At 29.4% G+C, this 72,089-nt stretch overlaps 5 protein-coding genes and 2 pseudogenes across 6 annotated transcripts in view; 3 read left to right on the plus strand and 4 right to left on the minus strand.

Moving 5' to 3' along the window:
- Positions 1 to 3,281: 3,281 nt before the first annotated feature.
- LOC111315024 (laccase-21-like) lies at positions 3,282 to 6,585 on the plus strand (annotated as a pseudogene). The gene is made up of 7 exons (XR_016330732.1): positions 3,282 to 3,509; positions 3,601 to 3,752; positions 3,860 to 4,104; positions 4,314 to 4,439; positions 4,811 to 5,402; positions 5,837 to 6,191; positions 6,287 to 6,585. The product of XR_016330732.1 is annotated as a laccase-21-like (transcript).
- Positions 6,586 to 7,959: 1,374 nt separating this feature from the next.
- Positions 7,960 to 13,346, minus strand: LOC111315744 (ras-related protein Rab7). The gene is made up of 7 exons (XM_022917717.2): positions 13,160 to 13,346; positions 13,014 to 13,040; positions 12,695 to 12,794; positions 12,428 to 12,574; positions 10,521 to 10,601; positions 10,292 to 10,437; positions 7,960 to 8,281 (listed from the first exon to the last, which is right to left on the minus strand). Exons 1-7 carry the CDS (start codon positions 13,210 to 13,212, stop codon positions 8,218 to 8,220), a joined length of 618 nt encoding a protein of 205 aa, XP_022773452.2. The 5' UTR covers positions 13,213 to 13,346; the 3' UTR covers positions 7,960 to 8,217.
- Positions 13,347 to 17,248: 3,902 nt separating this feature from the next.
- LOC111315746 (WD repeat protein) lies at positions 17,249 to 20,666 on the minus strand. Its single transcript, XM_022917718.2, has 2 exons — positions 20,268 to 20,666; positions 17,249 to 17,803 (listed from the first exon to the last, which is right to left on the minus strand). Exons 1-2 carry the CDS (start codon positions 20,619 to 20,621, stop codon positions 17,591 to 17,593), a joined length of 567 nt encoding a protein of 188 aa, XP_022773453.2. The 5' UTR covers positions 20,622 to 20,666; the 3' UTR covers positions 17,249 to 17,590.
- A 13,921-nt stretch (positions 20,667 to 34,587) lies between these two features.
- LOC111315025 (MA3 DOMAIN-CONTAINING TRANSLATION REGULATORY FACTOR 2-like) lies at positions 34,588 to 39,181 on the minus strand. Its single transcript, XM_089749479.1, has 5 exons — positions 39,107 to 39,181; positions 38,090 to 38,513; positions 37,375 to 37,469; positions 35,379 to 37,220; positions 34,588 to 34,923 (listed from the first exon to the last, which is right to left on the minus strand). The coding sequence occupies exons 2-4, from the start codon at positions 38,292 to 38,294 to the stop codon at positions 35,385 to 35,387; spliced, it is 2,136 nt and encodes a 711-aa protein (XP_089605605.1). The 5' UTR covers positions 38,295 to 38,513; positions 39,107 to 39,181; the 3' UTR covers positions 34,588 to 34,923; positions 35,379 to 35,384.
- Positions 39,182 to 47,806: 8,625 nt separating this feature from the next.
- Positions 47,807 to 50,437, plus strand: LOC111315166 (F-actin-capping protein subunit beta-like; annotated as a pseudogene).
- Positions 50,438 to 59,100: 8,663 nt separating this feature from the next.
- Positions 59,101 to 59,491, plus strand: LOC149513096 (F-actin-capping protein subunit beta-like). Its single transcript, XM_089749549.1, has 2 exons — positions 59,101 to 59,197; positions 59,300 to 59,491. Exons 1-2 carry the CDS (start codon positions 59,102 to 59,104, stop codon positions 59,450 to 59,452), a joined length of 249 nt encoding a protein of 82 aa, XP_089605675.1. The 5' UTR covers position 59,101; the 3' UTR covers positions 59,453 to 59,491.
- A 768-nt stretch (positions 59,492 to 60,259) lies between these two features.
- Positions 60,260 to 72,089, minus strand: part of LOC111315167 (co-chaperone protein p23-1-like) — a 14,405-nt gene continuing 2,575 nt past the window's right edge. The window contains exons 2-6 of the mRNA XM_089749330.1: positions 61,270 to 61,456; positions 61,015 to 61,180; positions 60,874 to 60,911; positions 60,727 to 60,778; positions 60,260 to 60,592 (exon numbers count right to left, since the gene is read on the minus strand). Coding sequence (XP_089605456.1) covers positions 60,531 to 60,592; positions 60,727 to 60,778; positions 60,874 to 60,911; positions 61,015 to 61,180; positions 61,270 to 61,456 — 505 coding nt within the window. The 3' untranslated portion in view covers positions 60,260 to 60,530. The remainder of the gene's footprint in view (positions 60,593 to 60,726; positions 60,779 to 60,873; positions 60,912 to 61,014; positions 61,181 to 61,269; positions 61,457 to 72,089) is intronic.

Genomic DNA, 72,089 nt, shown 5'->3' on the forward strand with positions numbered 1-72,089 from the left:
CCAAAATGAAAAAATATATAAAATTAATAAGAGTAAATATTATTTATTTAATATATGAATTTAAAACTTATTTTTTCTTAAATTTAACTCTAATTATTTTATATGTAAATTTTTATAGTTTAATCTAATATTCATTATAATAAATTTAAAAATAATTTGTATGATTTTTTATTTTTTAAAATTTATATATAATATAATATGATCTTTTGATTTTAATAAATTAATTTTATTTTTTAATTTAAATATTTTAATTACATAATTTTGTTAAGAGTATTTTTAAATCTAAAAGATAAAATAAACTTTTATCTCATTAGTATAAATCAACAAATAACTAAAATTATTTCAAACGTTTGACCAAAATAAGACATCAAATTGACCTGAATTCACAAATCTATATTAACTCGACTATCTTATAAAGTCTACATGTTAGTCCTCCAAGACTTGTTTTGCCTTAAATGAACAGTCAACTGTTAGTGTAGCTTGGGCCTACCAAGGTCATCAGTATTGACCTTTGGCAGTCTATGTTGTCCAAAACCTCCCATATCACAGGTATAGCGCCATCCAACTAGTACTTTCCATCTATCTTCTTTTTTACTACTTTTTAATTATCTCCTTCTCACGCCCTTTTCTGATCTATCTCAAACTTAAATGTAGGATTGCAAACGCTGGGATTATCTAGCCTTTATTTTTAATCGCTTTTTCGTCTCTCTTGTTATTTCAGGGTTTTACCCTTCGAAGTCAGCTCTGCATAAATAAATTTATATTATAAAAAGTAATTTATTTATTAATAAATATATTTTTAATTTAATAACTTATATTTTATTAAGAAATAAACAAAATATTATTAATATTTTACAAATTATAAAATTTAAACAATATTGAAATTATTAATTTATATAATTATTACAATATACATGATTCTTTTGATACTTTTAAATAAAATAATTTTTTTATTTTTAATAATACCAAACAAAATAATATAATAATATTTAATTACTAAAACTTAAAATTTTCTAATTAAATAAAATAATTTTAAGTTATAATTGACAAAATTATTCCAATAATAAAATCATTTTAATAATTAAATTATCATAATAACCATAAAAATGACATTGATACCCGATGCTAACTTAAAGTATTATTATTAGCCGTCTGGCAATCCCAGAGAACAAATACTCTGCAATGGCGTTTTCTCCTTCTACACAATCCTAGCCTAAACTGTCTATAGCACGAACACATTCATAATATTTTTCCATATATCCAAAGAAGAGAGGAATTCTAAGGGCAGCCACAGCCATCATCGCTTTTCAACACTCAATCAGACATTAAGCCATGTCCTTATGTAACGGATTTAAGAAAGAGTCATAAATTTTACATCGAACATAATATGAAAGTTATTGGAATATAAAAAGATTCACATCGAAAAGGTTAAAGCGGATAATATCTCACAAGAGTATGAACCGTGATGGTTAGGTTAATCTGAGATATTAGATGAGTGGATGCTCAGATCCTAGAGTCGCGTGAGTGCGAAGCTTAAATCTCGACTCATGACAAGTGATATTAAAGCCAGCACTATACTGTTCGATCCACGTCAAGCACCTCGAAGGAGATAAACAGGGTGATGTGACAAAGGCATCATGAAATTAAGTGGAGGAGAATGTCACGAATCTAAAGAAGAGTCATGAATCTCATATCGAACATAATAAGAGAGTCATTAGGATATAAAAGAATTCACATCGTCTCTATCTTGTGAGATATCTTTTATAAGATAAAACTGTGAGATCAAAAAGATCAAAATGAATAATATCTCATAAAAATATAAATCGTAACAATTAAATTGATTTGAGACATAAAAAAATAAATGCTCGAGTCACAAAAATTGCGTAAATTCAGAACTTAAATTTCTATCCATGAGGCACTTTTTCAACCTCTTGACGTGGTTAAGAAGTTTAAAAAAAAATATGTGAGCGTGGATCTTAACTCCACCGTTCTCTTTCTTTTTTATACGGATATTTATCCTCTTATTAAAAAAAAAACTGGCAAGGAACACTCAAGTCATCCCCCATTTTTTTTCTACTGCATGGTCCCAATTTTCATGTCCCATCCAGAAATTTTCATACGGACTAAAATGCCCTTCATGTAATAGGGTGTTCCCAAAATATATCAACATTATACATTTTTTTTATTAGTTTTGAATCAAGAAAAATATATATATGCTATTTTTTTTTTCTTATGATCAGTTTTATCTAATTAATTTCTTAACTTTTATTAAAATTTTAAAATTTGAATATATTTTGGTTTCTTTTTATTGAAAATATATATATTAATTTTATTTTGAAGGTTATGTAAAATATTAAAGCAAAATTGTTGTATAAAAATAAAAAAGAAAACTATACAATCATTTCTCTTAAATTGTATTATTCATAATAATTATTTTTATGTAATCCGAAAAAGTTTATGATATTGCACTCAAAATATAACAATAGACCTAAAATTGGACACACCCGCCAATGTTTTTTTTTTTTAATTAAAAAGAAAGGTAGGTTTTATTTTATATAAAAGTGGATAAATTTTATAATTTTTTCAGTAAAAATACGAAAAGACATAATTACAATAATTTTAGATTTATTATAATATTTTTTGAACTTTGCCGATTATTTTCTCAACTAATTTTATATAACTTGACTTATGACATTAAATTCAGTAATAAATTCAATAATAGTATAAATACTAGTAGTTTTTTGGCAACTAAATTTTTATAGATAATACTATGACAAGTGATTAAATAGAAATGATATTATATTTTAGAAGAAATTTCAATCAAAATATGATTTTTTTTTTGGCTCTTAAAAGTCTGATTACATTTGTATACATGCTATTTAATTAGATTGTCAATGGCAATTTTAATCACAAAGAGAAAAAAACTTTTTTGATAGCATTAGAGGTAGCACAAATTTGAGTGGGTGTAAATTTTAAACTGCTATAACATTACAAGTAGATACATAATAATACACTAAAGTTAACTTGCACGAATGTGGATGTGTTATACATACATCAAAAGAGAAAAAAAAAATTTAATTAAGAAAAATATATAACATACAACTAATGTTTCATTGGTGATGTGATACCACTTATGTTTCATTGGTCGGAGGAAAGAATATAAATAAGACAAGCCCATTAAAGTGTCCACGTGTCAAATTTTAGTAACAGTACCAGGGAAACGGTGAAGCTAATAACTCTCCATCTCTCATTTCTGCCTTTCATCATTATCAACATATTAGAACAATTATTTGGAAAGTCTGTGGGTGTGGCTGCATTAACTTTTCGAGTGATATGAATCACTTGTATCAAGACGAGTGATCAGTCTACATTTTTGGTAATTTTACAATGATCAGCCTATGTTCCTTCAAAGAAACATGATCGTCTCAGCACTTCCTCTATTACTTTTGTTTCTCACGGGGATTTCCTTGTGGGTGGTTGAAGCAGAAGTCCACTATTATGACTTTGTTGTGAGTACCTTATACTGTATATGAAGGTTACGTGCATATAATTTTTTGTTATTTTTATGTATTGTGATGATCTTCAATATCTAAAATGCAGCTGGCAGAGAAGAACTTCACGAGGCTGTGCGTGACCAAGAGTATGTTGGTCGTTAATGGCCAATTTCCAGGACCAACCATTTATGTTCATAAAGGTGATACAGTTTTTGTTAATGTTCATAATCATGGGGATTATGGTGTCACAATTCACTGGTAATTTTCTCTCTCACTCACTCAGTCACTTGCTTACTTGCATATCTTGTATAGCAAATTTTTTATGATGGGTTTAAATCAAAGTTCGATCATCAATACGGATCCAGGCATGCGGTAAAGCAACCAAGAAATCCATGGTCGGATGGTACAGCATACGTCACGCAATGTCCTATTGAACCTGGCATGAATTTCACATACGAAGTTGTATTTTCTGATGAGGAAGGAACTCTATGGTGGCATGCTAACAGCGATTGGACTCGAAACACTATTCATGGGGCAATTGTAATTTACCCTCCTCAAGGATTTAGCAAACCTTATCCTACTCCTGATGGGGAAGAAATTCTCATGCTCGGTAACATTTAATTTATTTTGGTTATAACTGGATGTTTTGAATATATATGATCTCATTTTAGACCAGACCAGATCGGTGCTTTCTTTTTTGTGGGTTGTTGGATTTAGACCCATTACACAGTTCGTACAATTAGTACTATATTTATGTATTTTGATTCTTCAATCTGACCAGGGTTTTGGGTTTTGCCTATTGTATATCTATACATACAGGAACTTGGTTTACCTATGACGTGAACAAGGTAATAAAGGAGATCCTGAGAACTGGGAGAGACGTCCCTATATCTGATGCTTACACCATCAATGGCCAGCCAGGAGATTTCTGTGCTTGCTCTAAAGGTACCTAGTCTGTCACAAATCAAACATATGTATAATTATAATATACGTATATAAGTTTTATCAGAGGCCTGACTTTACTTTTTATATTGAGTTTGTATTGAAGTGATTAATTAACTTATTTAATATTAATCAAATGTTAAATTAATCGAGATAATAACCAATATAATTATTAATCAGTATTTGGCAATTAAGAAATTGACTGGACGATCAGGGTATAATAGAACTAAAATTTGTAGCTGAACATCTTTTCATAAATATACTAGTTACATAGTTCAAAATTGTTCAATTACTGAAAGATCAATGAAGGATTGTGGCAATCTTATACTCTCACATTTAGGGAAGAGAAATATATGATTATTCTCGTGTTGCAGAGACAACATACCAATGGCAAGTCGATTATGGCAAGACCTACCAAATTCGCTTAGTCAATGCATTGATGAATGAAGAGTTCTTCTTTGCAATAGCGGGACACAATCTCACAGTTGTTGGAATGGATGGCAGCTACCTGAAACCTTTTACCACAAGTTATGTCATGATAGCGACTGGCCAGACAATGGATGTTTTAGTCAAAGCAAATCAATCTCCTGGTCATTATTACATGGCTGGTAGACAATATTACACTGATAATCTTGTTTTTACAGGATATGATAAAACAAATGTTTCCGCAATTCTTGAGTATAGAGGGAAATACAAACGACTGTCATCACCTCTCTTTCCTGAAACGCTTCCTTCCTATACCGACTATGATTCTGCAACACAATTCAGGAAGCGTCTCAAAAGCCTGGCAAACAAAGAAAATCCCATAGATGTACCTCGAAATATAACTACCAGAATGTACATAACAGCTTCTATGGATAAAATTGTTCACAACCTTTCTGTGGATATGGACTATGCTCTTGCTTCAAGCTTAAACAATACAAGCTGGATAAACCCCTCAACAGCAGTGCTTCAAGCTTACTACAGGTAAAAACCTTTTTCTTTGCCTAGATTGATCTTATTTTAACCATGTTTTTAGCATTATGTTTTGTGGGATTCACATAAGCGGATCCACATATATAGGTAGGGTGTCATTGACACTCCAAGAATTGAAAAACAAGAAAATTTAAAGGAAAATTTTCTCGTTGACACTTCTAAAGTTTTCGTCTGAACACTCTTTTATCAGCAAATTCGTTGGCAGTTTTATATATATATATATATATATATATATATATATTATAAAATTATAAGTGAACACTCTTTATTTAAAAAAATCCTGGATCCGGATTCAGCAGAAAACTTATCACTTTCTCTTCTAGAATACAAATCTTATTAGAACTAACTTTTACTTTCTGTTGATGGAAACAAATTTTATATACTGTGATTGGAAGTAACTACAATATCAAAGATTTTCATTATAGGAACTTGAGTGAATTTTACACCACGGATTTTCCAGATGAACCTCCCTATTACTTTGACTTTGTAGCGGATTTGAGAGATAGTAGTACACATCCATTGAAGGGGACCAAGGTGAAGATTTTGGAATTTGGTGAAGAAGTTGAGATGGTGTTTCAGTCAACAAATCTGTTGAATGCATCGGATGAGCATTCTATGTATTTACATGGGCACAAATTTTACAGACTGGGAGAGGGTTATGGGAATTTCAACAGTACAACGGATCCGGAAACATATAATCTTGTTGATCCACCTTATCTCAGTACTGCTTCACTTCCTGTGAAGGATGGCTGACTATCAGATTTAAAGCTAATAATCCTGGTACTTTCTGTTTACCATTCCATTTGAATTGCATATCTTGAACATTCTATATGCTGATACAGCAAAATCTGAACTTTCTTCTACTCTGTCACTAGGAGTATGGGCACTGCACTGTCAGGAAGGCAGACATTTGAGTTGGGGAATGAACACTGTTATGATTGTGAAGAATGGCAGCAATCCTGAAACAAGCATACGTAGTCCCCCTGCTAACATGCCTCCTTGTCGAAGTCCTTTCATCACCAGAACTTCGGATTCTTCAGCTGAATGAATAGAACATACTTGGTTTTGTGCATGAAAAAGAAATATACTAGAGTTTACTGCTCTATCACAAAAAAAGATTGTCTACAGCACCTTAATGTTCTCTATGTTCAGAGAATAAAATCTTAATTTGAAATTTATGCTCTCATTGTCAAGAAAAGAAGAGCAAAAAAGTATACAATAAGCATAGCTAGTGTTTATCTCAGGTCAATTCACTGATAAAATCATATGTTATGAGTAAGGGTGAGAAAAAAAAAAAAAAAACTCAAAAATTGACTTGAAATTGTGATGTTTCATTCGATTCACACAAATTTTTTTCTTATATAAATCGATTTAAATTTGCATAATAAATATTGTTATTGAGTTCAAAATGAATTTCAAATTAAAAAGTGAAAAACAAAAAAATTCAAATCCAATTGAATTACAGATTTTTATTAATTTTTATGTAGTTTTAATTTTTATAAAATAAAAAAATTATTTTATCTCTAGATTTATTTAAATATATTAGAAATTATATTAAAATAATATAAAAAAATTTTAAAATTAAAATTTAAAATCTGATAAACCAAATCAAATAAAATCAATGATAGAAATCGATTTAAGTTGGATTAGTTTTAAAAAAATTTAATTTTAATTTGGATCAAATTTTAAAAATATATAATATTATACATTGACCAAAATAATCAAATCTTGCAATTAATAAGCAGCTAATAAAAGGGTACAACCTAAATGCCGCACAATTTTTACTTCACAAACAAAATTACTTTACTCGGATTTTGAAAATTTTCCATACAAGATTGTTCTACACAGCGACAACAATGTAAGCCAGACGTCGACATGAATCTTCAAAGAGTTCCATACATCATACTGGTGTTTTCTCAGTTGGTTGTTGCTGGGGAGAAACCAAATCTATAGATGTAGCAGAGATTCTCAAAGGACAATCGAACCAAATAAACAATTAACCTTTTTTGTTACAAAATAATCATAATTTAAAGTAAAAGATTGAAATACAAATTTATTAAATATTAAATTGCATGAACCAATTAAATTATAATTCATGTTTAAACTTTTTAGCTTTTCATTTCTCATTTCATAGGTGTTCAATACAACGAATTACCTTCAATCAGTATTTTTCTTTCGACTTTATTCATTATATCTCTTCATTTCCTTTTCTTGTAAACTGCCAAGATGATATTAGAATGCATTCGGAATTAACATCAGCTTATATTTGAACAACTAAAGGGTGCTACAGTGTTTCTCAATTTCGTGAAACTTATTTTTCAGAATTTTTTCATAAATTTAAAAGTTATTTATTTTTCTTAAATATCTAAAATTATTTTTTTAAACACTTATTGCTCTTTTTTTTTCTCCATTTTAAATTTCTTTTTCATAATTTTGATTTCAAGTTATACATAGCAGGCCTCACCATATCCTCAACTCGATTGTGAAGAAATCCTTTTCATATTTAGTGCCCAAAAAAAAAAAAAAAAAGCAAAGCAAAGCAAAGCAATTTAAGTTGAAACCTCGAGTAAATGGACCTTTAGAACATAGATCCCCAATTAAAACTAGAAGCAAAATCACGTAGAATTCTACGAATTTCAATTCTTGAAGCTCATCTCTACCCCAAAAAATAATAAAGGCAAATAATGCTTCGCTCAAGGGAGTTTTGAATACAATGCATACAAAAAAAAAAAAAGATAAGAATCATTGGAACCAGAAAAAATGGAAGCATTGGGCAACCAAGAATAAAAGGAGTTTGGCTTCGTAATCAACATGCACAACCGCCTCTATGCTCAGTCTCAGTCACAGCCTCTGGGATGCCCTGGAAATATCTGCAATCATGCACAAATGGGAAATCAGTCAAAAAGAGAATTATAAACTGCATAGCCTTCATCGATGATCTTAAAAAGTTTAAAATATCTGTGCAAGAACTAGGTAAACACGCAACACAACCAATATTTTAAGGCGAGATCGTGATAAGAAACAGTTCATTACAGTTATTTGAAAGTTTAATTAGTATTTTTGCATCATTGAACAATTACAAGTAAAACAAAAGTGCTCATGCGTAAGAGAGAGAAAGAGTGACAGAAAAAAATCCCATGATGGAATTTAAAATATAATTATTATATATCAATAGAAGAAACATGAAAATATATCCCACTGAACAATGAATAAGTAAATTTTCTATATCAACTACACAAGAACGTATGCGAATGAGCTACAGCATATGTAGAAAGACAAACCAAAAGAAAGCAAACATCTTAAATTCAGAAAAGAAACATCGTGGCCCATATTAAGCATAGTGGAACAACACCATGGAAGGCAAGCGCATGCACATCCACATACACAATCAAATAATAAAGAAAACTATAACATAAGATATAGGTTGTGAGAAAGAACCATGATCATTATTATAAGATCTAGATGGCCATACCAATAAGCCACTTCTATTCGAATTCGACAACTTTTTGCTAAATGAGAAAGTAACCATATGATAAAAGATACATGTTTCCTATTCTTTAAAGCAACATCATAAGATTTAACCTTGGCTAAAGAAAGTACACCTTATCATAATTGTCATGAAACCATTTGCTTTTGAATTTTATTTCTAGTAATTTCTACCAGTCACTTAGAATTGTTCAGTTCAGCAAACCCATTGAATTGTTTCAGGTCAGAATCTTTCCTAATCAAGCACACAAATAGGATTAATCTACTTTAGAGTTAGGACTATAGTAGCATATTTCCACTATATGTTAGTGAAGCAATGTCCAAATGAGCAATTCAGTAAAGTTAAGAAATATGGATCTACCTGGGACAAACAATACCTTCTACATTGTTTTCATTAAAAAATATATAAAGTTGTCAGTTCCACACCACAAATTTGATATAACGAGGAAAATCAATTAGCAGTCAAACAGGTTTCCAAGGTGATAGTATAATTTTTACACCCTTAATATAGTCCAAATTATACTCTAACAGGTCATATTGAAATGTGAATGACAATACCCTAGGGATGTCAATTTCATCTGAACCCGACAGGGAATCCGATTCCCTGCCCCGATGGGGATGGTTTTGAGGAATTAAAATTGGAGATAGAGGCAAGGATGGTGGGGGAAAGAATACCGGATATATATAGTATTAAATGTATTTTTATAAATTATATATATTATATAATTTTAATATATAACGATAGAAACGTCACCTTAAAAATATGTAACATGTAAGTTCAAAATAATAAAAATCCAACCTCTATTTTTTTTTTCTCTAAAGGTACCATTATTAAAGCCTTTCTTTTATTTTAATTTTCAATTTCTTTAACCTAATCTTGTAAAATGAACCTTGGTTTTTTATTCTAATTCTAATTGTCATAATTTTAATTATTTAATGTTCGTTATTCATGAACCAAAATCATTTCTACGCTAAATTGAATATTTAAACATAATTTTTAATAAAATTTCAAAGAAATTGGAGAAGAATGGGGATTCCTCGCCCCCATTAGCTCCCTAAGGGGATGGGGATGGGAGGACATTCCTCCCCACTGCATGGATGGGGTTGGGATAACGGCATATGGGATGGGTAATGCACTCCCCACCCCATTGACATCCCTACAATACTGAAATCTCCTCTTTTTCCCCAACTATTAAGTATATAATGTCCCAAAAGCATATGTTAAAGGTCACAGCTGTGCAGTAAAAATGCAAGACAATATAATGATCATCTCTGAACCTGCAGTGCTCGATGAAACCATGCTCCTTTCTGGGCCAATAACATGTGTTCGAACAATACTAATGTATTTGCCAAAATTCACTCAAAATAGGGAATAGACCTTAAGATAAACTTACATGTCCTGCTCGCTCTCATTTGCTAGAGCAGTTTTGGCAATACAAAGGAACGCAGCATCAACATTGATATCTTCTTTTGCTGACGTTTCAAAGTAAGGTATGTTTCCTTTTGAAGCACACCACTCTTTTGCTTTCTTCTCGGAGACCTACATGGCTCAATACACCATCTGTTAGTCTGAGGTGTACGGATAAAAGAAAATTAGGAAGTATAGCAACTATATATCCTTACCACTCGACTATTACCACCATCTATATCTATCTTGTTTCCAAGCAATATAAAAGGAAACGTCCTGGGGTCAGTAGGATTTGCCTGGCATGAAATGAAAACGGAAACCATATCAACATTTAAAACAGATGGTAATCACTTTCTCAAAGAAATTAATATACAGTTTAGAGGAATAAAACCATAAACATAAAAAGAGTAAGTAACCTCAGAAATTAAAATTGGCTGCTAGGAAAGATCATGCACATTGAAAGGTCAGCAGGTCACATTGAGCGTTTAACTGTAGGGTCAGCAACAAATGCTTTACCAATTTCTAACTAGACAAGCATGAACATGATGCAACTAGGCATCAAAACGAGAAAATTTGCATTCCTATGAGAATCAGCATTCATTAAAGGTGCTGTTACATTATACATATTTACCTACATACTCATTTTACTCTGTTTACTTAAACCTATAATGCTTCTATAAACCAGCTTTGACTAGTTGACTAAGCAAAGGAATGTTGGAGAAACAGGCATTGATGACCACAAGAACCACAGAATGACAACAAAATAGATCAAATCAGAAAATCGCTATGCACATTTGAGGCTATATCACCCACTCCAGTGTCCAGAGGCAATTGTCCTACAAAAGATTGGGTAAGAAATTACAACTTCTATGTTTCTTTCCTGTTCACAAAGTGCAAAAATGAATAAACATGAAACAGAGAGAAATGAAGACAAATTGACAAAGCAAAGATAAACTGGGTATGACACCATGAGTAGGGCCAAAACAATAGACAAAAGGAAGCTATCAAAAAGAATTTATGAGCCCAACCACAATTTAACAAAACTAGGTTGAATAATGTATTGAACTTATGCAACCATTAGTAATTCGATATCAATATCAGTAAGAATTTGAAAGCATACACTCCTAACAAGAAATATCCCATGTGTTTCTTCTTCCATTTGACACATAAAAGAAAGAAGCCTTTTATCAAGGTCAATCAACAAAAGACCAAGAAAGTTTAATTCATGCCAGGTGTGATTCAAATAAGTAAGCACTATTTTTTCTTAGAAACAATTTATCAAAAATTGCTCCTGCTTTATAGAAGATTGGTTCGCAAAATGTCCTTGGGAAAGTTTAGAGCGGCTTCAACCTTTTAGTATATTCACAAGCCATGCCTCTGCACAAGCTTGAAGGTGTAAAGAAAATATCAGTGAACATTAAGGATAAATATCTTGGGTTTTACTTTTTTCTAGGCTCTAGACTCTCAAGATATATATTACTAAACAGCAGCAATTATCTCAAACTTCAACCTTCCACTAGTATAGACTCTCAGAGTAAACCATTTAAGTAGGCTAATGTTAGCACATAAACTAGAAGAAGTTATGCCCATAAAGCAAATGAACTAATTCAAACTCAAACACGATCTGAGATCCAAATAAACAAAAATCTAGTAGAAAGGGTTGTGTGTGTACATATAGGTGAACATGACACATGCATACCAGGGAGACCAGATAGAAGGATGCCTTACAAGAAATTAATAAATAAAAGTTTTTGATAGCTTATGAATAGCTTGCAGTGATGCAGGTGAATTCCACATTCATCAAGATTGGCAAAAGTTCTAACTTTTATTGTAGTCCAAGTCCATATATAATGCATTACTAGAAAACATTCCTTGACAAAAAGAAATTATCTCTAGCAACCAGATTTATCATGAAAGGGGTAATAAAAGCACTACAAGCCAAAAAAAACCTAATACACTGCACATTCTTCTTGACAATTTTATAACTGCATTGAGTTTTAGAGGCATAAAAACAACTTAAAGTGAAACATGCCATTCACTACGAACAAAACATAATTTGCTAAAGAACTAAAACCAACAAGGAAAGTAAAATGAAAGCATAGAGAAAGTGGCAGAAAGAAACCTGTTTAAGAAACTCCTCATGCCAATTATCAAGGGTATCAAATGATTTCATCACATTAACATCATAAACTAGCACACAGCAATCTGCACCCCTATAGAAGGCAACACCGAGACTCTGAAACCGCTCCTGCCCCGCAGTATCCCATATCTATCCAATGCAACGCCCCCAAAAGAAGAAAAAAATTGCATAAACTTACCATCCATGACAACTTCAAATTTAAGCTACAAAGAACATAGAAATACCCTAAAACAGAAATTAAAACGCCACCTGAAGAGTGACAACGCGGTCATCAATCTGGAGTTCCTTAGTGACAAAATCAGCACCAATGGTTGCTTTATATTGTTGACTAAACTTCTTATGAACATATCTAAATTCAAGCAGTTAATTCTGACAACAACGTGCCTTATAAATCAAGCATTAGATAAATAAGCAAAAAAATTGGGATTATTCAGATGAAATTAAAACCTTAAAATCAACTTAACCCACAGTACAATATTTGAGATCTAAAAAGTTAACCCCCAAAAATAGCAGAAAATTTACACAAAAATAAGATAAGATCAAAATTCAATAACTGTTGCAAGGATACTGATTCATCAACGACGTTTTGCCCACCCTGACATTGATAAAAACCCATTAATTATTAAAAATTTTAAAAGAAATACCAAAAAATTCATAATTTTTTTAAGAAGCCCTAGGAATTGAAATTGAAATTAAAATTGAAAATGAACGTACCCGCTATCGCCGAGAACAATAACCTTCAGCAAGGTTCGTCTTCGCATTGACATGGCGGTAGAATTAACAAGCAAATTTTCAGTTTTAATTTATTAGATTTGAATTACGTATTTTTTTAAAAAAAATCTTAATTATTACACCCTTCGAATTTTTTCTAAAATTCTTTTTGGCTTCTTTTATAGCACTGTAGATATGGAATTAGTAAATATATTTGGAAAAGGATGGAAAAGAAATTATTTTTCCCTTTTTTCTCTATTGTTTTTCTGCACTGCCTTTTGTAATTCTAAAAAGAAAAAAAAAAGTATTTTTTGGGAAAAGAGAGAGAAAAGAAGCGCCAATTTCGATCACCTCCTTTGAACAATTTCATTTTTAGTATTTAATTTTAATCAATTACACTTTTTATAAAATAACAAATAAAATTCAGAATTGCGTAAACGAGCGGAGCTTCGTAAGTTGCTCCTGCATTTTGGAATGGAGCGCCAAGTGAAGTGACCTCATAAAATTGGGGGTCCCATTTTTTTTTTCTTTTAACTTTATAACTGTCTAGAAACTGCGCCAGTTTCGCATGGGTCACACATTTTTTTAATATCTTAAATTAAAATTGTTTAATAATTTTTATTTCTATTGATTTTAATGCTAATAAACTTAAAGCATATATGTTGATACTTTTTGAAAAATAAATAAGATATAATAATAAATATATTTCAAAAAATATTAACTTCCAGTCTGGTTTTGGAACGGGAATAGACTTCACAAAACTTATAAGCCAAGCCCAAAATAAAGTAACCCAAAACTATTGAGACCGCCTCAAGTGCAAGTCAATAGTAATAATGACAACGGATCATCGATGAATTTTTGCTCGTGTTAAATTTGATTTGATTTTATATTTATTAATTTATATTTAATTTGATTTAAAAATTTTTTAATTTTTTTATTTTTTTTATACGAATTTGATTTGATTTGATATTATATAAATTGATTTAATTTAAAATTAATAAAATATTATTTTTAAATATAAATATTTAAATTTATAATTATATAAATAAAAATTTATTTTAAAAAATTATTTTTATATAATATTATATCGAATTTATCTAAAATTCAAATTCGACGTGATTTTAATTTATTTTTAATATTACTTAATTCAATCCGATTCAAAATTAAATTTAAAAAAAAATCGATCTTATAAAATCAAATCAAGTACAAACTCATAAAATGGAATTGAGTTGCCCACCTTAGCCGGTAGCCCTTTCCTTTCTTTTATTATTTTTTAATTTTTTTCTTTTTATTTTCTTTTACTAAAACTATGCCGTTCTAGTTAACCCATAAAAGATCCAAAGCTACATCTTCGATCATTCTCTCTTTCTAAATCGCCCCTTCTCTCACTCACCTTCTTAATCCAAACAACAATTTCCAAGAAATTCAAAATCCGACAACCAGTAGCCACGCCGACCTTCGCTAGCCATCTTCGATTTGTTCCCAAAATTTCTCTTTTCTTCCTAAACACTTCTATCGAATTGGATTTTCCCAAAAACCCCTATATTTTGTTAGATCTAAAACCGCCAAAAATCCTCTCGCCGTCGTCCAAATCGACTGAAAATAAAAGTGTGTTCTTTCCTTTTTCTTGTTTTTCTTTCCCACTCTTTGGATTCCCTTAAAACCCTCTCACCTTATCCATCGCCAGTATTGTTGTCATCCGTGGTGCTTTTCCTCTCCCCTTTTTCCTTTTTATCTTCTCTCATAGCCTTTCCCTTTTAACAAAACCTCTAAAACCACCAAAAACTTCTAGACGCTAAACTCGACCTCTTTTTTATTTTTGGTTTTTTCTATGTTATGAATTTGATCTTAAGACGTTGCTGTTGACTTTGATTTGAGTGGTTTTTTTTATTATTATTATTTTCGGGCTTGTTTTAAATCTGTGAAGAAGAGAATTGGGGTATGGAGTTTGCCTTGGTGGTTATACTTTATAGTTATGAGAGGTTAGCAATGATGAAGGGAGGCTGTACTGATAGATTGAGGTGGTATTTAGTGAAACTGATGCGATAATGAAGTGTCTAATTATATTTTGATTTGGCATTTAAAATGAATAATAAATTCCTTAGTTGGCATTAAATTGAGGGGAAATCGAAGAAGGGGACAGCTTTATTTGATTGTATTGATATTGTAGATGAATTTTTTGTTATAGATGATTTTTAACATTGATCTTCTTTGATAGATATTAATATTATTTTATAGATATATTCGTTTTAATGATTTTAATAAAATTTAAAAAATCAGATTATTTTATTTTATGTTTTTAACTTTAACTTGATCATCCAATTAGTAATTCTTCTAATTAATTATAAATGATGTTTCAAAATTATTTTATTAAAAATTTTACTAACATACATATAGTTTAAGTTTTATATTAATTTCAAACCCTAAATACTTTGTAATAAAAGTTCATTATTTACCTTTTAAGGGTTAGTTTTAGGGTTTAAAATATTTACAAATAAAATCCAAGATCATGTTAAAAATATTATGTACTTATAATAATTTTAGTGGGCATTTGATTTAAGAGAATTCACAATTTTTTTTTCAAAATTTTATTAATGGATATTTGTTTTTAACGTTTAATTTAAGTTTAATTTAAGGTAATTTGATTTAAAAAAAATGATAGATTTTTAATATAATTTAAAGTTTTGAGATCAAAAACTCACATCTTTTTATAATATTTTAAGATTTCGAAAAAAAAAAGTTATTTTAAAATTTAATCTAAATAAAAAATAATAAAATAATCGTTATCATTTTAAAAAATATATTTAAAAATGATTGCAAGTCAATTATAAATTTTTTGTTAAAAAAAAAAATTTATATTACAATTAATGAAGTTTGACATGAAAAACGTCTTAAATAAATCATTATTCAAATAAATATTTGATTGAAAAAATATCTTAAATGATTTTTTAAAAAATTACAAGATTATTTAAAATATTTTTTTATTAAAAACGCCTTAAATAATTTATCAGGATTAAATAACTCCCTTTAAAAAATATATAACAAGATTATTTAAGATGGTTTTGTTGAAAAATATCATAAAAAAGTTTTCCAACAAAAAACCAACCAAATGCAAAAAAAAAAAAAAAAAAAGAATAATTTTTAGGGCGTTTTTATTGGAAAATGCCTTTAAAAGGTACTTCCTTCCAAATTCCAAATATTTCACACCAAAAAATTTTGGACAAATGAAGGTGACTATGCTTGGAATTATATCAAATTTTAAAATTGGTACATACGTCAAAGAAATTATAATGATTATTTAAAACTTAAAACACGTAAATTTTCAATTAATTATATAAATTTAAACACAAGATATTTTTAAAAAAAAAAAAAAAACTCTAAATATCACACTTTTTTATAAAATCACTCTTTTTGCGGAATTCAAAATTTCGCAAACCAAATGTCCCCTTAAGATTTTCATAAATAATTATTTGTTTTTCTTAGACTTTCATTAAAAAAAAAAACTATTTGCCTTTTAGGAAAAATATAAGTTTAACATACATTTGTGGTAAGATGTACATATTAAGAGCATAAAATGTACAAGCTAAAATCCAAAAAACTTGTTAGTTATTAGGATCAAAATGGTAAAAGCAATTTCTCTATCATTAATTTTGTAACTCGATATTTTCTTTCTACTAAATATTTTTTGCCATGATAGTAATGATAAACATTGTGGTTCTCAACTCTCCAATTTGTAATTCTCCCCTATAAATTTTCATGCCAGTCCTTTTAAAATTGACTACAACTTTGGTGAGATGATTGAAATTGAATCAAAGAGGTCATTCTTGGTGTGTTGCCTTTGTCCAAATCCAATAGCTAATTGCTCACAAATTGATAAACTATTCTGCAGAAATCTCTGTCAAATTTGTGTCACAAGCTAAACACAAAACACATTTTTTTTTGTTTTTGTCCAACCACAAAATTTTTACAAAAATTTTAATCTTGTTACTTGTGATGTTTTTTTTCGTATCATTTTTGTGTTTTGTTATCATATCATGTTCAAAATTATCATGTCTAGCATTCATGCTCTACATGTAAGTTATAACTTGAGTATGAGTCAGAAATACTTAGAACATATTTACTTCCAGCATATAGCATAATAATGGTGGTACACTGTTTTAATAAGAAAGATATATCCTGATAGCAAACTTAAATAGCTTGTCACTGAATTCCCTTCACTTCAAAATCTTACAGATTAATCTGAGTTTCATCACAATTTAACACATTTTGTGACTTCTTGCGCTATTTTGATTTATGATATATGTGTGGAAGTGTTCCACGAACATCAACAGATTATTCTAGGCATAGAAACAAAAATGGAGGGGGGAAGCACAAGATTTCATCATTACCAGCCTCTTATCAGGCCTAAACAAAATGCCTCTTGAGCATCTCTGTTCACCAACCAAGCTTCTTCAAGAAATCCTTCGTTCTCTTCCTCATGCGTGTAAAAACGATAACAATGCAAGCGAGGACCCAAGGAGGGAAATCTCCACCTAAAATGTTTAATTTCTTGATCCATTCCGGAGTATCCTTCACTACCAGAGCTATCAAAAGTGTTATAACTGCTACTCCTACCAAGATCTTGGTTATAGGTTTGATCAAAGAATCCTGAAATCAAGAACGAAAGAAAAGCCACTCGTCATATCAGCTTATGAGCAGACAAATCATAAGCATCATGAAGAGTTGAATATAATTTCCAGTCATTGGCCAAAGAAGCGGATAAGCCACGATGAAAACAATATTTGAAGCAGTCCAGGCTTCATAGCCAGGATTTATTGCTCACAAATCCAACCACACACACACACACACATATATAGGTTTCTAGAATTCAAACCAAAAAGCTCAAACAGACTTAAACAAGATCATAGGAAAGAAAGAGTGGCTATGTCAAAGAATTTTTAAGATCTATGCAATGGAGGAAAGGAAAATAAATATAAGGAGGTACCAAAAAAACGAGCATGCTTCATACATCATAAAGGAAACTCAAAGTCTATCAGCTCTTTTAAGATCTATTTAATTGCTTTAGATGAGCAACTAACCATCTGTTACATTAAAATATTGGAACATTGGAGATACTGAAAACTAGTTGGGATCTGGAACATGAATCATCAGATGATAATCATGTGCATAGGAACGTTTATACAGTATAGGGGAAAGTGCAAAAAGGATATAACACATTATTTATTTGTTTGTATAAAGTGTGGGTGGGTTGGGGAAACTTATTTGAATAAGGTAAGCATAAAGCAACCTCAAGGTTTTATTTGGTTTAGGGATGCAGTCCTCATTGGTTTAGGGATGCGGTCCAATCCTTGTTTCACTTAACACAATATTTGCATTTGACAAGTTAAAAGTCCAATTAGTCTACCAAATATAATAGGCTTTAGCCTGAGTTAAATGAAAGTACAAAAAGGATACAAAACATTATTTATTTATTTGTATAAAGTGTGGGTGGGTTGGGGAAAATTATTTGAATAAGGTAAGCATAAAGCAATCTCAAGGTTATAGTTGGCTTAGGGATGCAGTTCAATCCTCATTTCACCTAACACAATATTTGCATTTGACAAGTTAAAAAACCAATTAGTCCACCAAATATATGAGTTAAATGAATTTATCAAGTCTTTTGATTAGTAAATTTAACCCTTATCACCCTAAGGTTTAAGCCGTGGGACTCAAAGCCATGACAACTGCTTCTAAGCAACACACTATGACTTGGTTATCCTAATAACTATTATAAAGACAATATATAAGCATGATTCACCTACATCAATTGTAATAAAATGTTGAGTAGAATTTGGTAAAAGCAGACCCTTTTTAACCATTTACTGTTAAAACTCTACATGTTTACATCATTATAACTTAGATATTTACAGACATAGTTTGCACCAGAATATTTCAACCTATTTATATCCTTACTATTAAATATCTTTTATTTAAAGAAGTAGATTAAATGACCTAGCAATTGAACACTAGTGACCTGATGATTCAAAGCTGTCACCAAGTCGATGTTGAATCCAGGTTGAATAGCCACACTCAAATTTGAAAACAAACTTATTCTACAACTGTAGAAAGTAGTCAAAGATAATAAAAAAAAAATCTACTAGGTTGAGGCTTGGGTGCTCACTTCAAATGGTATATGATCCTGATGACCCATCTTGATTTTGGATTCTCTAGAGAGTCCTAGAGCATCCAACTTGACTAATTCATTGCTATGATAAATCAAAACCCAATCTTTCTACCAAAAAATAAAAATAAAAATTATCCCCAGACTATGGCCTCCTTTATACCCAAAAAAGAAAAAAAAGCCAATCTCAACATGAGGATACATTAGATGAAAATACAAGGGTTTATATAGCTCAACACCCTTAACATTAATCAGTGTAAAAAGACTCCCTCCATTCAGGGTTCAGTGATAAAATTTTCAGTGTATTATACACTATAGTCTAGTAATTTAGATTAATTCACAGTGCCAACCTAAAAAAAACATCCTTGACAATTAGCTAAAGCTGGTAAGGCTCCATATGGTTATTCCTTTCAATAATTATTTTTTGTGCTTTACTTCTAAAAAATTGCTATAAAAGCAAAATGCAAATGGCAGATTGCAAAACCATAATGGCTTAAAAATGACTAAATGACCAAAATGCAACACCAATACTATAAATATAACATAGTCATTCTACATAGAAGTAAATCATGTGTTTTCTTCTCCAAAAGAATTACACCTTCAACCTTTAATTTCAAAAAATATTGTTTGTTTATATGACCAAGCATATATTTTGAATTTCAGCCACAGATACTAAAAAAAAAGTGTAAAAAAGCAAAATTACTTATATTTGATTATAAATAAGCAAATAGTTTCATGTAAAAAAACAATATTCAGGGATTTTGCTACTAAAAAATACGATTTTGATCTTTAATTGCTCGGAAATATGTGCTATTTTATATCCCAAGTAAATTTTAGTTCATTTCGAGATATAAATTTGATTAAATTATCAACAATATATATTTGATATAATTCATGTTAAAAATCACATATAACCAATAATCATGGAAACAGATAGAATTTTGAAATTACTTTTGGTTCGCCGTCAATGTAAACCACCGAACCGTCCTTGTATCCAATAATAGACCTTCCATTTCTCGGATGAAATCGGACTGGGACGCCACGACCCGACTCAGTATTGTAAGCGTAAATCGATTTGAACCCGTATTTCTCGAGTATATCTCGGACCTCCAGTTGGTCCTGGTCCCATCCTCCCAAGCTCGACCTGAACACGTCGATCGGACCCTTGCCTCGTCGATACAATCGGATCTCTACTTCGGGCACTTTCGTCTTAACGGTTCTCGGGTTCGGGGGGGAGCCAGGATCGGATTTAGCCTCATTCGATGCTTCGATTTCTCCGGTTTCTTTCGCGTTTTCTGTTTCCATTTTTGTCAAAAGCAGGTTTGTCGTTCTAGGAGGAAAATAAAAGCGAAGGTGGTTTTTACCTCTGAGGTGAGTCGCTATCCAATGAGTTTAGGTGGGCGATTTTGCCACGTGTTTTTATGATAAAGAATCTAAGATTGTAGTCCACCGATATTTTAGGGTTTTGTTTTTTAATTTTATGAAAGATATTAGAGTATTTTACTATTTTTTATATGTTTTTATTCGTCAAATTCAAATAAAAAAACCAATGCATTAATCATAAATTATTTTTATTAAATATTACCTTACCAATGCTTATTACGTGGACTTAAGATTTGTAAAAATAAAACTTAAAAACTTTTAATATTAAAACTTTAGAAACAAATTTTATAAACCATACCCTTCATAAGAGATAAATTATCATTATCTTGTAATTTAAAATTATGTTTGATATATAGAATGATAAATAAAATAAGATATAATTATTTTATATAATATTTAGTTTGTATTAAAAGAAAAGATATAATTATAAAAAAAATTAATCATCATTTTGGTATAGTATAATCCAATCTTCTTAAAATGAAAAGAATTATTTTTAATTCATAAGATTGAATTTACATATTTTATTATATCTTTTAAAATTACATTAATAATTTTAATTATATAAATTTTAAAAAAGATAATTTTGATCAATAAATAAAATTATCTTATTTTAATTTTATATATATTGAACATAAAATAAGATAACATTATTTAATTTAATTTTATTTATAATATTATTTTATCATATTTTATCATAATTTTATGCGTCAAATACACTCTAAAGTTATTGTAATTCTCATAAATGCAGAATTTATTTTCTTTTAAGGCAATAAATTATAGGATTAAGACATAATAAATGACTATTTAATTAATTATCAAAATTATATTCCTAATAAAACCTAATTTTAAACTTATTTAAAGTAAAGTAAGGTAAATTATATGAAACCATCGTGGTTTGAGGCCGTTCAAATTAGAATTTTATTGATTTTTTTAGATAAATTAAATAAGAATTTGAGTAGGATTTTGGCTATCTAAATTTCTAAGGATTGGGATTTCAATTATTATTATGAAATTATTCATCTATTCTAATTATGAAACTTTTTTATGATTTATGGGAATTAATTAGTTGAATTATTATTATTATCTTGTTAGTTTCAACATGATAATTAGTATTGAGTTTTGGATTATGTCCTTTATGCAATATGGAGAAACTTGATAAATTAACGTAGGATGTTGGTTTGGATTAATGATTGAATGATTGAGAATGATTTTTTTTTTTTTTTTTTTTGGATTTGGAAAGAGAAAAAGAGTAAATTATTGAATAAAAAGGAAAAAAATAAAAGAAAAAATTTTGAAAAGAAAACAGAAGAAATCATGATTTTGGAGAAAAGAAAATATAGCAAATTATAAGATAGTTAAATGTTAATCTCTAAACCTTTTGAGTTACTTTCAATCCATATTAAACCACAAGGTGGATTTTTGTAATTTAACTTTTGAGGGACATTTGATTCGAGAAAATATGAGATTTTTATCTAGAATTTATACTTGTGAGAAAATGATTTCTATGTTTAATTTTTGGGTATCTATTTCCTAAAGTAATATCAAATTCCAACAATACTAAAACATCTCGAAATCAGAAATTCATCTTTTTTTTTTTTGTAGTTTTTTTAAGATTTTTGGAGTAAAGTTATTTTTATCTCATATTTGACTTGAATAAAAATATTTTTTTTATTTTATCCTTTTGAAAGTCAACGTATGGTAATTTTATTTTACAAACATCAACTATTGCATTTGTTGAAAACAAACGTAATAATTGTAATTACTTTTTTTTGGAATATTTTTTAATTAAGTAGTAATTTTTTTTCTCACTTGAATACTATGTTGCTATGCTTTAAAACGTAATAATTATTATTATTTATTGTGTTTATTTTAATAGAAACACAATATTGAATTTGTACTTAACTTTTTTATTTTTCCATTGGAATATTATGTTTATAGTATTTGAAGCATAGTATTTATTATTAGTTACTGCGTTTTTTTGAAAAAAATGCAGTAGTTAACAAGTTTTAAATTTTTGAATATATCATAAATAGGTTACAGGTTAAAAAATTGGCAACTGATTTTTTTTTTACACAAATGTAATTTTGAGAGTTGAATATTTACAATTGAAAAAAAAGGTGACAGTTATGCTACGATGATGGCAATTAAAGTTTTATTACTTTTAATATAAAATTAATTGAGAGTGATTTAAAGTAAATAATAAAACATAAATATAATTAATTTATTAGAAGATACATGAAAATCTTTTAAAATTGTTCACATATCAATTATATAGGCTATCAACATTGGAAAATATCCTTTTTTGTCAAAGGTTTTGGCTTTTATATATTTATATAAGATATAAGATATAATTTAAGAGTTGAATATTTATAATTGAAAATGAGGTGACAAAATCATTCTATGATGATTGTAATTTAAGTTTTATTAGTTTTAATATGAATTTAATTGTGAGTGATTTAAGGTAAATGATAAAATATAGATGTAATTAATTTATTAGAACATACATGACAAATTTTTAAAATTGCCTACATGTCAATTATATAGGCTATCAATGTTGCACAATTTTTTTTTTTGTAAAAAATTTTGGCTTTTATATATTTATATAAGATAACCTAGACAAAAGCATATTCTTATTTATAATGTTGAAGTTGGTGTGAAAACTTAAGAATAAAATTTAATTGAGAGTGATCTAAGGTAAAAAATAATTAACTTTGATTACAAATTGAATTGAAAGTTATTTATATAAGGTAAAAGTAATGAATATTTAAATGAGAATAAATGTAATAACCTAAATTAAATAACTTTACTTTTTTTTACATAACAAATTTATCAAATTAAATTAAACATATTGATTTTTTTAAATAAAAATTCATCACATAAAATAAAATAAAATATATTTATTAAATGATACATGGCATTTATTCATGATTGTATACATGTAAAAAATAGAATATTCACATTGAATATTTTCTTTTTTGTTGGATGTTTTATTTTTATATATTTGTATAAAATAAGATATAAAATTAATAAGGTGTTCAAGGTATTTAAAATTTATTATAATAAGTTGACTAAAAATTAAAAATGGAAGTAGTGAGAGTAATTTAAGGAATATATAAAAACTATCATTTAATAAAAATTTAATTTTATTATCATTATTAGATTAATTTCAAAATCTATTTTTCATTTCTCTCAAGTATATTGAATACATATTAAACTTGATTATTCTAATTATCAAGTATAAATTACTTTTCAATGTAAAATATTTTTACTCTTGATTTTATCTTAATTTATTTTAGTAAATTAATCATTTAAAAATAAATGTTAATAAGAATCATTGAATGCGTTTTATAATAATGGAAATAAGCTATTTTAAATTCAATTTATTTTACCATTAAATTCTAAATTTTAAAATTTAAATGGATAATTAATTTTGAACACATGTCAATATTTTATATTGTCCACATGTCGAAAATATAGATTATCTACACCAGATTATTTCTTTTTTTGTTAGAAAGTTTGGCTTTTATATATTTATATAATGTTCTATGGTTTGAAATCAAACATTATTTAATGTTCTATGGTTTGGAATAAAATATTATTTAATTTTGTATAATTTAATATATATATATATATATAATTTACTCTTTTATTTTGTTTAAATACATAGTTTTTTTCATCAAAATTAGGGGCAGCACCGAGCAAAAGTTTCTACAAAAGAAAACTATGTATTTAAACAGAGCAAAAGAGTAAATAATTTCATATCCATGCATCGTATATGTTTAAAACATAATTTAATGAAAGAAAACTATGTATTTAAATAGAGTAAAGAAGATCATTGTATGTATGAATGTACTCACAAACATGTATTGTATAAATCAAATAAGAATAAAAATAATGGATTAAGGGAAATGATAATTAGGAAAATACTAATAGGAATTTGAAATTTTAAGTTAAAATAAAATAGTTGGTAGAGTTTTTGGGTGATAGGAATAACAATACTTAGGTAGGAAGGGTCTACTTTTAATGTAAAGTTTTTGACTTTGACACAAAGGTGAAAGTGGGTAGCTTTAAGGCAAACATAATAGTATGTTGGTTGAGATTTTTGTAACAAGAGATGGCCTTAAAGATGTTATAGTCAACTATGTAAAAGATGGATACAAAATTCTAGTTGATTTTGTAAAGTAGGTTATTTCCAGTAGTCATATTTTCACATTGATAATAAAGGGCAACCCAAGAATCTTATTGCGATCAAGTAAAATGTAGATTTCCATTCTTTTTTTTTTTTTGGTTGAAATAAAACAAAATGTAAATATTAAATGCTAATGGTTGACTAATAATAACTTTAGAATTAAGAGTAATTACAATAAAAATATTTCTATAAATAATAATGCTTATTTAATATATAAACACTCCTAAAATTATAAAGGTAATGAAAATAGAATCTATATGAAACTTTTATTTACGTTTGGATATAATTAGCTCTACTTTATGGTAAATAGAAAATAGAATCAATTGAAAGCTACTTTAACAATTTTTATTTATGCCTGAACTGGAATTAGCTTTGCTTTATGGTAATCATGAAAATGATAATATCAAAGCAACAAACATATGTAATGACTAAAACAAAAAAAAAAAAAATCCTATATTAAGTAAAATCACTTCCTAAAAAAATAAAAAAATGCATACTTAATACATATGATAAGATAGGTGACAGGCAATCACTTTCTTTTAATCTACAATCTAGTTTGCTCTCTTGTTTCATGATCCAAAAAGAGAAGAATAATGAAGATTTGATATACAAATCAATATAATAACAAAAACTTAGAAAAAAGAATAAAATAATATGTACACATCTTTTTATAATTTAAATTGTAATGGAACTAATAGCAATAGCCAAAACATAAGAAAAAAAAATCCAAATCATTAAATTTTAAAGAAATTTTGCTTAATTTTCTTGGTACCAAAACAAATTATTTTAAAGGGAATGTATTTTCAAAATGATTTTTTTTTTCAAAAAAATAACTTATTATATGATTACAATGAAGCATAACTTATTATATAATTATAATGAAGCATGAATTTAGAACAATTTCACTCAAAAGAAAACAAATAGAAGAGTAACTAAAATAATACAAAACCAAACATAAAGTAATAAAAAACTTTAAGAAGTAACTGATTATATTAAATTTTGTGCATCTAATCCACCTACATATATAACATCACAAAGACAAAAACGAATTTAAGTTATTTTTACTACATGACAAAAGGCATATCAAGACAATGAGAAAAAAAAATATTGAAATGATACAATCTATTTCTTCAATATCCCAAAACACCTTTACTTATAGGGTGGGTCTTGCTATCTTAGAAATAATTATGAAATGATTTATAATTTTTGAATGATTAATTGATTAAAATGAATTTAAGAACCAAATCAAGATCAATAAGAGTATTTTAAATTGAGAGTAATTTATGCTTGGCAATTATAATAATAAAATATAACGTGTTTTAACTTGTTTGGAGAAATGGAAAAGGAAAGATTTTGAAATTAGTGTAATAATGTTAATGAAATTCATTTGATATTATATATACCAAAATTAATTTCAATTTATTTAATCATCTATTAATTATTTCAAAATTATATATATATATATATATATATACATATTAAACATATATATAATATGTCTTAAATGGTGTAGTAAATAAATAGGTAATATGTTAAAAAATTGAAAATTGAATTTTTTCTTATACAAATGTAATTTAAGATTTGAATATTTACAATTAGAAAAGCAGGTGATAAAATTATTCTATGTTTATGTCAATTAAAGTTTTATTACCTTTAATATGAAATTAATTTAGAGTGATTTAAGATAAATAATAAAATATAAATGTAATTAATTTATTAGAAAATATTAGATAATTTTTTAAAATTGTCCAAATGTCAATTATATAAGTTATTCACGTTGGACATTTTTTTTGTCAAAGGTTTTGGATTTTATATATTTATATAAGATATAAGATATAATTTAAGAGTTAAATATTTACAATTGAAAAATAAGGTGATAAAATTATTCTTTGATTATGGCAATTAAAGTTTTATTACCTTTAATATGAATTTAATTAAAAGTGATTTAAGATAAATAATAAAACAAAAATGTAATTAATTTATTAAAAGAGATATAACAAAATTTTAAAATTATCCACATGTTAATTATAACGGTTATTCACGTTGGACAATATCATTTTTTTGTTAAAGGTCTTGATTTTTATATATTTATATAAGATGCCAAATATGATTTATATGAAAATTGCAATAAAAAATTGAAAGAGATTGCTTTAATATATCATTTTGATTGATTTTTTCTTTAAGTTAAATAGGACTATCAAATGAGTGGCACATCATAGGTTATGCTTGGCAGAATCAATTGTTATATTTACAATGATTCATATGCTTATACTGTGTTGGGTTAAGGGTTTTCGGCCTATTGAATTGGTATGATACGACTTATCAAGAGTTAGTGCTAGTGCTAGTGTCATAGGCTTCGATCTTAGACTCAGAATCTTTGTGGCTTTAGGTTTGAAATCACCTCCTTCTAGTCTAAGTCAACCTGAAACACAAGTGTGTGGGCACTAGAACAATAGGAAGGACAGAATGTGCAAGTTTGAGAGAAATAGAAAAACAAGAGAATTGCTAAAATATGTTATGTATTTTACTAAAGCAAAAGTGTGAGATGATGTACAAAAGAGGGTGGGACAACCCTCTATTTATAGTTGAGGCCCCCTAATATACTTATGGCTAAATCCCTAGAATCAATGAATTACAATCAATTAAGGAATTACAATCAATCAAGGATTACACAGATTACATCAATTCAGGATTTTGCTTTCTGATTTTTAGGGTCAATTAGATTCTACTAAAGGCTCCTACTGATCATGTGTGCTTTTAGAAGATCTGTTTGCGCACTTCCCTTTTTGGGCCTTCCCTAATGTGGTGCGGGCATCATGCGGGCCTGGCCTACATGCTGTGCAGGAGGTCTGGACTCCTTTCTAAGGCCTAGTGCACAAACCCCCGTCAATGCTCCTGGTGCGCGTGCCTCAACCTCTGGTTCTCGTGCTGGTGCACTGATGTACCTGGCGTGCCCACCCAGGGCGTGACATTCTCCCTCACTTGATTACACGACACCTTCGTTACCTTTTTTGCATGGTACTACCTGATCTGGTTTTAAAACTACCATAAGTTTTTTACTGGCTCCTAGTTTGCCTCATCGTCTGAAAGTCCCTTCCAGCCCACCAAGTACTCTTGTATTGGTTGATAGTTCTTCTGCCTCACCTTTTAGTCTGCTATGATGCTGTTGACCTTTTTTTCATATGAGGCTCTAGCTCTCAATGGAGCACGCTTTGACTCTGTCTGTCCTGAATCTCTCACATCCTCATGGAATAGCTTGAACATGCTGACATGGAACACCAGGTGTACCCTTGGCTTGAGTGGCATATCCAGTTTGTAGGCAACCTTGTCTACCCTTTTGACTACTCGAAAAGGTCCCTCATACTTTCAAACTAGGCCTTTGTGCAGCCTCGTATGGCACACAATGGGATGTAACTTCACCAACACTAAGTTTTCTACTTGAAACTGTACGTCCCATTTGTTCTGGTCTGCCCATTTATTTGACCTCTTTGCTGTCTTGTGGAGACAGACTTTGGCCAAGTCAGCTTGCTCCTGCCAAGCCTTGGCAAACTTGTATGCTACTAGATTCAGCCCTGTATAACCTGCAGCAATCGAATCGAATATTAGAGGTTGCTGACCTGTCACGATCTCAAATGAACTCTGGTTCGTTGCCTCGTTCCTTTGCAAGTTGTAAGAAAATTAAGCAACATCTAGCAGTTTTGGCTAGTCCTTTACGTGACACTCACATAATGCCTAAGGTAAACTTTCAATAGTCCATTCACACACTCAGTCTGCCTATCGGTTCATGGATGCATGTTGGTGAAAAAGTTCAAGTTTGACCCCAATAGTTTGAACAACTCAATTCAGAACCTGCCCGTGAAATGCCTGTCCCAATCATTAATAATGGTCATCAGTATTCCCCAGTATTTCATCATGTTTTTTAAGAACAATCGGGTTACTTTTTCGATTGGGCACTCATTGATTGCTGGAATAAAAATCTCATACTTGAAAAATCTATCCATCACTACTATGATGCTTTTGAACCTCTCTGCCTTAGGTAGACTGACTATAAAGTTAAGAGTGACACTTTCTCATGGTCACTCTAGCATTGGCAATGGCTCCAAGAGACCGTCGATTTCTTGAGCTCCACTTTGTCCTGTTGGCACACAAGATAAGTCTTCACATAGGCCTTCACATCTTTCCTCATGTGTGGTCAATAGTACCACTCATCTAGCAAAGCCAAGGTGTGACTCACCCCTAGGTGTTTGGCCCACATCGAATCATAACACTCATGCATGATTTCCCCGCGAAGCTTCCCATGCTGTGGCATAAATAACCTATTGCCCCTAGTGTACAACAAACCATCATGCAACCAAAATTGCCTAGTCTTACCTCGTTGGGCATACTTTATGAAAGTATTGGTTGTAGGATCATGCGCAAGCCCTTCCTTGATGCGCAGCACCAAAGACCTTTTTGGTTGCTAATGGCAGCAAGGTTCACCTTTTTACTTAGGACGTCAACCACCATGTTCGTCCGTCTTGGCTTGTACTCATTTTAGAAATCAAATTTCATAAGAAAATCTTACCATCTTACCTGCTTAGGGGATAATTTCTTCTATTACTGGAAGTAGCTGATTGCCATATTGTCCGTCCTGACCACGTACCTTAACCTCAATAGGTAATGACACTAAGTGCGTAAGCAGTGCATCACTGTTGTCTTTTCTTTTTCTTGGACCATGTACCTGTGTTCAGTCTCGTTGAGCTTTCTACTCTTGAACGCGACTGGATGTCCCTCTTGTATTAGTACTCCCCTTATAGCAAAGTTTGTTGCGTCTGTATGCACCTCATACGGCTTGGCATGGTCTAGTAAGGCCAAGACTAGCTCATCGGTCATAGCTTATTTCAACCGATCAAAGGCTTCCTGACACCCTATGCTCCACTCCTATGCTATCCCTTTCTTGAGCAAGTTAGTCAATGGCGTGGCTATGGGTGAGTGGCCTTTGATGAAGCCCATATAGTAGTTGACTAGCCTAAGAAATGACCTCAACTCAATGACTTTGGCTGGCAGTTCCCACTCCAAGATGACGTGCACCTTGACTTCATCCATACGAATCCTGTCACCTCTCACTATGTGGCTTAAGAACGAGATCTCTAATTGGACAAATAACCATTTCTCTCTCTTGACATACAGCTTATGTGCCCACAACATCTTGAACACCTGTCTCAAGTGGTCTACATACTCTTTCAATGTCTGGCTGTATATCACAATGTCATCAAGATAAACCATAACAAATCGATCAAAAAACAACTGAAGTACCTTATTCATGAGTGTACAAAAGGTTGTTGGGGCATTAGTGAGTCCGAATGGTATGATTAAGAACTCATACAAATTGTACCAAGTGAGACACGCTGTCTTAGGCTCATCTCCTTCCGAGATCCTGACCTGGTAATAGCCCGACCTCAAGTCCAGCTTAGTGAACCACCTTTCACTTTTAAGTTGGTCGAACAAGTCCGCAATGAGTGGGATAAGATATTTGTTCTTGATGGTCTACTTGTTCAAAGCCCAGTAGTCTATACACAACTGCAATGACCCATCATGCTTGCGTTGGAATAAAATTGGTGCACCATATGGTGCTTTAGATGGCCTGATAAAGCCAGCATCAATCAACTCCTTGAGCTACTTTCTTAACTCCTTTAACTCTGGTGGAAACATTCGGTAAGGGGCTCTAGCTGATGGCTTAGCCTCGGCCACTAGCTCAATTTTATGGTTCACCTCCCTCTTAGGTGGTAGCCTGCTAGGTAGCTTTGTGGGTATCACATCGCTAAAAGACTCAAGCACCTTTAGCACCTTCAAGGGGGTATCAGTTTCATCGTCTTTTGGTTCCTTATACTTCAGGGCTGTCAAGAAGGTGTTTTCATCTCTGTTCACTACTTTAGCAAATTGAATGGTTGACACCACCTTAGACCCAATCCCGGACTCATGCCTCAATGGTACAATACATTGGCACTGTGCATCTAGAATGCAAATGTAATTAAAAAAAGGCATAAAAAGGGCGTTAATCTAAACAACAAAATCTAACCTAATCACAAACTCATAGTCATCTAAGGGTATAACCTCAATGGTTTCTTTGCCCTTCCAATCTCCAAGTTGTAACTCCACTCTTTGCGTTACTCCAATGGCTAGAACTTCTTTATAGTTCACAGTCTTGATGATTTCAGTCCTTTTCTACACTTTCAGTTTAAGCTTCTAGGCTTCATCACTTGAAATAAATAAATGTGAGGCATCTGTGTCCATAGTGCGCTCACCTTCTGACTTGTAACCATCAGATCTACAAACATCAAGTCCTTTAGCTTGTGGTTCCTTTTACTCTAGATAGTATTGAGTACCAACGACCCAAGTTTTGCTACCTCTGCTTCTGACTCTTCGTCAGACTTTTTGTCTATAGTAACTAGTTTACCCTTCTATGGGTAATTACACGTTATATGGCTTCCTCTATATAGGTAGCATGCGAGTAGCTCTTGGTCCCTCTTTACCTTTCACTTGCCTGCTGGTGGCTTTTTCTCGCCATCTTTGTTCGAATGATATCAATCCTCATCCTTAGACTATCGATCATAATCCCTTTCTTTGGACTGCTTCTCCTAGTCCCTCTTGTCCTTGTCTTTTCCCTTGGGCTTGGATGACTCAAACTTGTTCAGTGGTTTAAACTCCGCTAAGGACTCAACAATAGTCATAGCTTTAGCCAAGTTACAAACACCCTGCCTTTGCAGCTCGTGCTTCACCCATGGCTTCAGCCCATCTATGAAAGCAAACAGACCCTCTGTCTTACTTAGATCCGAGATTTAAAGCATCAGTTTAAAGAACTTTTGGACATAGTCCCTTATCTCCCCTTACTGAGTAAGCCTGTACATCTTCACATGTGCCTCATTATTGGCATACTCTAGGTAGAACTGCTCTTTGAACTCTTTTTGGAACTCTACCCAGGTTTCAATCATAGTGCCCCTGCGTTTCACATCATTACACCTGTACCTTCATCATAACAAGGCAACATCAGTAAGATACATTGATATGGTGCTTACCTTGGTAGCCTTATCTTGCATGCTCGTGGCTCTAAAGTACTGCTCTATGCCCTATAGGTAGTTGTCTACTTTTTTGGTCACCTTGGTCCCTTTAAACTCTTTGTGCTTGGGAATCTCCACACAAGTCTTAGACGCTCTAGCAAACATGCCATTCCTAATAACAGTCTTACACGTAATGAACTCGCTCCTGAGCTCTTTCATTTCTTTGCACATGGCCTCTATGCCATCACGTATGGTCTCCATCTGGGCTTTCAAGGTCTCGTTCCTTTAGGTGATCAAGTCCAGGCCTTGATTGAGAGCAGCTTGTAACTCAAAATTGAGCTCCTTTTTTATGGAGTCTAGTGCCTCAAAATGAGTCTCTACATTATCAAGCTTCTCTTTCATGTCATCCATAGTCATTTCCACTTTCGACAGCCTCCCATTCATGGTAGACCAGATGTTTCTCGAACTGACCTTTTTACCCCTTTAACGGCCTTGCTTTTGAGCCTCAGGTTGTTGGCTAGTAACATCGCTCTAGGATGTCATCTCTTTGATTACGATTTAACCTGTACACACACAAACAAGCAGAACCAATCTGATACTAATTGTCACGGGCTCCGACCTTATACTCGAATCCGTACGACCTTAGGCTTGGAATCACCTTTTTCTAGCCTAAGTCAGCCTGAAACACAAGCATGCGGGCATTAGAACAATGGGAAAGACATAATGATCAAGTTTGAAAGAAACAGAAGAATAAAAGAATTGCTGGAATATGTTCTATATTTACAAAAGCAAAAGTGTGAGATTATGTACAAATGAGGGTAGGGCGACCCTTTATTTATAGTTGAGGTCCCTAGTTACACTTATGACTAAATCCCTAGAATCAAAAAATTACAATTAATCAAGGATTACACAGATTACATCAATTCAGGATTCTACTTTCTGATTTTTAGGATCAATTAGATCCTGCTGAAGGCTCCTGCTGATCTTGTGCGCTTCTAGAAGATCTGCTTGCGCACTTCCCCTCTTAGGCCTTCCCTGATGTGGTGCGGGTTGGCCTATATGCTGTGCGGACGGTCTGGACTCCTCTCCAAGGCCTAGTGTGCAAACCCCCACCGATGCTCTTGGTGCACGAGCCTCAACCTTTGGTTCTTGTACTAGTGGGGCCTGATGTGCCTGGCATGCCCACTCAGGACACATGGCACACAACATGGTACGATAAACAAGTAATAATATGTTATGGTGTACCGGCACATAACTGTTATAAATGAATTTAATTTGGTAATTTTTTTAATTGTATTTAATGTTAATTTTATTATATGATGCATGTTATTTTGCTTTCATGGTACTTTAAGTTAGCAGTATATAGAAATTAAATTATATCATTAAATAGACTTATAAAATATTTAAATTATTAGTAAATAAAATTATAATTTATTTAATTTTGATATATCACTTTTCAAAGAAAATGGAATTATGAAATGTACATTACTTAAAATTGGTTATAAAAAAAGTCTCATACAAGAAAAAAATATATGATATAAGTGAATTATGAGATGATGAGATCACGAAATTAAATGATAATGTGGTGATATTTGTGCAATTTTTTTTAAAATTTAGAGATGGAAAATTAATTTTTGTTAATTTTAACATATTATTTTAGTAAATTCTTTATTTTTTTCGTAAAAATATTTATTAGACCATGCAAATTATGTGCCTCTACTATTAATTTCATGTATTAATTTTAAAGATAATTGAAAAATAAAAAAAATAACTTTCTTAAAGAAATGATAAAAAATTGGAAAATTATTAATAGAATGTGCTAGATGCGAAGAAGCACAAAGAATAGTACTCTGCTCGGCATGAGATGACCTATAAGAGCTATGTTTCATGTGTTGAACTAGCCATACTCTTAATTTTTATGTGCTAACAAGGCACATTAAAAAATAGTGTTGGACTGACAGTTCATAGCACACGGGCTGAATTTTTAGTGGGCCCGTACAACCTATTCGAGCCCTCTAAGTTAACAAAATACAAAAAGAAAAAATTATCGTGATAAATAACTTAGATTTAATATATTCTTAATAAAATTTCTGTCAACTAAGGGATAGTTTGACACTGTTGCTAATTTTATAGTTTATGTTTTTGAAAATTTTGTTTTGTTTTTTTTTAAATTTATTGAATTAGAAAATATTTTTACATAAAATGTTTTTGTTGCAAAAAATTTCTTAACAGAAACTTATAAGAAAAAGTGATTAAAAATTAAAATTACAAGATGATAGGAATTTAAATTCTTGTAATGTCAAATCGTTAGATTTCTAAACATTAAAATTGACATTGTAAACAGTGCTCATAACAGTGAAAAAATGTTTCCAAAAGTTTGAAAATCATCATTTTTGTGTTTTCAATAATTTTCAAAATTTTTTAAAATTTTCTTTTTATTTTTTTTTATTTTAAAAACAAAACAAAAACAAAATGTCAAACACATTTTTATATCCCGTTTAAAAAAATTAAAAAAAAAAATATAGAACACAAAACAAAAACATCTCTAAATGAGCCCTAATATATTATTAATCACTAAACTAATTACTAGTAAACAGAGAACATGTAAATGCATTTACAAAGTAAATATTAACTAAAGTACATTAAAAGTTCAAAAGACCGCTTTGGTGTTGATACAATCATTTTAATATAAGGGAAAATTTTAAAATGAGAGTTACACATTTCAATGTTGTTTATAGTTCTTTCAAATAAAGCAAAACTGCCCTACCTAAATAAATAAGATTAAAAATTCTAGGACAACATAATCATGAAACTGTCGAGTGTTATTGCTGTTCCCTACATGCTTTGCACTGGAAATAAGGAGCATCCCCAAGGTCGATTCTTAAATGCAACGCAACAAAAATAGGATCTGGACAACATGCGACAACAATCTTTAACATTCACTTGGTCGGATTGCGGTTGAGCAGAAACTGAAGTGCCAAGAACAGAATTACAGAAGCTGTAATAGCAAAAACAAGCTGATCACTTTCAATAAGAATGCATATGTATCAGGCAGATGTTGAAATTTAAGTCAATTCTCAACTTATTCTCTGCAAAACCAAGGCACAGCAAGAATGAACTCAACTTCCCTGAAAACTATAAATGATTAATTTGAAGTGCAAAATTGACCATGTAGTCTTTGCTATGAGAGTAGAATGATCTGGTTTAGCTCAGATGGCGTGAGGGTTGCTGCACTTGGGAAGTTGCCACGGATCGAGGCGTAATGCCCTTTCCCGCTGGGAAGTAGATGGGTTGAGGGGTTTCAAGGGTAGATTAACAAATTAAGAAGAAAAAAAAGAAGAGTAGAATGATCTGGATTAGTCAAGTTTGATAACTCACTTGAGCAGTAATTCCAGCCATTTTAGTACGTTCACTGTTTCATAGATTTGCATAGCAAGGGATGAGAAAACTTACTCATTATCATAGGCAGGTTCCATTCTCTTTGACATGTATGGAATTGCCACAATAAAATGATGAATCCAACCATCCTTTCTTCTTTGCTCTTTCGACATAATCTGGAAATTGTTTTTGGGCATCAGGCACGTCGAGAGCCAAGTCGTCAAGAGATTCTGCTACCCTTAAGAAACCCTTTGTCATCTGATTCAGGGTTATGAGCCCTGAGCCAAAACAATGTCCCAGGAAACCCCAAAGTCTTTCATTCTTTTTCTCCATAACTATCACCAGTGCTTTCTTTACAACCTCATGGTGGAAAAATGGCATGCCTAATTCCTTTATGCAGCGACAAGCTTCCCTAATGTCTCCTCCTGATTCATATTCCTCTAATAACTTTCCTATTTTGTCTTTCACATCTTCAATCGCCCATCCAGGACTACTGCCACCACGACCACCCCAACACCTTAAGATGCGCTCTCCAGAAAGTCGAGCCTTTAGCAATGACTTTGCCATTTGAAGCACTCTGCCTCCGATAGAGTTTGTCCCCAACAATTGACTCCCAATCTCTTCCAGATGTTGTGGAGCTAAAACTTCATCCACCACTGCTCTAGCCAAAAACATAGCAAGATCCTCAACAACAACTGGATTATCTAGAGCAGTGTCATCTGCAGATTCTATCAACATCACAAACCCAATTACAACATCATCTGCAGGAAAACATAAAGATGACAGCAAAACAGACGCCATTTCTTTCTCTCTATTCTTCCGATCCATTGCCAAAGTTATCAACCTTTTAACAAAGATAGCATTTAGTTCACCTGAGGAAGTCTTGTTCTCTACTTCTAGACAATTACATACCTCTGAGATATCACCAGACAAGAAATATTCTTGAATAATTGATTGAGACTTCATCTTGAAAGTTCTAGTAAAACTGTCTTCCAATAATCTTTTTGTGGGCTCCAATGATAATGACTTCAAAGATGAACCACACAACCAACCATCAGATGCTGCCTTAGAAATTAAAGACTTCAGTATCCTCTGTGCATTTGGTATATCAAGGGACAAATCATCAACTGTGTCAATCATCCTGTCAAATCCCTTTGTAATTTGACTTGAGTTTATGAGGCCTTCTTCAGCTGCTTCTTTGAGCAGATCCAGTAGTCTATCTTCAGCTTGCCGCCTTTCCATTGCCATAATAAGTGCTCGTTTAACTATTTCATGGTGGAAGAAAGAAACTTTCAAATCCTTGATGCATCTATAAGCCTCTTTCTTATCACTACTCACTACATACTCAATCAACAGATTGTTTATCCTAGCTTTCACATCCTCAACCGTTTTAGTCTTGCTGCCTCCCCATCTGCGCTCAATACTCTCTGCATGCATAGGAGCTGCTAGATACCCTTTCTCAGCTCTTTTCAAAACTTCCACCCCCTTTGAATCATTAGGTAAGAGTGCTATTTGTTTTTTAAGGAACGCGGGAGGGAGTATGTCATCAACCACAGCTCGAGCTATAAACAATGCAAGAACATCGACTGTATCCGGTATATCTACAATCAAGTCATCTGCAGATTCTACCAGTTTACTAAAGCCTCTGTAAACTTGTGGGGCATCAATCACATCATCATAGAGTGTAGATAACAGAACAGCAGCCATTTCTTTTTCCTGGTCATGCCTATCCATAGCCATAGATACAAGCTTTTTTACAAAGTAGTAGTTGTAGCTGGGCATTGCAAGTTCTCTTAATTCATTGGTAGCTGAGACAACATCATCAGTGACAAAGTATTCCTCCACTATTATTGTTGCCTTCTTTTTGTAGGCATCAAAATCACATGATGATTTTCTTGCATTAGGATGTTCATATTCCTGCATCAAACATATTTTTCTTCACTTTTTAATCAAACTGGGCTTTGAATACTAAAAATTGTGTTAATCATTCTCCGGTAATTTGAAGTAACAAAAAGATAGAACAAATAATAAAATCCATAGAAAGTAAAGGGACATGTTGTGGACTAACTACCTCACTGCTATCATAGTTTGGGTCATTTAAGTCAACGGAATGACTGTAATCAGTAACAAGTAATCCTCCCCAAGTTCCTTTACCACCACAATCACCTACATAATGAAATTGTTGAACAAGATCAATAATGAACTAAATAAATCTTAAAAGCTAAAAGCCTGAATCTTTTTCTTTTATAAAAAATGTTTATATTATTAGGTTTCAAACATATTTTATTGACTTTGGAGTCATTATCAGCATTGGCATATAATTATAATCTACACGGAATGTCTCCATCGTATGGAGAATTCTATGGGGCTAAGACAAAACAGTAAAGATTTGGCACCAATACTAAATGGCAAGAACTCTCTATTGGGATTCATGCTCTTTTTCCTATTGTATAATAACAAAATTTTGGAATGTTATTAGTATGGGTTAATATTACAAATGGCCCCTAAACTACAATGAAATATCTAATATGATACCTTAATTTTAAAAATATCTAATGTGATATGTAAATTATGAATATGTTAATTAATGTGCTACTCACTCTTAATGTGATTATTTTCAAATGATGACATATAACAAACAAATAACCCTTCAAGTACAACAATATTAGTTAATAAATTCAAAGTTCATGTCTCACATTAAAAATTTTTAAAGCTTAGATATCTCATTAAACATTTAACTATAATTCAGTGGCTATTTGTAACATTAATCCTATAAGTATTATTACCTTTCTTAGGACAACTATCTCTTGGAGAATGTGAATCCTTATCATAACTAACTGGACTTCCTTTGCCATGGACCTGTGGTGACCTTGGAGAATTTGAAGAAATGGGGATTTGCATTGGAGAAGCAGATAAAGAATCTTCACTCTCTGAAGCAGAATGTACAAGCTTGAGGCGTTCATCTGATATAAAACCATCAGTGAAGTCCATTTTTATCCGATTCTACTCACCACTTTCCACTTATTCCTTCAAGTTGAGGAGCATGTGCCACCATTAAACTGACTAGACTAAAAGATGTTGGAAAATCTGGCTGCCGGGATCTCTATCACTGCCTATCACACCTTCATAAGTACTATCCACATTCTCCAGCAATTACATTTCATTTTCTCGCAATACATCCTTTAATGTATGGATCCACTTCATCAAGTTCTGCAGAGTTTAGTGAAAGGAATTACAAAAGCTAAAAACAATTATTTGAACAATTGTTAATATTCCTTCAAGAAGAGAAATCATTCAAGCCAAAAAATCACCATTGTAAGATATATTTATTACTAAATATATGTTTTATTCAAGTATACATTCTTACATAGACGGGGAAAGAAGTGAGTTGAAATAGAAATAGAAGAAAATGGGAAATGAAAGTACATTTTTTCATAATAGCATGCACAAAAAATTGAAATTGTATTAACCAAAGAACAAAAAAGAAAAAAAAAGAACACAAATGAAAAAAAATAGTAGAGAAACGACTGCCACTAATAATCTTATCAAAACTATTAAACTGATTTATAAAACAATTCGTATAACCTTGAAAATATGCAATAAACAATTCTAAAATTAGATGAAATAAGTATGAATTTCGAATTATCGTAACAAACAATTCTAGCCTTGAAAATATGCAAGTTTTGGATTCGAACATTCACGTAACCTATCTAACTCGATCAAGAATTTAGAGAAAAAAAATTAAGAATGCATGATTTGAAAAAAATTAAAAGTCAAAATCAAAAGGGAGTATTGAAAAATACCGTTCGCCGGAGCGACGTATCACACCGGCGGTCCGATTCCCCTTTTTTTTTTTTTGTTAAAGGTTTTTTTGTAGCAAAATTTTTTTTGCGTGCTTTGTTTTTAAGTGCATTTAGTTCAAAAAGCAGAGAGTCAGTTGCAAAACAGACGTCGGAGTTCCGTTATGGTTGGACGAAGATGCAAAAGGAAGTTTGGGATCCAACGGCATAGAGAATCTTGGATTTTGCCTTTTGAAACGGGATAAATTGCCCGGGAAACTCGCTGCTCAATTTGCTCAATTTTTATGGTTTTTCTTTCGCCTAAAGTCAAGCTCAATGCAATTGCCATGCCACGTCAAATCACTAATAACAGTCTTGTAAATTGTTTTTAAAAAAAAAAGTTTTATCACGTATTTTTTTATTAAATATTAAATATTTTATTCAAAAAATTTTAACTAGAGATTCATTTTACCGTGACATTTAATTAATTTTAAAGCCATCATTTTGACACAAATTACTATCAAATTCAATTATATATAATATTATATTATAAAATACAAAGATACTTAATAAGTTTTGCTAATATGAATGCTTATGTGATGATCTTTTTTATTTGACACATAAGAAATTACTTAAAAAGTTTGCTTTTGTGGATATCTACTTTAATAACTTTCAAATTGTTGACAATAAAATTTAATTTAGATAAATTATCTTTTTAAATAAAATAAAATTCTTAATAATCTAAAAAAATATTTTTTATATTTAAAATTTTCAAATGCAGTAATAAAGTATCTTTTAAAATTTTTTTAACATAAAAATTTACTCAATAAATTTTGTTTCTTTGTATATTTATGTAAATAATTTTTGAATTATTGGCAAAAAAAATCTAATTTAAATTAGGTAAAATTTATCTTAAAGCTTGCTTTTTTCAAATGTATCTATAAAATTTAAAATGTAAATAGTCTTTTCATATTATCTTATTTGCATTTTCTAATAATGACACATATAATAATACATACAATATTATTCTTTTTTTTTTTTTAAATCCTTACCCTACTATCTATTATAGATTAAATTCTAATGCAAATTTGAAATTTAAAATGTTTATCTTATTTGGCTTAGATTTCACAAGCTATATAGATTAGTTATGATAGACGAGTGTTTAGTAGTTCTAGATACAAGGATATTCATATTAAGATTATGAGTGAGTAAATGGTCGGTTCGATCGGTTTAGTTTGAAAAAATCAATAATCGACTTAATCAATTTTCATTTAACCAATAACCGAATCGATCGAATATTATTAAATAATCGATCATAACCGAACTGATTAAAATCGGTTCGGTTTGGTCGGTTCGATTAAATAACCAATTTTTTTTTATCATTTTTCTTCCTATTATGAATAATTATTTAACCACAAATTTAATTCAATAAAATTCAAATTTTAGTATCATTCAAACTAAATTAGTAAAGAATTTAATAATTTCAACAATATTTTACAAAAAAAATAAATAAAAATATTTATCTCAATTTTTTTTATTTTTAATTATTAGAAAGTCGATTAATTCGATCAGTGTGATTATCAATTTTAAAAATCGAAATCTGACCCAATTAACCAATTTAATCTATTTAAAAAATCGATTATAACTAAAATCGAATAAACCGAACCGATTTAACCGAATTCACTCGATTTTGATCGATCTAATCGGTTCAAACTGGCTTTTGCTCACCCCTAATTAAGATTAATCGGTGAGCTTTTTATTTGATTTTATTTTATTTAGTCACTTAATTAATTATTTTTATATACCTTTTATGGCCATTGTGATTCTACACTTGCTGGTGAACTCTGAACTCAATGACATACTTTGATTACTTTTTTTTTTTTTTTCTGAAACAAATCAATTTTATGGTCTTAAATCCCATAACTTTTTTCTTATATATTAATTTAATCATTTTTCATTGTCATTTGTCTCTTTACTCTTGCTTTGAGGCGTAGTTTTGTAAACTTTTATTTTTTTTTTAATTTATTTTTGTACTTTCAATTTTCACTTCTTTTCATTTTTATTCATCCATTACTTTTCTTTTTAATGTCTTCTTTTTTATGGTTGTGATTTAGGTTGAAAAGGAAACTATATATTAAGGACATAAGTGATGAGGTAAAACTTTTTTATTTTATATGAAAGCTCATTAAAGTAATTGTCTACATAAACCAGACATAAATTTTTTTTTTCTATATAAACATTTTGCAATAGGGAAAGAGGGTAAACTTTTTTTATTCTTTTATGTTGAAATTATTGATTAAGAGAATGATACATTTGCTATATATATTATTGTCAAATTTATGATTTTTTTAAGTTAAAAGAAAACCTTAGCTATATATATGATATGATTTTTTTTGAAATGAACAATAAACCACTTGAAATTTGCATTTTTTTTCACTAGATAATTATAAGCTTTTAAAATTTAAAAATATACTTATCCAATTCTTTCAATTTATATAACAGTTTTACATTATTTTAAATAATATATAAGACATCTTTTAAATCATTATTTCTCAAACAGTAGTAAAATTCATTAGGAATATTAGTAATTATTATTTTTTAATTTAAAATAAAAGATTTTCTTTTTCAATTTAAAATTACATGTGAATTTAAATTTTTTTTATTTTATCACTTACGATTTATTAACAATGTCTCATTTTTAATGAAAATCGTAGATAACTATAATTTTCTCATTAAATTAGGATCCCAATATACTTTCTAAAATGTTTTTGTTTTGACCTTTATGTCAAATTAATCTTTTAAAGATAAATACATTAATCTAAAATTATCAAAACTCTTTTCTATTACACATTTTAGTTAAGTTGTAACATCTTTCTATTGTTTCCTTTAACAATATTGAATTCATATATATATTTGCTCTACGTTGATTTTGAACTTGGGTATATACTTGCTCTACGTTGATTTTGAATTTGTGTATATTCTTGCTCAAGTGTTACACAATTGATAAATCATGAATCATAATATTTTTTATTCTTTTGGGCAAATGAAAATTTTATTTAACATGTTTGTATTATTTCTATTTTAAATGAAAATTGGACAATGCAAATGAAAAAAAGTATATAGTTATTACTATTACTACTACAATATTTTTAATTTTAATAGTTGATAGTTTAATTAACATTTACATTCTTTCATAATTATCTTACTTTCAACAAATTAACCCAAAAATATTATATGTATTTTATATGTACATTATGCATGTAAATTAAATAATGTTTATTTATGTGTTTATACATATATTTAAATAAATAAAATTAATCTGTGCATCGAATGAATCACAAACTAGTTATATTATAATTCAAAATTTTTTACTCACTTCGTAATGGGTGTTTTATATTCTAACGGTATTAATGCACAAAAACTCATTCTTTAATTCAATTTTTTATATATTTGATTTACAAATAAATAAATATATATAATTTTCAAACTCTAACTCAATATTTACGACTTGATATTAAATTTTATATATATTTCAAATTATTGGAAAATTGAATCTTAATCACTAATAACTTATATTATTGCCAACTTGATATTAGATATGGTTATCCCTAATCAATTAAAATAATAGTCAATATGTGTTTTTAACTTTTTAATCTATCTATATTCTCTTAATTTAAACCTTTTTTTGAAATTATAAGTATAAAAAAATTATAATCATATTTCAAGTATTAATGTATTACATATATATAATAATGTGAATAATAATATAGCATTTACATAATCACGTGAGTAATAAACTATTACATCATAATCAATTATAATTATCGAATAATCTCCTCTTTGTGCCAACAGTATTTGGTCATTTTTCATGATTTTTCTGATAATGATTTTAATAAAATTTAGGTAATTTGAATTAATGTTGTTGGTTTCTCCTTCTTCAATGTATTCTTTTGGTTTCTATGATTGTTGTATCCTTCATGTTTCAAGTTTCATATACAGCTTCTGAAAATAAACAGTAATCAGAGACTTGGTATATGCATTGGATGAAAAGAAGAAAAATTTGCATATCAAAGATCTTATATTCACAAATCTATATGTGATTATTGCAAACATACATGCCATAGTTCATTTACTTTTGTTTTTCAGTGATCAATCCAAAATACTTACAATTTTAGTACGCCTTTAAGTTTGGATTCATAGTTTCCAACAATAGAAACTATAAGGTTGAATATGAGGCATTAATAGTTGGCCTGAGGTTGGTAGTCAAGCTAAATGTCAAAAACATCATTCTGTACAATGATTTACAATTGGTGGTCAACCAAATAAATGGTGAGTTCGGAGGTAGAGAAGAGGGGATAAAAAAGTACCTAAAGAAAGCATTAACCCACCTTGCCGCCTTTTCTAAGGCTAAGGTTAGAAAAATATCGAGGTAAAAAATACAGTAGTAGATTTTTTGTTTATGCTAGCCTTGGGGATGACAACAAAGAGCTTAGCCAATGTCCTGTTGGAAAAGCTGGCATAAAAAAGCATTGAATAAAAACTAGTCAGATAGGTCGAGGAGAAAGAATCGTAGATGACCCCAATCAAAGCATACTTGATAGTGGGAGAACTACCCAAAGATAAGGTCCAAACTAAAACTTTGATGAAGAAGGCTCCTCAGTACAAAATGATTAACAAAAAATTATATAAGAGATCTTTCATTTTGCCTTGCTTGAGATGTGTAGATGCTAAAGAGGCAAACCATGTCTTCAAGGAAATACACAAAAGGATATGCATAAATCACCTCGGACATCGACCATTTGCCTACAAGGTACTTAGACATGGTTATTATTGACTAACTATCAGGAAAGATGCAATTGACTTGGTGGAGTAATATGGTAAATGCCAAAGATTTACCCATGTACAACACCTTCCATCAACTGAGCTAATGCTTATTATTAGTCTAAGGCCTTCATATAATGGGGAATGGATGTTTTTGGACCTCACCCTGGCCACAGGGCAGAAAAGATTTATTATAGTAGTAGTGGACTACTTTACGAAATGACTCAAAGCCAAGGCCCTAGTTACAACAATAGAACCTCAAGTTGAAAATTTTATTTGGAAGAACATAATATGTAGATTTGGTCTACCTTGATCCATAATAACAGACAATGAGAAACAATCTAACAATCCAAGGTTTAAGGAATGGTATGCCAACCTCCGCATAGATATGAGGTTTACCTCGATAACCCATCCCCAATCCAATGGCTAGGCTAAAGCAGCCAACAAGACAATACTAGAAGCCTTGAAAAAGAGACTAGATGAAGCTAAGAACAAATGTGCCAATGAGCACCCTCGAATATCCTATGGGCTTTAAAGACAACCACATAAATCTTTATAGGAGAAACCCCCTTTAATTTGATTTTTAGAATGAAGGCTATGGTGCTTGATAAGATCGATCTTTTAAGCTTAAGAGTCGAGTTTATATCAAAAGAGGGGAACGAAGATGCCCTCAGAGACAATCTAGACTTAGTAAAAGAATAAAAAAATATAGCTCCGACCAAAATAGTAACCTACTAGTAGAAAGTATTTAACTACTACAATGAAAGAATCTTATGTTAAAATATAAACAAGGGCGACATGGTGTTTACGAAGGTTGAAACCTCAAGAGTAGATAACCGAAGTGGCAAGTTAGCCCCAAATTGTGAAGGCCCTTACATAGTCAAAGAGGTTATCCATGACGCAACCTACAAGTTATAGGATATGGATGGTAATCCCATCTTGAGGACATGAAACACTGACAATATCAAAATCTACTACCGTACCTTGACAAAGCCGAGCTCACATTATGTAATTTTGAAAATATTAATTGAATAAAGTTTATATTTTATCTACATTTATTATGAAAGTCCTGAGCACAAGTAATTGCCAAGCTTATACTCAAAACAAAAGCAATAGGCTATATCAATGGCCAAGCTAAAGAACTGTCTGATCTAATCTTGAGATAACCAAGCTGATCTCAAGTTAATTTAATGGGTCCTTAAGTTAATTGATTAAATTCGATTAAGCTCATCCAATCTGAGGTAAGACTCAATGATTATTCGATTGATCTAATGTTTAAACCTATTGTCTTATCTGAGCTAAAACATTATAACAGTTTAAGATTTCCTAAATTACTTTATAAAAGTTAGCATAAAAATAAGACAAGAAAAAAATGCAGAGCTGAGACTTGAACAGAAATTTTGGCAGAAGTAATTACAGTTTGACAGAAGTTTTGGTAAGTGAACCGATCAGAGATCTTTACAAAAACCTGACCTCAAACTTTACAAAAATTTTCAACAAAAAAAGACAAAAAATAAGTCCTTCAATCTTCCCCTTTAAGCAGCAGTAGCAACATCAAATCCTTTCTCAATAGTAAGGCCCAGGGCAGCATCAAGCTTGGCATCCATGGCCGCGTCCTCATCCTCATTATCATCATCCTCTTCTCTTTCAGATTGGATTGGAGTTTTGAAATTGTCCAGTCTGATGTCAGAGAGGTTAAAGTTCATGTTTGTTTATTTAAACAACACTTTGTCCTTGTAGAGCTCGAAGGTGTCGAAGACATTATTCTTGGAGAATTCAACCTGAAGGTTAGAATACCTCTTGGAAGCCATGAGCTCTTGGATGATCTCTTCTTTTCACTCCTCCTTGGCCTCCTTTCTAGCTTTTTACTCAGCTTCTAACTAGCACCCCAGCTTTGCAATTTTAACTTGAGCCTCGTTGAGTTTGAGCTCGGCCTGCTTCTTCACCGATTCAGTTGAGACCTTCTACACCTGCATCTCCTCCAGCTTGGCAGCCAAGTCTTCAGCTTGCTTTTTTTGCTCCTTTTCCTTTTTATGTGAAGCAGAGAGGCTAACTTGGAGATTGGCTATCATGTCATTATTCTTGGAGTTCTCCTGACTATGTTTCTTCATATTCTGCTATGTCTTCAAAAAAACTAGTGCGTAGTGAAGGGTTTCGGTGGCACATCGAGAGGGATGAGCTTGAAACTTGTCATAAACTATATAAGAAAAAAAAAACTGAGCTTAGACTTTAGAAAATAATAAGCATTAATAAACAATATAAAAACTGAACTAAAAGATAACGTACTCTCGAAAGACTACGACCTTCGTGAACTTCCTTGCGATGTCAGTGCTTTCAAGTGGATTCTTATCGGGGTCGTGCTCCAGGCCAGTGGAGAAGCGCTCTGAGCTAAGCCTCAGGATTTGGGCCTCGAGATCTGTCAGAAAGGAGGATGCCTCTATCCTCTGCTTCTTAGAGGGAGGGGCCTAGACTTCTTGACCTGCTGTTACCTTCGGCTTACCCTTGGCACGGGCAAGAACCTAAGTTGAAGAGCTCGACTTCTAAGAGACGAAGGGATTGATTATTTTAATTCCACCGGAAATGAGCCTCTTATGTTTTTATTACATTTGTATTCAAACACATATTTTAACATTAATTTTAATTTAACCGCTATAATAATTAATTTCACTGCTATTACTATTTTCAATTTCATTGAAATCAACTTTATCACCCATCCAAACAAATTTTAAAAATACATGATCTAATCAACTTGTTATATGTTAGGAATCTCTTTAGTGAAAAGTACTAGTATGATACCTGTGCTTCGCTATGAATTATTTTATTTAGCATACTTAAAAATTTAAAATGTAAAAAACAGTATACTTAAAAAAATTCTCAAAATCAAGTCAATCTAATAAATTTGAAAATTTATGAAACAATGTGCATCTTTCAAGACAATGGTGTTCTTCACCACAACCTCTCTCACAAATGGATATGTCAATAGGTTTCCTAGAGATACATTCAATGCCTCCTGCATTAGCTTGAAAACAAAAACAATATCAAACATTAATTTGTATGAGTGCAAAATAAAATGTAATGATGTACACATGTATGTCATCTCCTCGCAGTTGGTGCATTGCCTTGAGAAACTTAGCCCATTATATTTTGATTTCACCTTGGACTTTGCAGGTGGATAGATGCTAACCCATTGTTCTATGAAATCACTGCAAAGTTTAAATTCATGCATAAATTTTTAAAAAAATATTAATAAGTATAAACCTTCATTAGTCTTCAATTTGTTCAGGCATCCTTTATATGCTAAATTATGTGCAAAGGAGAGAACGGGACCCAGAAATCAAGCCTAAACTTTCAAGTTCATATATAGCATTGTCACAAGAAAATAGGTTGAAAACAGAAGCAGGTTTAAAACATATTGTATTAAGGAAAATGTAAGACAGAAGCAGCCATTTTTAACAAAGTTCTCGTTAATATGTGATTATATAAAAGCCCATAAATGAATCCTAATGTCTTGCATTGGTATGTTCCAAAACCCAAAAGCTAGATGAAAAGTTGTTCCCCTGCTTTATTCACCATTTTAGATAACTCCAAGAACGTGGTGCCATAGGAAAAAGTGTATTTTCTACTCTCTTATCAGCTTATAATTATTAGTTATTGATAATTCACTAGAGAAAGTATACAATAATATCACGTGGGAACTACTGAGATTCTGAGACTAAAAGCCAAAATACTGAAATACCTTTTGATTATTTTATTTATTTGTTTCTTAATTTGAAGTATATTTTGATTATTTTATTGAGATTCTTAAAAAAAGGAAAAGTATATGCTGAACTTGGAAGATCTAAGAAGAGTTTTAAATATGGTAAATTTGCTTTTACGCCACAATGATAGAGGTCTTACCTAACAATGGTTCCATCATCTGGGATAGACATGAGCCCTTCGATACCAGCACAGCAGGTGTGTCCAATAGCCACAATATTCTCCACCTGAAACCAAACATTCTCTTTTACACATCTAATTCCAAAAGTAGAAATTTGAGATAGCAAATCATTTTGAAAGAAAAAGAAAATTTGAGATAGTAAATCATGTTGAAATAAAAGAAAAGGAAATGTAAGTTTTGGGTTTGTTTGGCTGGCTGTAGTTACCAAATTTTCCTGCGACAGCTGTCTTAGATAATGTATCCCAAACTTGCTTGATAGTAATATTAATCACATCTCCATTTAATTCTACCAAATTTCAGTAATAGTAAAATTTTAATATTGCAAGATTTTTCAGCCACTCCCAATTTTTCCTTTGAGCCTCCATAGCAAAAAAAAAACAAAAAGGACTATCCTGTGAGAAGGAAATGGCAAAGACAGCTCCTTAATAACATTCCCAACAGTACGTGAGAATGAATACGTATTAGAATAGTAAAAAAACAACACATGGCTTCTCAATTGCTTCCTCTAAATCACACTTACTGCTTTAGGATTCCTCGAATTGTTAGACAAATCCCAAAGTTATACCTGCGGCAAATGAAAATCAACGAATGAAACCACCTAAAATATATTCATAACTTACACATAAAAGCACTAAAAAAAAGAAAAACCTTAATTTACCTTTTCATCCATGGATCCAGTTGCAAGAAACTGTAAAAAAAAAAAAGTCATGCACATAGAACGGAGCATAGAAGTTTTCACTTGATATGAGACATATTAACGTGAAAGGAGTTTTGTTCCCTTAATTTGTATAAGTTGATTAGATTTTTGTATATTTCTGTGAAAACAGGTTTTATGCGATGTGGACAATGGGAAGGAGTTCATTTTGTGTGAATACAACAGAGATGCTGATTCTTATAGGTAGCTTTACACTTCTAATTAATTTATATATATATATATATATATATTATACCCTGAACTTATTGTCACCCCTTTTCTGTAGCCTAAGCCCCCTTAAGGTGTTTTTACATCCTTGCCTGTTTGAATTTCTACTCTGATATGACATTAATAAAAAGTAAGGTCCCCCCAGCCCCCCCCCCCCCTCCCAAAAAAAAAAAAAAAACCATCACCATGATCTTGTCTAAATAAATAATGGCTATGCTAACAATCTCCTGGAGGTTTTTTTTTTTTAATTAATTCCTATATTCAAATGTGGGGTTTGTAGATATTGGCCACTCCGGGGGCGTTTTCCCCAATTATCCATTGAAAAACAGTTGTAAAGTTTTTATGTTGGAAGAATCTTGCACCTTTAATCCTCAGCACTGCACTTGTCACCATGATACTTTTTTTGAATAAACATTATAGAATGTAATAATTGTGCCACAGTTCTCTCTCTCTCTCTCTCTCTCTCTCTCTCTCTCTCTCTCTCTATGCATATTTGCATGTTCATTGGACACATGATATAAATTTGTACTTGTGATATTTTCCAACTTAAATGCAAACACTATCTCCAGAAACCGAGTTTGTTTGAAGTCGTCGGTGCTTTTTCTGTTTGATCTGGTACTGAACCATATCCCTGATAAATCATTCTTACTTCAAGTGCTACTATTTCAGTTTAATGTCACATAGGCTGCTTTAAGGACATCTTTTTGAGCTACATGTTTAGTTCCTTTCTACTTGCAGATAGGCATATGTTCTATTAAAAGTCCTCTTTGTAAATAACCTGTAATCTGTAACTCTGTTCTGTGCAATTCTACTGTTTGTAGATCACCTTGGTCAAATACATACCATCCACCACTAGAAGATGCGCCTTATCCATCTTTGGAGTTGAGAAAACTTGAAATTGAAGCTAATGATATCTTCGCAATCTATTGTGACCAGTGAGGTTCTTACTTACCGTGTGCTACAATTTGTTTATTTCATTTGCTTTTAATATGGGTTTTATTAAAATTGATTTCTAATATCTTGATTTACTCTTTTCTTTCCATCTCTTGTTGGATAAGGGGTTTTATGGCATAACTCAGTCAAATTGGAATCTGGATGCAATCATTTTATGCAATATTTGCACATGTATTGTTCATTTGTTTATGTTTAACGAATAAAACACTAGGTATTATGCAGGTGGCATTTCATGAGTCTATATGTGGGAAGATGAAAATGAACGTTTCGTAGCCTGCTTTTTGATAAAGAAAGGTAGGCAGCTTAGTTTTATCTAAATAAGACCGGTACCCAATGTGTCGTTACTTCTTCTAATTTGCTTTCATTGATTTTGGAGAAAGATGGCTCAAAGAGTGGACAAGGGCGAAGAGGTTGGAGGAGGGAGCTTGGGATGCTATACATGTTATAGAGGTGAACTCAATAACTGGGGACAGAACTTTCATTGTTTTCTCAAACTTTTCTGTTCTTTCTTTTTTGGTCATTTTTGTTTATTGGATTACACATTTATTCCTCTTGAATTAATTTTGTTGTGCATTCTCTGGCTCATGCTTTATCCCGGTTGGACCAGATGAGTAAGGAACAACGCGATATTGCTTGACCAGTACAGTCATGCTGTCTTTGACTGCAGATGATGAGTCATCAGGCACTTTCAGTTTGTCAGGATCAATCAGACGACAGGTAATTGGTGGGATTTGTTATAAAATGAAGAGTTGAAGCTTTCCCTAGTGGAAAGCTAAAAAATTGTTTGAGAATCCAGCTTTATGTTCATTGAGAGTGGTTCATAGATACTTATCTACTTTTTGATAATCCATTAATGGCATAAAATTGGAGATTACGTTGTTATCCATCCATTTTGGAAAAACTGGGAACATGTTCCGGAATTTCCTGACCCCAAGCATCAATGAATGGATGACCTTAGACATTACAGGAGATTATTTTCTGGATCTGCTAGAAAACAGGTGCATAACTATTGATGATCGTCTAAAATGCTGTATTTATCCTAGATTTTTTTTCCTTGTCCTATTCTAGTGTATCACCTAGTTATCGTCTCCATTTATGATACATTTTTTAATGGCTATTCGTTAGAGTAGGTAACCAATTAATAGCTATTATGGGTTAGGCTTTGACAATAACAAAAATAACTTTCGAAAACTACAGAAGATGATAATAATAAAAGTAACTTTAACAACAATGATACAGATCTATCTTTTTAGTAGTAAATATTAATTTATTGTCTTTTTATTCATTTTATTGATTATCTATGTTTACAATTTTTTCATCTTTTAAACATAAAGATTTTGATATAAAAAAAATATTTTGATTCGTATCTAACGAGTTTCGATCTGATTCAATTTTTTAAGATCAATTTTTTTTTTTTAAAATTGGGTATCAGGTCAAGTGATAAAAGAAAAAAATTGGAGTTGGATTTTAAGCAAATCTGACTCTACCTAATATATATATATATATATATATATATTATTTTTTAATTAATTAATTATTTATTTTTATATATTTTTATATTTATATTAAAAAATAATAGTTTATATTTTAAAAAATATTTTATTAATTTCGAATCAAGTTCAGATATAAAAAAAATTAAAAAAAAAAGAATCAGATCAAGTTCGAGTATTTTATATATATAGTTAGATCGGGTTTGGAGTGAACAAAAACTCATTCCAACCCGACTCATTGCCATCCATGTTCTGGTAAAGTTGTTCCTAACTTGTTCCACTATTTTCGTCATTCTTGATACTGGTAGTAAAGAGAGAAGATAATTTAGGTCTTCTATTTTAGATAATTTTTTTAGAAGTTTGATCACTTCATGTTCTGGTTTTAGATTATTTCCATCATAATTTTTTTTTTTTTTTACAAAAATCTTTTTACTATTTGTTGTAGTAGTGATATAAGCAGTTTGTGAATTTGGTGAGATTTCATCTAGCAATTCTTTTGGTTTTTCTATCATGGTGATTCCGACTTGAAAACTATTTAAACTTACTCTATTAAATTGTGAAAAAGCAAATTTTATATATTTTTTTCATTTTCATTAGGTGCTAATAAATCAGGTTCGTAAAGTACTTTTTTGACTTCCCATATTTGATAGGGTTAAAAAAAATTTTTTTTTATGAAAGAGTCATACTACACTAGTTATTTTAATATGCATATAAGAAAAATATTCATTGTTTTTAACAAAATAAAAAAAATTTATTTAATAAAGGCAAGAAAATGCCTTATTAAATGAAAAGCCCTATTAAATGAAAAGATAAATTTTGAAAAAGAATTATACATACAAAACCCATTTCGATACTGATTATATCAAAATGGTCATGATCTAATCTGAATTTAATTTTAGGAAATCCTCCTAAATTTTCCTAATTTTTTAATATATAAAAAGAAAATATTCATGAAATTTTTCTTTAAGTAAATGATTTACTTCATCTCTTATTGAATTTTTTATTTTATTAAAAAGTTCATTGGGTAAGACTTTGTTAGCTTTTTCATACAAATTTTTTTTTTGAATTTTTAAAAGTGAATAAGAAATGGTTTTTTCTTCTATGAGAAAATCTCAAATATTTGAGATTTTTTTATCTCTTTAAAGTAGTATTCTTTTTCATCAAGTTCAAACATTAGCGGTTTTTTCTAATTTCTTAAAGTTAAACTATTTAAAACAAGATTTTAAAAAGTTTGAAATTTATTAACCTATTTGGTTAATCCTTTCGCAAGCATAGTCATGTTGTTTTTTAAAAGCTGATTTACTACCTTGAAGTTGCGTTTTTCAAACTTTATTTATGAGATTATATAACTTAGGGGGTAATTTTGGGTTATAAAAATCTTTTATTTATGAAAAATTTTGTTCTGGTTTCAACAAATTTTTTATTTTTTGAAGAATTTCAAAATATAATATTGGAGTATATTAGTTTGGATCCTGAGAAAATTGAGATAATCTATAAAGTTCTATTACTTATTGTGATGGAATCTTAGGATTTCTATGTATGGTGGGGGATAAAAGAAATATTCTGGATTAAGATATGGAACTAATGGTTGGTTAAAAAACTAAAATCTTAATCTTTGGTTATGATTAACATGTGTAAGAGAATAACCTTGTTTGGATTGCTTTTTTTTTATTATTATTGTAGTTCATCCACTAATTTATTCTAGAGGTTTTTTTTCTCAATCCATTGAGCCAACTTAAAAAATCAACAAGAAAATTTTAGATCCTTTGATAAATTTAAGAGAAAAATTATATTGGCATAAAAAGTTATACCATCTAATCCTTCTAGGATTAGTTTTTAATTTCTTATTTTTTAAGAAATCTTTAACCGTTTGATTATTAGTTTTAATAATAAAGTTTTCAGATGCTAAGTAAATATGAAATCTAGTTACAACATTTTTTATAGCAAGTAACTCTTTTTTCAAATATAATATATTTTAATTCATTTGGTTTAATTTTCTTGAATTATAACCACAAATTAATTCTCAATTATGTACCTTTGATTTAAGTATATATCCCCAATGTTGGTATGATGCATTTGTTTCAAAAATAAGTAATTCTCCTAGTTTTAGAAGATATACTTTAAGTATAATTTTAAGATCTGATTTAATTTGTTTATTAATATCATAATCATCTTTTGTCCAAGAAAAATGTGTATCCTTTTTTAGTTTTTCTTGTAAAACCTTTTCTTTTTTAGAAATATTTTAATAAATTGTCTTTCATAATTAAAAAAACCTAGAAAACTTTGAAGTTATTTTTTATCTTCCAATTATTTTATAAATTCTTTTATTTTTACTATAATATGATCTTATAAAGTAAGACCATTTAAAGATAAATTTAATCTTAAGAATTCTATATTAGTTTTTTCAAGCTTTATCTTTTTAGGGCTTAATATTATACCATGTTTTATAAATTCTTGAGCTATAAGATTTAGGTGTTTCTTGTGCTGATTTAATGTTTCAGAAAATATAAATATATCATTAATATATACCACATAAAAATCTTTATATTTCCCAAAAAAGGTGTCCATCCATCTTTAAAAAATTTGTGGAGTATTACAAAGTCTAAAGGGCATGACTTTCCACTAATAATGGACTTTTGGTGCACTAAAGGCTGTTAATGGTTTTGACTCTTCAATTAGCATTATTTGTCGAAATTTGGATTTAGAATCAAATTTACTAAAATATTTAGTAAATTTGATTGGTTACCTACTCTAATGAATAGCCATTGAAAAATGTATTATAAATGGGGACGATAACTAAGAATGGAAATGCTCTCTTCCCCCTTCTTTTCTTAGCCATTCTTTTTCTCTTCTAAAATTCCTTGTATATTTTTTTTCTCTTGTAATTAGTATCAAAGCCTTGTAATGAACCTTGTATATCATAGACTATACAAATCAATGTTTAAATATATATTTTTTTTCTATTTGAGATCTCCAGATCATGTTATCATTGTAAGTATTTCTTTATTTTTGTAACTTTTAATTATAAGCTTTATGTTCTAAAATCCATATATTTGTTTATTATCTCTATGCTAGTGTTGTGGCTTTGTTGTGGCCTTTAAAATCTAGCCTTAGAGATTTTTGTAAGGTATATACACGATTTTAGGTACCAAAAACATTGAGCAAGATATTGAAAACTATATTTGTCAAAAAAAATAATCCTATAATCATAGTTTGTGTGTGGATCCTTAATTAAAAAATTATATACCAGTAATCAGTCATAATATTAATAGTTTAGTAAAGTTGATTAATGGTTTATTAATGATACCAATTACTTTCTTTAAAAAATTGTTTAATAAAGTTGATATATTAGAATCTAAAGTAGATAGTTTAAGACAAATTACTTGTTTAGATTTAAACCAAAATTCTAAACAATTATTAACAAATATTAATAAAAAATTAAAATTATTCGAAGTTGATAAAAGTCAAACAAATGACTTTGGACTTTTATATTATGATAATGCTATTTTTATTCTTAATGATAATAAACCATCGTCTTCTCAACCAACTAAGTTTTCTAAAGCAGAAAAATTAGATTTTAAATCCTATAAAAGTCTTATAGAACATTTTAAGTATAAAGTGGAAAAAACTAATGTTCTTAAAGAAATAATCAATTATTTGAATATGATAAAAAAAAACTATATGAAATGCATATAAAACTTTTTAAAAAATTTAATTATCATTATATGCTTAATTATGATACTATAAATGAAAGTAGTTCAAAGGAAAAAGATAAAGAAAAAAAATTTTTAACTACTAATCCAGTAGAAAAAGATGAAACTAGTAATACAGAATCCTCATCTTTTGAAGAAGTAGATGAAGAAATCAATACTAAGTCTACACCTTTGGATCTTGATCAACAAAAAATTGATAAAGGAAAAAGAAAAGTAGAAGAAATTTCTAATCAAGAAATTGATGATAAAAATAGGTTTTAAAATAGGATTGAAGATGATATTTATAAAGATGAAATTAAACAAACAGGAACATCTTTCGGAACTATTATGGAACCTATATCACAATCTAATTTTATAGAATTTTTAAACAAAAGAACTATAGCTGAAGGAGGAACGTATTTAGATCTTTCAAAAATATATATAAATGACTATGGAAAAACCATAGAAGATTGGGCACAATTTATGATTATTGTAATAAACAACTACAAAGACATTTGGTCTAAAGAAAATTTTTTAAATTATTTTTGTGAAACATTTCAAGGAAATGTTTTGCAATTTTTTGCGAAAATGGGAAAACTTCGAAGTAAGAAAAGTTCAAAAAATGAATACTACACCAGATTTGTTAAAAAATTTACAAATCTGTTAAAAAATGAATTTTGTGGTAGAATGGCACCAATTGATCGAAATAGTGAAACTAATTATATATTGACTAAAATAAAATTATGTGATATAAGACATTTAGAAGAATTTTTTTAAAAATATATTCATGAATACTAAAAATTGGATGAATCACATTCAAAATTTTGGAAAGAACAATATTTTCATAAATTATCATCGTCATAAGATGAACTCTACAATCAATAGTATCCCAAATATTTAGAAACTCTGTAATCAATAGTATCCCAAATATTTAGAACTTCACAACCCTACAGTAGAAAATAAAGACTATTTAGATTTTATAAAAAATAGAATTTATTTTGCTTCTAAACAAATCATAGAATATTGCCTTAAAACAAAGGCTTTTAAGCAAGTAAAAAGTAAATTAAGCGATAAACAATGCAAAAAAAATTAGAAAATGAATGAAATTTTGGTTGTAAATCTCAATCTAAAACATATTCAAAGAAATACAAAAAGAAAAGAAGATATAAATTGATCAAATGAAAGCCAAAAAAGCATAAATTTGACAAAAAGAAAAAAAATTGTTAGAACAAAAAATTTTAAAAAGAAATTTAAATGCAAATGTTTCATTTATGATGAAGAAGGTCATATGTTACCTCAATGTCCTAATAAAGGAAAAAGTGCTAAAAAAGTTATTAAAACTTTCGAAGAAAGAGATTTAGAAATTTGTTTTGGATAAGAAGTTTTTGAATAAGAAATTATTTATGAATTAATTTTCGAAATAGATTCTGATCTAATGATGATGAGTATATTTTATGCCTGATACAAGTAGTAATCCTGATAATAATACCCTATCAGAAGTTAATAACCAAATTAATTCTGAAACTAAAGATATACCTGTTGAAAAACAACAAATGACAAAATTAAGTGATGTTGTAGGACAAGATGTTACTATCTCAGATGAATTGTTAGAAAAACTATAATTATTAAAGAAAGATGAAATATATAAACTATCCGTCTTTTCAAAATACAAACCATGGACTATAAGACACAAAAAAATTTAGTGGCAATACCATAGCTACTGATTCTAGTTAAAGATATGTAGATATCCCTTTATTTACCAAAGAAAAAATTAGGAGAATTAAACAAAAATATTTTGGAGTTAGATATATACATTTAGGAATAATTATGATAACTATAAAGAATTTATTCAAAGTTGGCAATGATATGCCAATAATAGCAATATTAGTAGATAAAAGATTTGAATATCCTATTAAAGCATGAATAGGAGGAATACAATCAAATCTAGTATCAGGCGCTGTTTGGTTTAAAGTAAAATCAAATTATTTTATTTCTATTAATGACCCATTAATAAAAAACTGCCTTGGATTAAGAATAATGACAAAAAAGTCAAAAATTAGAAATGTGACTTATGATTTGTCTATAAACTGGATAACTATAAATGAATTCACCAATCATGCTTTTACATTTATTAAAGAAATAGATTCTAATATTATAGAAATATTTGAACTAAGATCTTTTGATTCATAAATCAAACCAAGATTAATGAATCTTAGAGATCTGTCAATACCCACTAGATGGTTATTAAAGGATATTATAGAACCTATTTCTTCCCATAGAAAAATAAAACCTATGAATTTTTTTGCATTAGGAAATAATCTATATTTTAAAAATTATAGAGAAAGTAGTTCTAGTAACAATCTAGTTCTACCACCACGTTCTTTTATACCTTCATTCTCAAATATAGATAATGAAGACAATGAGAATATTGCTAGTGAACAATCATTTGTTTCACATGGGCAATCTTTCTTTCTCAACCTCAATCAATAAGTACAAAAAATATAAATATTCATACTTTTCCAGGAGATACAAATAGTCAAAACGAAGAAAAATCGGTTTACAACTCAGTAAACTTAGTTTTAGTAAATTTGATTGTAAATCTTTTCTAGGAATAAAGTAACCATCAAATATTAGATTTTGGTTAAGCCGTTTATAGTTGATTACCATTTTGGCATTTCTTTTTTTTTGTTAAGTATGATTTATTACCATAAATGCTAGGCTTGAATGTGGACTAGTAATGGGTTCTGTAAGTCTTTTTTGTAAAAATTCATTAATTTGTATGTTGAATTCATCTATATCTTGTTTAGTATAGATCATTGGTTTTACTTTGATTACTTTCTTTGAATTAAGAATTTTTAAACTATAGAATCTAGGACTTTTAGACCATAATTTTAATGGTTTCTCACCAAAATTTTCTTTTAAAATTTTATAACACCAGTATGTTTCACTAATTGATTAAATTTCCATTTTCTTGATTTTTGGTCAGAAATTAGAATCACATATATGTTTATGATTTTTTACTAATGATATTTTTATAAATTCTTTATCTATAGTAGAAATAATATTATTAATATTCAAATAGAAAGGTAAATAATTATATATAAAATTATTTCCTAATAACATGTTATCATGCATAAAAGGAAAGCATAAAATTTTTGGCATTATGAATTTTTTATTCATAAAATAAATAAAATTTTTTTTTGCTTTATATTCTATTATTGTTTCCTTTCCATCAATTCCAATTACTATTATAGGGTGTTTCATTTACTGTCATTTTTCTAAGGGTAAAACATTGCTTACACTGCTATATATAATTGCTCCAGTGTCTATTAAAACATTTAATGAGTATGGTTTATACTGTTTAAATCTAAATTCTGCTTCCACATAGTTGTAATACATATTTGGTTGATTTTTGAAAATGTAATTACTTCATCATTGCTAATTTTATATTAGTTGATTATGGTCAAATTTCGAATATCCTCTCTTTTAATATATCTAAAAGAAATTGAGTTTATTACACATCTTTTGCAGGAATAAACTACCATCAAATATTAGATTTTGGTTACTTTATTCCTAGAAAAGAGGTGTTGCTTTCCACACACCATTTACTAGTAGGATAACAATTGATTTTCACATTTGCTTCTTCTGTATTTGGTATCTTCATGAGCACAGACGATTTGTGTGGGGATAAAGGCAACAGCTGTACCACCAGTTCCACATACCCTACCCACTAGCCAAAACATTTGAAGAGAACAAGGCCTCTGTATTATAAATAAGAGGAGAAAACTACAGGAGGAACTTTAGACAAAAAGTAGTTTGGGCATTGCATTTGTAAAGTTAAATATACCTGGTGCAATTTATCTGGGTCATTAATCTGATATTATTAAAATTTATTTGTATAAATTTAATGCCATAGTAATACAGAGGCAGGAAGAATGTTAAGTTCCTCGTACCATCCCCAATAAGAGGACTTCATATTTAGTTTCTTCTTCCCCCTAAAAATCTGGAGTTTTAAAACTTGATGTCTAATTTAATTTTATACTGTTCCATGATGGTATTGATATGTCATGAACGGAGCATAGATTCTTGTTTAATTAACGTATTTGCAGTTAAGTAAAAAAAATTGTATTTACAGTTGACCATCCTTTGTGTGTTTATGTTAAGGTCTAAATGCCTCTTTTTCACCTTAACCTTTGTCCATGGATGAACATGAACCTCTCAGTTGCTGATGTTCATCTTTGTAACATGGGCAAGATGATAGAAGAAATGGAGGGTAAGCTCAGGAACTCGTTGGATCAGGTATGTTGACTACTTTCTTCATTTTGATTGTCTTTGCATGTTGCATTATCGATAACTTAGTGAATGGCAGTACGAGTGAGAATATATCTATGTAATTTGCAGGTCTATTTTGGAAAAACGAGGGAGATGGTGTGCACTTTACGGCCACCTTATGTTTGGTTGACATATTTCTACTCTGCTCTGCTGTTATTACAGGATTTTCTTGATGAATTTCGCTTAACATTTACATCCCATTGTTTAAGAAAAAAAAATTGAGAGTTTTTCTATTATCTTACCATAGATCTGAAGAAAATGTATGGGATATCTTAATGCTTGAAACAATTTGCCATGACAGGAGAGGAAGTCCATATGTCAAACCCAGTTTTGAACATATATCAATATGGAATTGTGGTGATTGGATTCGCCTATTGGAAAAACATTTTCGTGGAATTCTGATCCTTGATAGCCAGTCTAGCTTTGCCAATGCTCTGAATCAGACTGGTTTTAAACATGATCAAGGAAGATTTTATCAAGATTTGAACTTTGATTACTAGAACTAAAAATCTAATACTCCAGCATCAGACTCTGAAGATTCTATGTTTGGTGATTTTTAGAGATAGTCGATAAGGGTCTGGATCCCAAGTAATTTTCTAACTCATTGCCCTACTTTAAAGTAGAACCCCATTTTGCCTGGGTTGCTATTTATCATTGGGTTATTAGTATCGCAACATTTTGAGTATTACTTTGGCAAAACTCAAAAGCAGAGCAAGGAATGTGCCTGATGAGAGCTGATGTCAATGGGTGTGTCCTCCACTCGGCCCACTTTTCCAACAAATAGAAAGGCAAAAGCTCCTTCCAAACCCAAATTCTCACAATGACAAGTGCTCAATTATGAGAGTGCTCTGCGTCACATCTTTTGCTGCAACAATCCATATGGGTTACATTAAAAATATCTCACTAAAATCTGAAATTTAATTCAATTAATTCATATAATCATCTTAATAGATGATATCTAATAAATTTAAAATTCAAAACCTCCAACCCAAATGTCTCGATCCAAATAAAAAAAATAAATTCCTTCCTAATTCCAGTTCAACATTTACAATATATAAGACCATAAAGAAGTACAGCTCATGTTTTAGACTGCAATACTAGCAAGATATATAATTCCATAAGCTGATGTTTGATAGAGATAATTATAACTCTCGCAATCTACAAATCTCATAATGACTAGAGGTTTCCACTAAAAAGGGGGCCTCAGACAAATAAAAGCATTCATAATATTTGTATGTAAAAACTAAATCTAGATATGACCATGGGCCAAAAACGGTTTTAACCTTTTTTGACTTCAGGTTCAGTCTTTCTTCAAAGGTGGTAGTTCTTCCACATTTTCCTCTTCCGTATCACTGTCATCATCTGCAAGGAGAAAACATTATGATTAGTTAACCTAATAGAGTAATTAGTTCTTTGGAAACATGCTTCCAACTCAAAATCCAGATAGCAACTCGGCACATTCTAACCGATACTGGATGGATTATGATGAAACTTACCGTCCTCACCTTCGGCCGCACAAAAGCCTTCACCACCACCCATGTTCAGCTTCTGTAACACAAAGGAAAAAGAAGCACATGGTTTCAAGTCCCATTTTGATGCACTCAAAAAATCATTAAAAATTAGGTGATGACATTGCCACTCACAGAAAAGTCAAAGTCACCAAAGTTCATATCAAGAGCAATGGCAACAAAAATCCCCATTGAGTCCAACTAATGAAGAAAACCCTTCACCATGAAAATATATCAGTGAAAAACCATATAAGACATTGAGGAAATAAGTCTTACCCGTATTGTCTTGATCCTCCTCACCTTCATCAACCCATCGGTCCCAATCAACTTTCCAAAACACAGGAGGTTTCCCCTCCTGTTTCAGCAATCTGCTCCACCACTTGTTCTCAGCCTTTTTCACGAGGTAACAGATATTTCTCTTGCCAACACTAGCCTTACTTTCCTGCAAGCATCACAATGACTAATATTACTTTATAGGCAGTATGTGTTAAAGATTAATCAAAAGAATTGAGATTTTACCAGTGGACATACATCAACAACAATTTGGTCATGCAGAGCCATGTCAACTTCATAGGGAATCTTGTCCACTCCAATGGTGTCAGGGAAGAAAAATTTTCCTACAGGCTCCTGTTTAAGCTTCACATCCTGTGCATCAGGAAGCTCAAAAGTTATGAAGACTACATCTGACATCTGGGCCCATTTCACCGTAGGATGCCAGCTGCAATAGAAAATGTCCAAATGTAAACTTAGAAACAAGTTGAAAATATAAACGCTCTAATCAATCTTTTAAAGAACATTTATTTTGTACTCAAAAATATTAACCCAATCTAAGAAGCAAATCTTAAAAGCCTGATATATTGCTTCATAATCCAGAACACCTCAACATCAATGTTCCGACATGAAGTATTACCAGCCAAACAACATAACTGACTAAAGACTACTGGAATAGATAAGTTACTTCCAACTCAAATATTTACAGAAATATTATGTAGAAAAAGATGTCCTGATTGGCCTGGCTTAAACATGAAAATCTACATTACAGATGTTTGATAAAAATTGATAATTTAAGAGACAAATGGCCTGAAACAACATCAAGATGGGGTCATGATCTGACAGAGAAAAAAAACTGTCCATTTTAGCAACATAAAAAATTCTAGAGATGTGACAGATCTACACATGCTTACACGATTTAAACATGTTCAAACCTCATAAATTTCGGAAAGGATAGCATAAAGAAAATATGCAAACTATATCAATATCAATATGCAAGTTTCTTTATTGAAATGATAATGTTGTCAAACTTTAACAAGTTGTTTAGATTATTTAAGTAAAACTGTTTAGATTATTCGAGTAAAAATCTCTTTAAAGAATCAGAACAGGTGAGCAACACAGGTGAACATAAATGTCATATCCTTGTATGAAAAAGCACTAAATTGGAAGAGGGGATGAAAGTTATTTATACTTCCAACAAACAATCACGGATTCACGGTCATCCCAATAACTCACTCATTCAGCAGATAGAATACATTTCACAATCCATCATTCCAGAACCCTAAAGACTCCAAAACAAGGAACATCTGATCTGACATCAACATTCTCCAACCAAGAGGCCACAACTATGCTTTAACCCAACAATTTTTCAACTTTGAACAACACAAAAATCTCATAAATAGTTATATGAGAATGAGAGTATCAATTTACTATTTCAGCCATATCTAACAAAAGGGTTTCTTATTTTCAAAAAGTTTTAGTCTTTTATTCGCAAGTTGCAGCATTAAATAGCAATTAACCAAAAGCAACTCCTTGGGTAGTTACCCAAAGAGAAACCCTTCAAAATCATACTTTTATTTACCCTTCAAACCAAAACCTCCATATTTTCAAAATTATAAATTTTATTGATTTATAAATCAATGTATAAAAAAATATAATATATTAAATAAATAGTTTTATTTAAATTATGAATTTTTTTTACAATTGTGAGTTTTTTTTTTTAAAGTATAAGTAAATTAACTGTTAAATAATATATATTTTTTTATCAAAATAAGAAAAATTAACTATATAATTAAAAGAATAAAGTTTGAAACTTTAAGATTAGAAGTTAGGATGTTTTTTTAACCTTATAAATAAAGTGATTTCAATTTGACTTTTGTGTTAAAAAAATTACATGATAGAGAAAAAAAATCTAAGATAAAATTAAATGTGAAGAATTATATGGAAAAGTGGAATTGTAATCAATTAAAAAGCATAGAAAATTATGTTTGATTCTTGATTGGAGACCTTTAATTTTATTTGAAAAATTAAAAGGTTAATTTCTTTTATTAAATTTATATTTTGTGATTTAACTTTATGACAATTTTTTTAAATTTAAAAATTTGTAGATAATAATTTATTGATAAATAAATAGATAAATAATAATATGATTTTAATATATCCTAATTTCAATGAATAAAACTAAATTATAAAATTACATAAAATTAAATAAAATTAATGATTTTAGTTCGAGGGGGCCATTTAATTTTATCATAACATAAATGTTAGAACTTAAAATTTTTGGAGGGCCAAGGCCCCCTCAATCCAGTACTACCGTTCATCCCAACTTTGCTTTGTCATTTACACATTTTTTCTCTACTTTTCTTATCGACTTTTTGAAACTGATTAACAGAGAAAAACATTTTAGATATTATGTGGCCTACACGGCCATTATCTAATTTTAAAAAATATTTTTATTTATTTATGGTTTAATAACTTAAGAAAATAAGTTAAGCTAATTATTATAATTTAATAAATATTGAATTTATTAAACTTGATAATTAAAACAAAGGTTTTGTTTAACTAATGTAAACAAAACTTTTGCTTAATAAAAGTTATTAAACTAAAAGAGTTTTAATTATAATGAATAAGAATTTTGTTTTATGAAACAAATGCAATGTAAACAAAAGAAAATTTTATTTATAATTTATACATTAATAGAACGTATGAATTGAATGCAATTAACGAATGAAAAAAATCGCTTCACTCTATAATTCGATCCATCAAGAATGTGTGTTAAGTCAAAGGATCAAAAGAGAGAAAAACAAAATTATAAAACATTATTTCTAAAAAAAAATAATTATGGATCAAGGTATGATTTTTCTTCAATTAGGAAATTATGAAAATCATTTTGTTCTAAGATTTTGAGCATTAAGACTATACAAAATTAAGATTTAGTTTGCATAATAAAAGAAAATCTAGCATGTTGAATTAGAGCCTTTAGTTTAAGAATTTGTGATTTTTCTTTAAAAAAAATTTACTTTATATATTTTTTTCTTTTATGATTTATTTTCACATTGTTATTCATTGGTAATTTGTTTCATATTTTGTTGAAAATTTAGAATTTCAAAATTTCTTACAAGTTAATAATGGTACTGTAGTATTCAATTATAATGTATCTAAAAGCAAATAGCAACTTATATCCTTACATAAATTAAATATGGTAATAGACCATATTTATTAAATGAATAACATAATGAATATATATTTATTAGATTAATGAATATATATATATATATATATATATTAAAAGATGTATAAAACGTTAAAAAAAAAGTAATAAAGGTGCATAATAAATGTAAGACAAAATAAATGAAACTTAATAGTCATTAAATTGTAAGTAATATAATTAAATATTTTGAATTTTAACAATAATTATGAAAGCCATTAATGTAAATGAATCTTTGATTATTTATGCCTATCTACCTGTCATAATATATATATATATATATATATATTTATATTTATATGTTGCATTTTACTATATATGTGTGATACAACAATTATGTGAAATTTATGTATAATAGTTTTTTGGTATTTTATTTACTAAGATAGTAATACCATCTACATATTATGTTTAGATTATCATTATGTCTATTATTATTAAAATAATTATTATGATCATTTATTTTGAGATATATAGTATGTATAATTAATTAGGCACCAAAGTGGCCAAATTGAAAATATTTTATAGATGTCAAATTAAATAAAAAAAATTCAATTACTCATGATTATGTGATGCTATAAATGAGATGATATGATGATACATATATATTTATTGAGTAAATTGAAGTTTAGTGATTATAAAACATTTAAGGATCGCCCAAAGGTAGATTGGTTAATTTTACAATCATAAACATGATCACGGTTTATTAATATAATTTATTAAATATTTTTGCATATCCAATGATAGCAAGTCTGTTTAACTGAAGTATATATAATTGTCAATTATGTAAAACCAAAATTAAGCATCAATTATGTTTATTGTTGTACATTTTTGGATCACTCAAAAGGAAAGTTCAATGTACATTTAATGTTTATATGAATGTTATTTGAATTTGTATTATGTATTTAAGTTACAACTCAAAACATTAATGTATGAGCATTCTATCTATTTTGCAGTATCTATTCTTGTTTCTTTTCATTCGTAAACTTTGTCTATTATAAAGTTCAATGGACTTAATTTTTCTGAATGGTGTGAACAAGTCCAGTGTCATCTAGATATTTTAGATCTTGATTTGGTACTCTTGACTGATAGGCCTGCTACTATTACTTATTCTAACAGTACTGAACAAAAGTCCTTTCATAATGCTTGAAAAAGATCAAATAGACTAAGTTTAATGTTCATGCAAATGACAATAACAAACAACATTATGTCAATGGTTCCTAAAACTAATAATGCTAAAGAATTTTTAAAGTTTGTGAATAATATATCTCAATCTAACTCTGCTAATAAGTCACTTGCTAGGACATTAATGGGTACATTAACTACCATGAAATTTGATGGTTCTCGTACCACGCATGAGCATGTCACTAAAATGTCAAACATAGCAATAAGATTAAGATCCATAGGAATGGAAGTGAGTGAAAGTTTTATTTTACAATTTGTTATAAATTTCTTGCCACTATAAAAGATAATTGAAAGTTTTATCCATAGGAATGGTCCATTCCAAATAAATTACAATACTGTAAAGGATAATGAAATGTGATTGAACTACAAAGTATACTTATTCAAGAGGAAACAAGGCTTAGGAAGTAAGGAATTCAGTCAAGTAATCTCATGGGCCAACCATGAGCTAAAAAGAAACCTGTAAAGAAAAATGGAAAGGACTATAAAGGACCATTAGAGATTAATGCGTCATTTGCCTAAATCCACAAGAAGGAACAAAAAAAAGATAAATATTATTTCTGCAAAATGTCTAGACTATCAGAAAAATTATCTAAAATATAAAGAAAAGGGATTTCTTACAACCAAAACTGTAAATTCAAATGAAAATTTTATTTTTATGGAAAATCGAGTCAAAGCTATAGTTGAAGCTATTGAAACTTACTGTTTAATTTTAAACACTAGATACAATTTCTTTATGTTTCTTTCATTTCTCAAAATCTAGTTTCTTTGTCTAAACTTGATACGTCTGGATATTCCTTTAAGTTTGAAAATTGATGTTTCAATTTATTTAAACATAATCATTTTATTGGTTTTAGTATTCTATGTGATTGTTTATACAAATTAAATATTGATAACCTTTTTGTTGAGACCTTGTTGACCTTACATCATAATATTGGTACTAAACATGGTTTAATGAATGAAAATTTAGTTTACTTATGGCATAAATGTTTGGGTCATATATCCAAAGAAAGAATACAAATATTGATAAAGAATGAAATACTTCCTCATTTGGATTTCACTGATCTTAGTATTTATGTAGATTGTATTAAGGGAAAATACACAAAACACACAATTAAGAAAGCAATTACAAAAAGCACATAGCTCTTTTAGTGGAGACCTTTTGATGTTTCATTTTTTAGTAGAGAAAAGTATTTTATCACCTCTATTGACGATTTTTCATGTTATAGATTGCATGAAAAATCTTAATCAATAAATGCCTTAGTGGTATTTATTAATAAGGTTGAAAGACAATTAGACAACAAGGTAAAAATTGTCAAATCTGACAGAGGGGGTGAAAATTATAGAATGTATGATGAAAATGAATAATGTCCTGGTCCATTTGCTAAATTCCTTCAAAAGTATGGCATATGTGCTTAATACACAATGCCAGGTACACCGTAACAAAAAGATGTTGTAGAAAAACATAGTCGTACCTTAATGACATGGTTAGAAGCATGTTAAGCAATTTTTCTTTACCCTTATCTTTATGGATGTATGTTTTTAAAAATCATCATGTATTTGTTAAACAAGGTTCCTAGTAAGGTACTTCTAAAGACTTCTTTCAAATTATGGATAGGAAAGAAAACCAATTTAAGGCACGTAAATGTTTGGGGCTACTTGATAGAAGTAAAAATTTATAATCCATATGAAAAGAAACTAGATTCAAGAATAATCAGTGGATTTTTCATTGGTTATTGGTTATTTAGAAAATTTTAAAATTTATAAATTTTACTATCCTAACCATAGTACAAGAATTATTGAAACTAGAAATGCTAGGTTCATTGAAAATGGTGAAACAAATGGGAGTGTGAAACCATGCAAAGTGAAACTTCAAGAAGTTAGGATACAAATCCCTTTACCTATAACTTCTTAAATAATTGTTGAACAATTTAACAATTTACAAGAACAACAAATAAATGATAAAACACACCATAATGAAATTGTTTCCCATGAACCTACAATTGATGAACCATATAAGGTAGCATTAAAAAAGTCTCAAAGGCAAAAGAGATCTACTATTTTTGATGAATATGTGTTTTATCTAAAAGAGTCAGAATTTGACATAAGGATTGATGAAGATTTAGTTTCATTTTCACAAGTCATAGAAAGTATTAATTCTATTGAATGGTTAGATGCCATGATAAAGAGCTAGAATCAATGGATCACAATAATGTTTAGGATATTGTTAAATTGTTTGAAAGTTGTAAAAGAGTTGGGTGTAATGGTTCTTCAAGACCAAACATGACTCAAATGGCAATATTGAGCGATACAAAGTTAGACTTGTTGCCAAAGGTTTTACTAAAAAAAAATGGCATTGACTATAAAAAGACATTTTCTTCGATTTCTAAAAAAGACTTATTTAAAATTATTATGGCAATAGTGGCTCATTATGACTTAAAACTACATCAAATAGATATAAAAACAACTTTTTTTAATAGGAATTTAGAGAAAGAAGTTTAAATAGACCAATTCGAGGGTTTTTTAGTTAAAGAAAATGAACACATAGTGTGTAAACTTAAGAAGTCAATATATGGACTTAAACAAACTTCCCAACAATAGTATCTTAAGTTCAATAATACTATCACTTTCTTTAGATTTAAGAAAAATATTATTGATCAGTGTATATATCTAAAGGTCGGTAGGAGTAAGTTTATATTTTTGATTCTGTATGTTAATGATATTTTGCTTGCTACAAATGATATTAGCTTATTACATGAAACCAAGAAATTTCTCTCTAAGAATTTTGAAATGAAATATATGGGTGAGGCATCTTATGTAATTGGAATTGAAATATTTTGTGATATATCATAAGAATTGTTAAAATTGTTTAAGAAAACATATATTAATAGAATTCTAAAGAGATTTAAAATGAAAAAAAAGCTCTATAAATGTTATTCTAATTAAAAAAAGAGATTAATTAAGCCTTATGCAATGCCCAAAAAGTGAATTGGAATGCAAACAAATAGGACAAATTCTTTATGCATCTATCGTTGGCAGCTTGATGTATGTCCAAACTTGTATCAGACTAGACATTAGTTTTAGTGTCAGAATACTAAGTAGGTATCAAAGTAATCCAAGATTAGATCATTGGATTGTAAAGAAAATATTTAGATACTTGCAAGGAATGAAAGATTATGACTTACTTATAAGAGGTCCAACCATCTTGAAGTGATAAGATATTCAGATTCAGATTTTGCTTTGTATGTGGTTAATAGAAAATCCACATTTGGCTACTTATTTCTTTTAACCAATGGAGCAATCTCATGAAAAAATGTGAAGCAATCCATCATTGCTGCATTCACTAGGGAAGTTAAATTTATGGCATGCTTTGAGGCTACTGTTCATGATTTATAGTTACAAAATTTTACTTTAGAACTTGAAAGTGTCGATAGTATTGCTAAGCCATTGAAAATTTATTGTGATAATATAGTAGCAATCTTTTTTTCTAAAAAATAACAAGTATTTGAAAGGTACTAAATACATGATATTGAAATATTTTACTGTTAAAGAAGAAGTCCAAAAGCAAAAAGTATCAATTAAATACATTAACACCAATCTTACGGGTGTGGATCTGTTAACAAAAGGTTTGCCACCAAAGATATTTAATGAACATATCGAAAGAATGGGTATTATTGAAAATCATTATTGACATTATGGTAAATTTTTATTTTCTTTATGAATTTGACTATCCAAGCTCTTTTAAGTACTGTTTCTGACATATTAATACATCATGTTCCATTATGTTAGTATATATACATGATTGAATTATATGAATATGAACATGATTTATCTTTAACAAAGACATTATTGAACATTATAGCATCTCTTATTAAAGGTCTTGATAAGTATATATATAATAATATGATACATAAAAGGAATTATGGCAAGTTAAAGACATACAACCGCTATAATCTTTTAGTTTTTGCTCAATGATGATTTATGATTTAAAAAATAACTTAGCTATTATGTTTTATTATTAAACCATAAAATTGAACAATTCCACGTAGGCCAAGTGGAAGAATGTTAGATATTATATGGCTTATATGGCCATTTTCTAACTTTAAAAAATATCTTTATTTATTTATGATTTAATAACTTAAAAAAATAAGTTAAGTTAATTATTATAATTTAATAAGTATTGAATTTATTAAACTTGATAATTAAAACAAAGGTTTTGTTTAATTAATATAAACAAAACTTTTGTTTAATAAACGTTATTAAACTAAAAGATTTTTAATTATAATGAATGATAGTTTTATTTCATGAAACAATGAATGCAATGTAAACAAAAGAAAATTTTGTTTATAATTCATATGTTGATAACACATATGAATTGAATGCAATTAATGAATGAAAGAAATCGTTTCACTTTCTCAGCTTATAAATTGATGCATTCTATCTATAAAAAATGTGCGTTAAGTCAAAGCGTTAAGAAAGAGAAAAACAAAATTATAAAACACCATTTCTAAAAAAATTAATTATGGATTAAGGTATGATTTCTCTTCAATTAAGAAATTATGAAAATCATCATGTTCAAAGACCTTAAGCATTAAGACCATGCAAAATTAAAATTCAATTTGCATAATAAAAGAAAATTTAACGAAATATCCTCACATCAACCTCTCTCACAAAAATAAAATCATTTGAAAAAGAAATAAAGCAAAATAGTAAAATTTGAAGCCTTTCAAACCCTCTCTTTGTATAAAAAAAATTATATAAAAATAGAGAAAACCTAAAAAAAAAAAAAAGCAGTTATAGCTTTAAAAACAAAAACAAAAAAGTAAACAGTCAATAGTGCCAATGAAATTTCATGTTTAACTTTTTTTTTCTTTCATTTTCCTCTGTTTTCTAAGAACCCAAACAAACTAAAGAAAAACTGTATAATGAAAAATACGAATGAAAACTAAAAAAAAAGAGTGGATTAAAAAGATAAAAAGAAAAACCTCATATATGGTGATTCTTAGTGTACTTCATTAGTTTGCTTCACTTAAAGAATATAAAGTCATGTTTAGTATACATAATTATGATAAGATATGATAAAATGATATTATGAATAAGATTAAATTAATAATATCATCATATCTTACGTTTAATGTGTGCAAAGATTAAGATCGGATAATTTATTTATTTGTCAAAATTATCCTTCTTCAAAGTTTATATAATTTAAATTATTGATATAATTTTTAAAAGTATAATAGGACATATAAGTTTAATCTCATAAATTAAAAATAATCCTCTACACTTTAAGAAAATTGAATCATCCTATACTAAGAGGATGATAATCCTTCTTATAATCCTATTCCTTTTAATTAGATATAAACTAAGCATAATACAGAATGATTATCATACTATCATATCCATCATCCTATGCACCAAACATGACCTAAATTTGTATGTATTGTAGACTGCAAAAAGCATAAAGAGGTTTCAATTTTTTTTATGCGTAAATTACATATATATATGTATATACACTCTAGTTAAACACGATTTGAATTTGTCCCATAAGGTTTAAAATGTAACACATAACCACACTGATATGTTTATGCATGTCATTCTAGTTACTATTCATTAACACTATTAACGTCTAAGTCATATAAACCCCCAAGCTTTTTCCCCTATCCTTTTTATTTGTTTTGCTATTTTTCATATTCAAACTTTTGAAAGAAAAATTAGTGGGAAAGCATGAATTCTTCACAATCTTTAGCAAGTGGAGGATCAAATGTTAGAAAATATGTTATTGTGATGTGGAATCACCTATAAAAACATTTGGAACAAGAAACAACTTAGTGTGAAAATTTTATAAGTGTGGTAAATTTGAGGTAAGATGTACTTCATTTAATCTTAAAATAGCTTTTAGGATTTAAAAATAATATATATAATCTTATATTTCTTGTTAGGAAACTTAAAAATGTGATTTCTTCCAGTGAGTGGATAAATTATCATGTGATTTCTATAAAAAAATAAAAAGTTAAATTGGAAAAAACAATCAAGAAAATAGAATATGAGATTTCCATGTCAAATTCAAAGAAGCAAGAATTATTTAAAAAATTAGTTTTATGTTCAGTAAAAAAAAAAATGAGTTCGCAAGAAAAATTAGTTAAAGTAAAAAAAGAGAGCTGAAATTGAAGAAAGAACTTGCTGGAACTTATATTAAAGGAAAAAAAATGGTGTTTTTAATTTGTTTAAGTGTTCTTGTTTTGTTTATAGTAATTTTATATGATCATTTTTGCCTAAGAAATTGTAGAAACTAATTTCTGGAATTAAAGAATTGATTTTCCAATATTGATGTTAGTAGGAATGAGTTAATGCTTTAGTTGTACCACGTGCTTGTAGAAATGATCCAATGAACTATGTGGTTAATATATATATATATATATTTTATATTCTAATTGTGTTATTTGATTTGTTACACAAACACTAAAACTGTAAAAAGTGAATTTCCATTAATTACCACATTTGCAAACACCCAATAACTACATTTGCAAACAACCATATTTCTATTATCAATATTATGTTTGATTAAGAAACATAAGAAAGAACATAAAGGCAAAAAATTCATATTGATATTAAAAACGAGTTTTACTTTAACTGAGCAACATTGTACATTATGAAACCTGTAAAAATATTGGCTATAAATAAAAAAAGACTATAC

The sequence above is a fragment of the Durio zibethinus genome, chromosome 20 (genome assembly GCF_047325235.1).
Source record: "Durio zibethinus cultivar Kanyao isolate XHJ-2024 chromosome 20, ASM4732523v1, whole genome shotgun sequence".
Taxonomy (NCBI): domain Eukaryota; kingdom Viridiplantae; phylum Streptophyta; class Magnoliopsida; order Malvales; family Malvaceae; genus Durio; species Durio zibethinus.

Excerpts from the sequence above, each read along its gene's own strand:
- LOC111315025 (XM_089749479.1), bottom strand. The coding sequence starts at position 38,294 with ATGGACTTCACTGATGGTTTTATATCAGATGAACGCCTCAAGCTTGTA. Across the intron at positions 37,470-38,089 it reads AGATAGTTGTCCTAAGAAAG|GTGATTGTGGTGGTAAAGGA; the intron begins GTAATAATACTT and ends TTCATTATGTAG. Across the intron at positions 37,221-37,374 it reads CAAACTATGATAGCAGTGAG|GAATATGAACATCCTAATGC; the intron begins GTAGTTAGTCCA and ends TGTTTGATGCAG.
- LOC149513096 (XM_089749549.1), top strand. The coding sequence starts at position 59,102 with ATGAACATGAACCTCTCAGTTGCTGATGTTCATCTTTGTAACATGGGC. Across the intron at positions 59,198-59,299 it reads TCAGGAACTCGTTGGATCAG|GTCTATTTTGGAAAAACGAG; the intron begins GTATGTTGACTA and ends TGTAATTTGCAG.
- LOC111315746 (XM_022917718.2), bottom strand. The coding sequence starts at position 20,621 with ATGGAAACAGAAAACGCGAAAGAAACCGGAGAAATCGAAGCATCGAAT. Across the intron at positions 17,804-20,267 it reads ACATTGACGGCGAACCAAAA|GATTCTTTGATCAAACCTAT; the intron begins GTAATTTCAAAA and ends TCTTGATTTCAG.
- LOC111315744 (XM_022917717.2), bottom strand. The coding sequence starts at position 13,212 with ATGTCAATGCGAAGACGAACCTTGCTGAAGGTTATTGTTCTCGGCGAT. Across the intron at positions 10,602-12,427 it reads ATGAGGAGTTTCTTAAACAG|GCAAATCCTACTGACCCCAG; the intron begins GTTTCTTTCTGC and ends ATTTCATGCCAG. Across the intron at positions 8,282-10,291 it reads AATGAGAGCGAGCAGGACAT|ATATTTCCAGGGCATCCCAG; the intron begins GTAAGTTTATCT and ends GCATGATTGCAG.